Below are 72,089 nucleotides of genomic sequence, written 5' to 3' on the forward strand. Positions count from 1 at the left end.
TGTTTTTGACCATCATGATCCTCTTTCCTTCTTTCTTATCACTCATGTTTCCAAATGTGATGCTACAAATGTTCCTAAACAACAAGTCTTAGATAATAGTCACTCCAATCATAAAATGTCGCTATAGCCCAGCCATATTTTTTAAGAAACTTCTCTATACTCTGTACTGTTATACGTTATACTAGATGGTGATCCGATTCTAACGCATCGGATATTCTAGAATATGCATGTCCACGTAGTATATTGCCCAGCCACGTAGTATATTGCCCAGTCACGTAGTATATTGCCCAGCCACGTAGTATATTGCCCAGTCACGTAGTATATTGCCCAGCCACGTAGTATATTGCCCAGTCACGTAGTATATTGCCCAGCGACGTAGTATATTGCCCAGCGACGTAGTATATTGCCCAGTCACGTAGTATATTGCCCAGCCACGTAGTATATTGCCCAGTCACGTAGTATATTGCCCAGTCACGTAGTATATTGCCCAGCCATGTAGTATATTGCCCAGTCACGTAGTATATTGCCCAGTCACGTAGTATATTGCCCAGTCACGTAGTATATTGCCCAGTCACGTAGTATATTACCCAGTCACGTAGTATATTGCCCAGTCACGTAGTATATTGCCCAGCCACGTAGTATATTGCACAGCCACGTAGTATATTGCCCAGTCACGTAGTATATTGCCCAGCGACGTAGTATATTGCCCAGCGACGTAGTATATTGCCCAGTCACGTAGTATATTGCCCAGCCACGTAGTATATTGCCCAGTCACGTAGTATATTGCCCAGACACGTAGTATATTGCCCATTGATGTAGTATATTGCCCAGCCATGTAGTATATTGCCCAGTTACATAGTATATTGCCCATTTACGTAGTATATTGCCCAGCCACGTAGTATATTGCACAGCGACGTAGTATATTGGCCAGCCACGTAGTATACAGCACAGAGCCACGTAGTATATTGCACAGCCACGTAGTATATTGCCAGCCTCATAGTATACAGCACAGAGCCACGTAATATATTGCACAGCAATGTAGTCTATTGTCCAGCCACGTAGTATACAGCACAGAGCCACGTAGTATATTGCCCAGTGACGTAGTATATTACCGAGCCACGTATGTCACAGGTTAAAAAAATAAAAAATAAACATACTCACCTAACGATCCGAGGGCCCCTTGTCGTTGAACATACTCACCATTCTGGTTGCTGCTCCTCAGCATCCCGTCTCTCCGCCTCCTGGGATCCAATGGCGCTGTGCAGATGGGCGCGCGGCCGCCGCCATCTTGCGTTCCCAGGATGCTTTGCGAAATTACCCATATGACTTAGCAGTCTCGCGAGACCGCTAGGTCTTCTGGGTAATTTCGCAAAGCATCGCTGGGAAAGGAAGATGGCGGCAGGCGCGAGCGCCTCAGCGGACAACGGAGGGTGAGTATAGCACGTTTTTTGTTTTTTTACTATTTTTAACATTACTTTTTTTTTACTATTGATGCCGCATAGGCAACATCAATAGTAAAAGGTTGGGGACACACAGGGTTAATAGCGGCGGTAACAGAATGTGTTACCCGCGGCATAACGCGGTCCGTTACCGCCGGCATTAACCCTGTGTTAGCGGTGACCGGAGGGGAGTATGGAGCGGGCGCCGGGGACACTGACTGCGGGGAGTAAGCAGCAGAGCGCCGGGGAGACTGACTGCGGGGAGCGGAGCGCCGGGGACACTGACTGCGGGGAGTATGGAGCGGCCGCCGGCCACTCACTGCGGGGAGTATGGAGCGGCCATTTTCTTCCGGACTGTGCCCGTCGCTGATTGGTTGTGGCTGTTTTGCGCGACCAATCAGCGACTTGGATTTCCATGATAGACAGAGGCCGCGACCAATGAATATCCGTGACAGACACAGACAGAAGGACAGACGGAAGTACCCCTTAGACAATTATATAGTAGATACAGTGGGTACGGAAAGTATTCAGACCCCTCATTTTTTTCTCATTAATGTACACTCTGCACCCCATTTTGACTGAACAAAACAGAAATGTACAAATGTTTGCAAATATAATAAAAAAGAAAAACTGAAATATCACATGGTCATAAGTATTCCGAACCTTTGCTCAGACACAGTCCCATGCTGTCCATTTCCTTGTGATCCTCCTTGAGATGGTTCTATTCCTTCATTGGAGTCCATCTGTGTTTAATTAAACTGATAAGACCTCGCAGCTCACAGTGCATGTCAGACCAAATGAGAATCATGAGGTCAAAGGAACTGGCCAAGAAGCTCAGAGACAGAATTGTGGCAAGGCACAGATCTGGTCAAGGTTACAACAGAATTTCTGCAGTACTCAAGGTTCCTAAGAGCACAGTCGCCTCCATAATCCTTAAATGGAAGAAGTTTGGGACCACCAGAAGTCTTCCTAGACCTGGCCGTCCAGCCAAACTGAGCAATCATGGGAGAAGAGCCTTGGTGAGAGAGGTAAAGAAGAACCCCAAGAACACTGTGGCTGAGCTCCAGAGATGCAGTAGGGAGATGGGAGAAAGTTACACAAAGTCAACTATCACTGCAGCCCTCCACCAGTCGGGCCTTTATGGCAGAGTGGTCCGACGGAAGCCTCTCCTCAGTGCAAGACATATGAAAGCCGCATAGAGCTTGCTATAAAGCACATGAAGGACTCCCAGACTATGAGAAATAAGATTCTCTGGTCTGATGAGATGAAGATAGACCTTTTTGGTGATAATGCTAAGCGGTGTGTGTGGAGAAAACCAGGCACTGCTCATCACCAGCCAAATACAATCCCAACTGTGAAACATGGTGGTGGCAGCATCATGCTATGGGGGTGTTTTTCAGCTGCAGGGACAGTATGACTGTTTGCCATTTATGGAAACATGAATGCGGCCAAGTACAGAAATATCCTGGATGAAAACCTCTTCGAGTGCTCTGGACCTGAGACTTGGCCGAAGGTTCACCTTCCAACAAGACAATGACCCTAAGCACACAGCTAAAATAACAAAAGAGCAGCTTCAGAACAACTCTGTGACCATTCTTGACTGGCCCAGCCAGAGCCCTGACCTAAACCCAATGGAGCATCTCTGGAGAGACCTGAAAATGGCGTCCACCAACGTTCACCATCCAACCTGACGGAACTGGAGACGATCTGCAAGGAAGAATGGCCGAGGATCCCCAAATCCAGATGTGAAAAACTTGTTGCATCATTCCCAAGAAGACTCATGGTTGCACTAGCTCTGAAGGTGCTTCTACTCAATACTGAGCAAAGGGTCTGAATACTTATGACCATGGGATATTACAGGTTTTATTGTTTAATAAATTTGCAAAAATTTCTACATTTCTGGGGGGTTTTTTCAGTCAAGATGGGGTGCAGAGTGTACATTAATGAGAAAAAAATGAACTTTTTTTTTTTAATTTACCAAATGGCTGCAATGAAACAAAGAGTGAATACTTTCCATACCCACTGTAAGAAACCATAAACTTATTATAAGCGCCATACAATACAGTACCCATATAACAACTCCATATGTTGGTCAAGTAATGCAGCGCCCCAGGGTCCTGGTCGTTGCAGTAATATAATTCTCCTCTAGGGGGGAGTGATGTTACGTTTGGAGGCAATAAAGGAGATCTCTTTACCAGATAACACAAACATACAACACATTTCATACTCCAGTCCACCAGGGGGAGCTCTGCTCCTATTTATTAGGGCACTCTTCACACTGGTGGTAAAACTGGTGGCCTGGATAGGAAGTTAGGCAGTTGCTGGCTGAGCTTCGGCTCAGGTAGTTGGTCCCTGGCAGGGGTGGGATCCTGTCTGAGGCCTAGACAGAAGGTCACGGAGCTGTGCCTGCCCCATGTGCGGCAGCATCCTAAGAAAGGACACGAACAGAGAACTGTATTGTAGAGAGTGAGAAGAAGTCATAGCAAAAGGAGTGGAAACCAGAAGGAGTTGTGCCCTGCACAGGCTGCCTCCTTCTGAGGCGCAGGATCCGGTAGCCGGAACACCGAGGGAGCAACCGTCCTTTATGCCTTGCTCCAGAGACCGGCAGGACAGCTAATTGCAAGTTACTGATCTGCCCCATACCCAGGAGGCAAGGTGGCACCCACGAGAGGCCGGGGCATGATAGAGTCCCTGTAAAAAGCCTCAGGCCACCGGTCATACGGGTTTGTCCTATCCATCTGGGGGTCAGAGAGAGACATAACATCTAGAACATCTACAACAGTTGTGAGGACCTTATAAGAGGCTCAGCAATAATGTACTACAACAACCAGGCGCTAGAGGAAGACTACTGATTTCCACCTGGATAAGGAGACTCTGGATTTGCCTCCAAACCGGCCGGACTCTGCCTGCCCTGTGATCTGGTGCTCTGGACTGTGGACGCTGAAGCCTTCAGTAAAGGTAAAGAGACTGCACCCTTGTGTCCTCGTTCTTCACTGCGCCTCTCACCATCCACCATCTACACACCAGGAAGCCCTGGGGACATACTTCACCTGTGGGAAGGTACACCATCTAGCTGCCATCACATCACCCCAGCGGACCCCTTAAAGCAGCGTCAGTCACCCTGACCGAATACCACAGGTGGCGTCACGAACATTTCCCCTTTAAAGACCTTTCCCCCTTTTACAACGGACGTCCCTAGGGCCACGGACCGGGTCAGCCACCGTGACATCCCCCGTGAGAACCGAAGGACCCGGTACCGAGTACCCCTAGCCCTTGGGGGCGCTCCAGTAACACTTCTATACAGTTCCTAAAATAACAACGCCATACACTGCAAGAATAATATACCGTCTTTTACATTACCAAATACCACCATACTGTGCACAAATTATGCTACCATACAGTTACTACAAAACTATTCAGTACATAAAGTCATCTAATAACAACTGTACAGTGTATAAATACTACTGTCATATAGCTACCACATAACTATAATAACAGGGCTAAACACTGCAAAAATACTATCCCAAACATACATGTTAAACCCATGTCTAACACGCTGTGGGAACAGGTTTAAGACCCAACACTTTTTTGACAAACTTTGGGGTACTGTTATGGTTTTTGGGAAGAAGACTCAATGTTGTGATTATTAAGAAGAATCAAAATCTGGAAGTAACATGTTAGTCGGGGCTCCAACAGGTTAGTTGTATATTGAAGGGAATCTGTCACTAGGTTTTTGTTTCCTATCTGAGAGCAGTATGATGTAGAGGCCGAGACCCTGATTCCAGTGATCTAACACTTACTGGGCTGCTTGATGTAGTTTTGATAAAATCACTAGCAGTGCTCTGAATGCTGAGCTCTGAATAACCCCGCCCCCATGCCACTGATTGGCTGCTTTCTGTGTACAGGTAAAAAGCTGCCAACCCATAGTCCTCTTCAGATAATCTCCTTCCGGGAAAACTGTGCTTTTATCACAACTACAGCAAGCAGCCCAGTAAGTGACACATTGCTGGAATCAGAGTCTCTGTCTTTTCGTCATGCTGCTTTCAGATTAGATGGCAAAAACCTAGTGACAAATTCCCTTTAAACATTTCTTCCGTTAGATCTAAGTTGAGGAATGCTGTACGATTTCAGCTGTGAAGCTTGCAGAATTGTGAATACAGCTCTGAACTAATGTAATGTATTTGCAAAGTTTTTTTTTACCAAAGAATTCTTACAATAATATGCCAGAAAACAGGAAACTTCCTATCTTCACCTACAGTAAGGAACAATGGCAACTTCCCAACAGCCGGCAGACCACAGCGATTGGGGAAGAGCAGCTCCTAGCCTGTTATCACTACATACAGATGTTAATACGTCTTGTCCGTTACACCGGTGATGAATCATTGGGTGCGGTTCGGTGTTTTCTCTCGTACTTTTCTCATACGTGTTGTAGATGTTAATTTCTGTTTCATTAATGGATGTCAATGACACATAAAGGTCCCGCCGTTCTGGGGATGACAATGTTGGGGCTTTCCATTTTTGAAGGACACATCCTTGGCTTATGACAATGTGGTGTGAGTGTTTCGGGGAATCTCATTAGACCACCCTTTCTCTTGACCTGTTAACAGTGGACTTAGGTGTAAGGCCCCCAGAGTGAGGAATGGAGTATTACAAAATGCCGGTTCAAATGAATAAATGGCCATCAAATAGTCCTTGAGGACTTTTCACCCTAACATATGGGAACCAACAGATAATTCACCACTTGGACTATCGAAGGTGATTAATAAAGTGATTAATGATAATAACCCTGGTGGTCTAGAGTAGTGTAGATGTTATCCCTTGATTTCCAACCATCCAGGAATGGACATCTGGTACAAACATACACATATTCACGTATCCGTTCCATGGTGGGTCATGTAGAACGTGGAGAAGTTCCTCAATGGACACTAGTCCACTAGTCTGGCCATCAGTGGATGTTGAGGCACCATATAGTGTTTTGGGCTCATGTCTACTGAAAGGGAATCTGTCACCAGGTTTTCGCCACCTAATTAGAGAGCAGCATAATGTAGATACATAGACCCTTGTTCCAGTGATGTGTCTTACGTGGCTGCTTGCTGTAGGTTTAATAAAAGCACAGTTTTATCAGCAGGAGATTATCACTAGAGGACTAATAAGTCTGCTGTCATGTACAGGGGTTGGACCAAATAATGGAAACATCAACAAAAGTTAGTTTAATATGGTGTAGGTTCACCTTTTGCGGCGATTACAGCCTCAATTCTCCGAGGTATGGATTCATACAAGGTGTGAATTGTTTCCAAAGGGATTTTAGCCCGTTCTGCAGTTAAAACACCCTCCAGTTCTTTGAGCGACGATGGCGGCGGAAATCGACGTCTAACTTGAATCTCTACAATCGACCATAAATACTCAATAATGTTGAGGTCTGGGGATTGTGGGGGCCAGATGAGATGCTCAACTTCATTAGAATGTTCCTCGTGCCATGCTTTAACAATTCTAGCTGTATGAATTGGTGCATTTGGATCGCCCCGATGGGGCCGTGGGGTACTCGGTACCGGGTCCTTCGGTTCACGGGGGGATGTCACGGTGGCTGTGACCCGGTCTGTGTCCCTGGGACGTCCTTGTAAAAGGGAAAGGTCTTTAAAAAGGATAAAGTTTGTGTTCGTGACACCACCTGTGGTATTCAGTCAGGATGACCGACGCTGCTTTAAGGGGTCCGCTGGGGTGATGTTATGGCAGCTAGATGGCATACCTTCCCACAGGTGAAGTGTATCCCCAGGGCTTCCCAGTGTGTAGATGGTGGATGGTGAGAGGCGCAGAGAAGAACGAGGACACAAGGTTGCAGTCTCTTTATCTTTACTGAAGACTTCAGCATCCCCAAACCAGGGCACCAGATCACAGGGCAGGCAGAGTCCGGCCGGTTTGGAGGCAAGTCCAGAGTCCCCTTGTCCAGGTGGAAATCAGTAGCCTTCCCTTGCGCTGTGGTGGTGTAGTCCCTAACTGCCTATGGCTTCACATAAGCGTCTCAAAGATGTGGTGTTCCTCTCTCTCTGTCCCCCATATAGAATAGGACAAACCTGTATGACTGGTGGCTTGAGGCTGTTTATAGGGACTCTAGCACGCCCCGACCTCTGAGGGTTGCCACCGTGTCTCCTGGGTGAAGGCCGGCAGGTAACTTACAATTAGCTGTCTTGCCGGTCTCTGGAGCAAAGCATAAAGGTCCTTACTCCCTCGGTGTTCCGGCTACCGGGCTTCTGCGCCTCAGAAGGAGGCAGCCTGTGCAGGGCTGCTCCCCTTCTGGTATCCTCTCCTTTGCTATGACTTCCTTCACGCTCGCTGCAACACAGTTCTGCCTTTTGAATGTCTCTTTCTGGGAGCTGCAGCTCTGAGGGCATGCACAGCTCCTTTAACCTTCCATCCTCCTCAGACTCTGGTCTGGAACTTACTAACTTTCCCTACAGACTACCAGTTATATATATATATGGGGAGTGACCTAATAAATAGGAGAAGCTCCCCCTGGTGGTCTGGAGTGTGAAACGTGTTGCATGTTTGTGATACCTGGAAGCAGTTATTATCATTTTTTGCCTCTAAACGTAGCATCACTCTCCCCGAGAGGAAAGCAATACCACTGCGACGACCAGGACCCTGGGGCGCCGCACATTATCATCCTGAAAGATGGCGTTCCCCTCCGGGAACAGTGCTTGAACCATTGGATACACTTGGTCACCCAAAGTGCCTAAATAATCTCGGCTGTAAATTCTTCCATGAAGGGATATCATTGGCCGGGCAGATCTCCACGAAGTAGCACCCCAGATCATCACAGAACCTCTGCCATGTTTTACGGTTGGGAGAAGGCAGTCTGGATGGAACGCTTCTTTTGGCTCTCTCCAAACGTACACGAGGTCGGACTTTCACCATATATATCTCAAAATTATCATATAACAGATATTCTGCACAAAGGGAATCTAAATTTTTGGGCTGTACAGCATAAGACCAATCTTGTTGCTAACCATGTAGAGGAATGACATTCTTACACCATAGAGAGCCCCTTCAACCATCAGGATGTACATGTAAGGCTTCATTTGACCGAGTGAGGTTTGGAAACCCTGAAAACCAGTGACGCGTGATGTGGTGACTATTATGTATCCTACACTATCTGTACTGCTCCCGTGGAGGCCGGTGGCATGAGCTGGTGATGTGGTGACTATTACCTACCCTACACTAACTGTACTGCTCCCTTGGAGGCATGAGCTGGTGATGTGACTATTACCTACCCTACTCTATCTGTACTGCACCCGTGGAGGCCGGCCTCATGAGCCGGTGATGTAGTGACTATTATCTACCCTACACTATCTATACTGCTCCCTTGGAGACTAGTGGCATGAGCTGGTGATGTGGTGACTATTACCTACCCTACACTATCTGTACTGCTCCCTTGGAAGCCGGTGGCAGAAGCTTGTGATGTGGTGACTATTACCAACCCTACACTATCTGTACTGCTCCCTTGGAGGCCGGTGGCATGAGCTGGTGATGTGGTGACTATTATCTACTGTTAGGTCTCAAGTTCCCACTTCTGCACAGGGGGAATCTCGGGCCGTCTCCTCTGCGGTCTCCCATTCCTATCCAGCCGCAGTGGAGTCTGCTCAGCAGGGACGTCGGTCCCAGCGTCTTGCTCGGTTTCACTCTGTACAGAGAGTTACTGCTGCTTCTTCAGCTCCTGCCATTAAAGTCAGTGCTGGTCAGCGGCGAGCGGACTTCTCTGGGACTAAGTCCTTGTTTGCGCACACTGAGCATGCCCAGAGCAAGATCTCCCGTTGGAGATCGAGGGTCATGTGCTCAGGCTCTGCAGCGCATTCCATTGGTCCTTTTGGCAGGTCTTGGAAGGGCAAAGTTTCTGTGGCCACTTCCTGTCCTACAACTATATAAACTGCGCATGACCGCACGGCCATGCGCTAGTGTACAATTATTATGTGTGTGTGTAGATGGATGTATGTCGATGGATGAAAGCTCCTAAGTATCCCTCCCTAGAGTTGTTGACTGCTCGCGGATGATGGTAGCTCTCTAGCGCCCGACTATCCATCTGTATGTTACACACATCACAGCGTCCTGTAGCTGTGCCTGCCAGTACGGCGCCGTGCGCCTGCCTTGCGCTTTCCATACCCAAGTCTGGGTGGTTAGTGGCGTCCGTCAGTGCGGCATCGCACGCACTCTTGTGCTCATATATTTCTCATAAGGTTCACTACACACCCAGTTGCGGTGTTGTGCCAGCAAGGGTCTAATCGGGCTTCAATCCCTTTTGGGGTTAAGTTCGCTGACTACTTGCTCGCGCTCTAGTGCGGTACTGCGGTCCTGTGAATTAACAGGATCGCTTTCTTCACGCTGGGTGAGGTTTAACCCACGCGTGTTTACTTTTAAGTACCGCCATATAGTCTGTCATTTACTAGCAGCGGGTTTCGCCTGCACGGTGGACCCCGGACTGCGAACGCATCTATATCATCTTTCCTGGTGCGTTCCGCCAGTCCTAACAATCTACCGTACACTATCTGTACTGCTCCCTTGGATGCCGGTGGCATGAGCTGGTGATGTGACTATTACTTACCCTACACTATCTGTACTGCTCCCTTGGAGACCAGTGGCAGCAGCCTGTGATGTGGTGACTATTACCTAACCTACACTATCTATACTGCTCCCTTGTAGACCAGTGGCATGAGCTGGTGATGTGGTGACTATTACCTAACCTACACTATCTATACTGCTCCCTTGGAGACCAGTGGCATGAGCTGGTGATGTGGTGACTAATATCTACCCTACACTATCTGTACTGTTCTCTTGGATGCCGTGTGGCATGAGCTGGTGCTGTGACTATTACTTACCCTACACTATCTGTACTGCTCCCTTGGAGACCAGTGGCATGAGCTGGTGATGTAGTGACTATTATCTACCCTACACTATCTGTACTGCTCCCTTGGAGACCGATGGCAGCAGCCGGTGATGTGATGCGATGAAGGTGATGAACAAGGCAGGAGAGTCCATTTTAGTTAACAACAGAAAGTCTGTTAATGACAAAGGTAAACCTTGAAAGACATAAGAGAAAACCGGCATCAGACTCAAAGTATTTCACAGATTATATTGATAGTTTTCATATAGATGGTTATACATGGCAGTCATTTACATTTCTTCTTAATCATGATCTCACAATCATACATCTGCATATCACCGGTCCGGAATCCTTCTTTACTATTTCTAGAACACCAACTCCAACAGCTACCTTTCCAGATGCATCCATGATGTGAGACTGAATTCCTTCAGTAAAGCTTCTACACTAGGTTGGCTTCTTTCAATCCACCACTGTAACAAGGTGACCTTGTCCAGCCCACAGCAGTCTCAGTACTACCAATAGCTCTGCTTCAGTGTTGTTTCTTACTATGCCCACGTTTAGGCCTCTCCCAACTTCTCACTAAGTTGTACTAATGTTAGGCTCACTAGGTGAGGTGGATCCTCAAAGCTCAAGAGACCGGGTGGGTACATAGGCCACGGTCGTCGGTGTGGCAGGGAGCTGAGTCACGTGGGAAACATATAGTAACGATACGGGAGGCTGGTCAGTCCCGAAAAGACAGGTAGGGAAGGTACTGGAAGACTGCTGAAAAACGTGAGTCTAAACAGAGGTAGCAAAGATTGTGGAAGCTGCAAGTAGACAGGATAAGTCCTGAGACCTCAGACAGATAGCAGAGGTCTTGGAAGCTGTAGGTGGAAAGGAGACATCCTATAAGCCACAGGTGGACATGTATCAGGGGTCCTGGAAGACCGAAAACAGGTAGCAGAGATCATGGATACTGCAGGCAGACAGGAGACATCCTGGAAGCTGCAGGTGGACATGTGATCAGGTTTGGTTCTGGAAGACCTCAGACAGTATACTCTGAGGGGGGCTGCAGTATACTCTGAGGGGGGCTGCAGTATACTCTGAGGGGGGCTGCAGTATACTCCGAGAGAGGCTGCAGTATACTCTGAGGGGGGCTGCAGTATACTCTGAGGGGGGCTGCAGTATACTCTGAGAAAGGCTGCAGTATACTCTGAGGGGGGCTGCAGTATACTCAGTGCGAGGCTGCAGTATATGGAGCGCCCCCGTAGGGCCATGGGGTACTCGGAGCCGGGCCCTTCTGTTCTCAGTGGGATGTCACGGTGGCTGACCCGGTCCGTGGCCCTCGGGAGGTCCGTTCATGAAATGGGGGAAAGGTCTTTAAAGGGATAATGTTCGTGACGCCACCTGTGGTATTCGGTCAGGGTGACCGACGCTGCTTAGGGGTCCGCTGGGGTGATGTTATGGCAGCTAGATGGTATACCTTCCCACAGGTGAAGTATGTCCCCAGGGCTTCCCAGAGTATGGATAATGGATGGTGGATGATGTAAGGCGCAGTGAATAACGAGGACACAAGGTTGCAGTCTCTTTACCTTTACTGAAGGCTTCAGCATCCACAGTCCAAGGTAGGGACCACAGGGTAGGCAGAGTCCGGCCGGTCTGAAGGCAAATCCAGAGTCCCCTTAGCCAGGTGGAATGCAATAGCCTTCCTATGCGCACAGTAACACTGTAGGTCCTTACTTGCATAAGCTCCAATAAGATCCTCACTGTTGTTACTCCCCTCACTGTTCCCCGTAGTCGGATAGAACAAAACACATATGACCGGTGACTTGAGACTTTGGTTAGGGACTTTAGAGACACCCCGGCCTCTTTAAGATTGCCACCTTGCCTCCTGTGTATAAAGGGCGGACAGGAAACTTGGAATCATCTGCCCTGCCGGTCTCTGAAGCAAGGCATAGAGTACTTACTCCCTCGGTATTCCGGCTACCGGATTGCACACCAGAAGGATGCATCTTCTCTCGACCACTCTCCTCTCTGGTATCCACTTGTTGCTATGCCTTCGTTTCTCCCTCACTGCAATACACTTCTCTTCTATTCTATATCTCTTTCTTAGGATGCTGCCGCACGTGAGGCAGGCGCAGCTCCATGGACCCTCGTCCTCCTCAGACCGCAGTGTGGCTCTGACTGGAGATCACTCCAGCCAGCTCGACCTGGAGACCTTTCTGTGTCGGTCCCTAGCCAGGAACTCTCTAACTTTCCCTCCAACTACCAGTTTTACCTAACTGTGAGGAGTGGCCTAGTAAATAGACCCTTTGCTGGACTTGGCTGGAGTGTGAAGTCTGTTGTGTGGTTGTGATACCTGGACAGAAGATCTCCTTCATTGCCTTCAGACGTAACATCACTCCCCCTGGTGGAAGAATAACATTACTGCAACGAACCAGGACTCTGGGGCGCTGCATATACTCTGAGGGGGCTGCAGTATACTCTGAGGGAGGCTGCTGTATACTCTGAGGGGGCTGCAGTATACTCTAAGGGGGTCTGCAGTATACTCTGAGGGGGGCTGCATTATACTCTGAGGGAGGCTGCAGTATACTCTGAGGGAGGCTGCAGTATACTCTGTGGGAGGCTGCAGTATACTCTGAGGGGGGCTGCAGTATACTCTTAGGGGGCTGCAGTATACTCTGAGGGGGACTGCAGTATACTCTGAGGGGGGCTGCATTATACTCTGTGGGAGGCTGCAGTATACTCTTTGCAAGGCTGCAGTATACTCTTTGCAAGGCTGCAGTATACACTGAGGGGGGCTGCAGTATACTCTGAGGGGAGCTGCAGTATACCCTGAGGGAGGCTGCAGTATACCCTGAGGGGGGCTGCAGTATACTTTGAGGGGGGTTGCAGTATACTCTGAGGGGGGCTGCAGTATCCTCTGAGGGGGGCTGCAGTATACTCTGAAGGACGCTGCAGTATACTCTGAAGGACGCTGCAGTTTACTTTATCAAGGACCATGAGCAGATCATTATACTATATGTACTATATGGGACTGCATTATACTGTATCGAGGACTACCTGTCCCCATCATTCTTCCTCAGCTTTTGTAAAGAAACTTGGGAACAAGCTACGAATGACTTCAATATTGTCGATCACGCTCTTTTAGCCGCCTGAACTCAGCGCATGTTAATACAGCAGAAACATTTCTGTGTGATGGTGCAATATGTGAGCATTTGGGGCCCCACTTTAAACTTTTGCCCAGCGCCCCACTTTGTCTAAAACCGGCCCTGACTGTGACCATATAATAGCTCCGTACATAAAGTCATCTAATACCAGAGCTCTACCGTGTCTAAAGGTACCGTCACACTGAACGATATCGCAAGCGATCCGTGACGTTCCAGCGTCCTGGCTAGCGATATCGTTCAGTTTGACACGCAGCAGCGATTAGGATCCTGCTGTGACATCGTTGGTCGCTGTGTGTGACGCCGATCCAGAGATGTCTTCACTGGTAACCAGGGTAAACATCGGGTTACTAAGCGCAGGGCCGCGCTTAGTAACCTGATGTTTACCCTGGTTACCAGCGTAAATGTTAAAAAAACAAACACTACATACTTACCTTCAGCTGTCTGTCCCCGGCGCTGTGCTTCTCTGCACTCCTCCTGCATCCTGTGTCAGCGCCGGCCAGCCGGAAAGCACAGCGGTGACGTCACCGCTCTGCTTTCCGGCTGACCGGCGCTGACGGTGCAGAGGAAAGCAGAACGCCGGGGGACAGACAGCTGAAGGTAAGTATGTAGTGTTTGTTTTTTTTACGGGGACCTCGGGATCGTTGGTCGCTGGAGAGCTCTCTGTGTGACAGCTCTCCAGCGACCAAACAGCGACGCTGCAGCGATCGACATCGTTGTCGGTATCGCTGCAGCGTCGCTTAGTGTGACGGTACCTTTAGCGGTAAAGAGGAACTTGGCTGATGAATTACTGTGAAAACCCTTATCAGTGATGGGGGAGGACAATGTTTAGATGTTATCGATTTTATGGTTGGTAATTTAATGTGAGAAGTTTAGAAAATGAATGCGTCAAGATCGGTTATATCCGCCCTTCCTCTAACAAAGCTCTGATGGAAAGAACTTTTTTTTTTACCATAAAGTCAGATCATGAGACTGCAATGGGGGCAACTAGAGAGAGGACGCTATTTAATGGCTAGTAAGAACCTGCAGAGGGATGTGCCCAAGTCATATATTTATGTTACTCGCTTCAATAGCACCAACATATTCTGCAGCGCTTTACAGCCGTCATCATCATCACTGTCCCCGATGGGGCTCATAATCTAGATTCCCTATCAGTATGTCTTTGGAATGTGGGAGGAAACCGGAGAACCTGGAGGAAACCCATGCAAACACGGGGAGAACATACAAACTCCTTACAATGGTGGGATTTGCATGCAGGACCCAGCACTGCAAAGTAATAGTGCTAACCACTATGAATATAGGGGCTAGAACAAGGGCACCTCATACACGTTAGCTAGCTGTTGCTAAAATTTTGTCCAACAACTATCTCCCCCGACTCCCTATTCTCAGAAAGGCTCAACCGAGGGCTTCTTCATTCTCTACTAGAGCCACGGCCAGAATCATCCATCCTCCTCTGAGATTCCAATGGCCGATCCTTCTCTTACGAGGCCCCCATCATTGTAAAACTCAGCTGATCCCTCTGATATCGGCAGGTCCAGATGACTTTAGTCTAATGTGTATGGGAGACTTAAGACCTCATGACTAGGAAAGTTCTGGTGTCAAGCAGTTCTCGAAAGAGACCCTCTCCATTGTCTATGCCCACCACTGACTGATGAGTAACATCTGGTGGAATTACTCTTTGCCTTTGATTTAGGCAGGAAGGTGACCTGTGTGGCATCTTCTTCTTGTCTCCCCATATTGAGTAGGTCATTGTCACTTTCTGCACTTCAAGGGGTCGTCCACTATTTTTTTTTTTGCATTTTAAAAATGGTTGACAAAAAAAAAGGAAGTATATTCACTTACGTGACTCCCGCTATTTGTGTGCGGCTTGTCAGTGCCCCTTACAGGTCTCTTCACTTTCTTTTCAAGTGAGGGTCATCCTGTGACTGCTGCAGCCAATCATTTAATACTGATTGGCTGCAGTAGACATGTGATGTCCACTTCTGAGAATGAATAATAATAACGAGGAGTGGTTTAGGTCCAGTTTGGGGGGGGGGGGGGTATATACTTTTTTTGTCATTTTCAGGGACCCATGGTAGGTTTTAAAATAAAAAAGTAGTGGACAATTCCTTTAATTATTGTCATACACTATAATGGCCTAATATCAGTGCCACCCTCCACTCAAGAAATAATATACTGTAGAGAACCTATGCAGTAGTGCCACACAATGTCAAACCGCCATACTGTGCTCAGTGACCAAATAACAGCTCAAAACATTAATATCACGGCTATATAACCAATGGGAAAATTTATAGCCTTGGGTGAAAGCCACTGATGGCACATAAGTCTTCCCCTCATAAGGCCAGTCCTGTATCTAATCATTGGTTAGTCCCCACTGAAGGTTGTGGGTCCCAATGAAAAATCTGTATCAGGGCCCCAACTGTCAGAGTAGTAGTAATGGAACCTTTTGGACCCCCCTAAGCGCCAGTAACCAGGTGCAACTGTAACCCTCGCCCCTACTATAGCCATGGCCTTGGTTCGTCCTTCCTTTCCTAAACATATGGGTATACGGCAACCAATCTGTTGTATACATCCCATCAAGGGCACCCAATGATTGGATGAGTATGTAATATACCAAGTATACTAAAAAGACAAACCTTACATCAGTTCTAGCTACTTGGAATTTTTGTACATAAAAACAAACAAAAAAAATACCAACAAAGTGCTAAGTCATAAAACACAACAACGTAGTATAGTAAAAGATGAACTGGCAACTCGATATACAATATGTTATTTATCCGGTGTAACCATAGAGGAAGCAAATAAATCAATAGAAACTATTCTACTTGTGACAATGGTGTTTTGTTGGATTGGTGGGAGTCCAGATCCCGAGTCCCCCACCGATTGCTCATAGTCTAAGGATCTCCATACCGATAAACTCACGCTGGAGCTGAGCTCCTCTGCCTGCTGAGCTCTGCTGTTCTGCACAGTCTTTTGAGAGAGCTGTCGTTATCTCGCCAAGATATGATATTGATAAGAACAAACCTTTTGAAATTTTAATTTTCCCTGAAAAGACCCGTATGACACTACTATCTTTTCTTCAAACGCTAATCTTCTTCATTCCTGTGTTCTCACACACAATCTGTACAGTTTCTTCAGTATTTTATGACTTTCTCTCCCTATCTCTGTGTCAAAACTGTGATGTTCTGTCACTATCCAGATTCATCATAAGATGGCTGCTGCATTTCTGGCCTCGGCTTTTATACAGGCTTTGATAGTCTCTCTGCATTTGGAGCTCTGTATTAGGCAACATTGGACCTATTCAACATTAAAATACAATTATAAAGTTATAAGTCAACTTTCTTTCCCGAGACTACCACCAACATTTTCACCAAAATAATAATAAAATTATATCACATTAAGTGTTAAACAATAACCCTCCAACTCCCCCAGACCTCCAGAGATATTGAATACTAACCCATAACAATCCTAGATTACCATGGATGGTGCATATTCATATTAACTCCTTTATCTTAAGAAACTTTACGCCTTAGGCTCCAGCCCTGGTTTGGATTTTATTTTAAGTCATGTGACAAGGCTCGATGAAGGGTCGATATTGGCTGCTTCCAATAGGTGACGCTAGAGCTCAAGCCCTCTTCCTCTCTGATGATGCAATTTACCCCAATAACGGTTAAGAGGATTAGTTTGAAGCTTGATGCCAAAGTTATGCAAACTGGATTTTGACCTGTAAACAAAGAACTGAGAGCGATTTATCTTCTAATCCACTTGTCACATTTTGATTGATCACTTTCACTGACAGAGAACACGGAGAGACGACCATTTATAATCAGTGGTAAGAAAAGAATGACTAGAATATAAATCATGACCCTCCCCCGCTATATACACGCCACAGCCCAAGTGTCAGTGTCATTATCCTGTACCCCGAGTGTCATTATCCTGTACCCCCAGTGTCAGTGTCATTATCCTGTACCCCAAGTGTCAGTGTCATTATCCTGTACCCCCAGTGTCAGTGTCATTATCCTGTACCCCGAGTGTCAGTGTCATTATCCTGTACCCCGAGTGTCATTATCCTGTACCCCCAGTGTCATTATCCTGTACCCCCAGTGTCAGTGTCATTATCCTGTACCCCCAGTGTCAGTGTCATTATCCTGTACCCCCAGTGTCAGTGTCATTATCCTGTACCCCCAGTGTCAGTGTCATTATCCTGTACCCCCAGTGTCAGTGTCATTATCCTGTACCCCGAGTGTCAGTGTCATTATCCTGTACCCCCAGTGTCAGTGTCATTATCCTGTACCCCCAGTGTCAGTGTCATTATCCTGTACCCCCAGTGTCAGTGTCATTATCCTGTACCCCCAGTGTCAGTGTCATTATCCTGTACCCCCAGTGTCAGTGTCATTATCCTGTACCCCCAGTGTCAGTGTCATTATCCTGTACCCCCAGTGTCAGTGTCATTATCCTGTACCCCCAGTGTCAGTGTCATTATCCTGTACCCCCAGTGTCAGTGTCATTATCCTGTACCCCAAGTGTCAGTGTCATTATCCTGTACCCCCAGTGTCAGTGTCATTATCCTGTACCCCAAGTGTCACTGTCATTATCCTGTACCCCGAGTGTCAGTGTCATTATCCTGTACCCCCAGTGTCAGTGTCATTATCCTGTACCCCGAGTGTCAGTGTCATTATCCTGTACCCCCAGTGTCAGTGTCATTATCCTGTACCCCCAGTGTCAGTGTCATTATCCTGTACCCCGAGTGTCAGTGTCATTATCCTGTACCCCGAGTGTCAGTGTCATTATCCTGTACCCCCAGTGTCAGTGTCATTATCCTGTACCCCGAGTGTCAGTGTCATTATCCTGTACCCCCAGTGTCAGTGTCATTATCCTGTACCCCGAGTGTCAGTGTCATTATCCTGTACCCCGAGTGTCAGTGTCATTATCCTGTACCCCCAGTGTCAGTGTCATTATCCTTTACCCCCAGTGTCAGTGTCATTATCCTGTACCCCGAGTGTCAGTGTCATTATCCTGTACCCCCAGTGTCAGTGTCATTATCCTGTACCCCGAGTGTCAGTGTCATTATCCTGTACCCCCAGTGTCAGTGTCATTATCCTGTACCCCGAGTGTCAGTGTCATTATCCTGTACCCCCAGTGTCAGTGTCATTATCCTGTACCCCGAGTGTCAGTATCATTATCCTGTACCCCCAGTGTCAGTGTCATTATCCTGTACCCCCAGTGTCAGTGTCATTATCCTGTACCCCGAGTGTCAGTGTCATTATCCTGTACCCCCAGTGTCATTATCCTGTACCCCCAGTGTCAGTGTCATTATCCTGTACCCCCAGTGTCAGTGTCATTATCCTGTACCCCCAGTGTCAGTGTCATTATCCTGTACCCCGAGTGTCAGTGTCATTATCCTGTACCCCCAGTGTCAGTGTCATTATCCTGAACCCCCAGTGTCAGTGTCATTATCCTGTACCCCCAGTGTCAGTGTCATTATCCTGTACCCCGAGTGTCAGTATCATTATCCTGTACCCCCAGTGTCAGTGTCATTATCCTGTACCCCGAGTGTCAGTGTCATTATCCTGTACCCCCAGTGTCAGTGTCATTATCCTGTACCCCCAGTGTCAGTGTCATTATCCTGTACCCCCAGTGTCAGTGTCATTATCCTGTACCCCGAGTGTCACTGTCATTATCCTGTACCCCGAGTGTCAGTGTCATTATCCTGTACCCCCAGTGTCAGTGTCATTATCCTGTACCCCCAGTGTCAGTGTCATTATCCTGTACCCCCAGTGTCAGTGTCATTATCCTGTACCCCCAGTGTCAGTGTCATTATCCTGTACCCCCAGTGTCAGTGTCATTATCCTGTACCCCAAGTGTCAGCGTCATTATCCTGTACCCCGAGTGTCAGTGTCATCATCCTGTACCCCCAGTGTCAGTGTCATTATCCTGTACCCCGAGTGTCAGTGTCATTATCCTGTACCCCAGTGTCAGTGTCATTATCCTGTACCCCGAGAGTCAGTGTCATTATCCTGTACCCCCAGTGTCAGTGTCATTATCCTGTACCCCCAGTGTCAGTGTCATTATCCTGTACCCCGAGTGTCAGTGTCATTATCCTGTACCCCGAGTGTCAGTGTCATTATCCTGTACCCCCAGTGTCAGTGTCATTATCCTGTACCCCCAGTGTCATCATCCTGTACCCCGATTGTCAGTGTCATTATCCTGTACCCCCAGTGTCAGTGTCATTATCCTGTACCCCCATTGTCAGTGTCATTATCCTGTACCCCCAGTGTCAGTGTCATTATCCTGTACCCCCATTGTTAGTGTCATTATCCTGTACCCCCAGTGTCAGTGTCATTATCCTGTACCCCGAGTGTCAGCATCATTATCCTGTACCCCCAGTGTCAGCGTCATTATCCTGTACCCCCTGTGTCAGTGTCATTATCCTGTACCCCGAGTGTCAGTGTCATTATCCTGCACCCCGAGTGTCAGTGTCATTATCCTGTACCCCCTGTGTCAGTGTCATTATCCTGTACCCCGAGTGTCAGTGTCATTATCCTGCACCCCCAGTGTCAGTGTCATTATCCTGTACCCCGAGTGTCAGTGTCATTATCCTGTACCCCGAGTATCAGCGTCATTATCCTGTACCCCGAGTGTCAGCGTCATTATCCTGTACCCCGAGTGTCAGCGTCATTATCCTGTACCCCGAGTGTCAGCGTCATTATCCTGTACCCCGAGTGTCAGCGTCATTATCCTGTACCCCGAGTGTCAGCGTCATTATCCTGTACCCCGAGTGTCAGTGTCATTATCCTGTACCCCCAGTGTCAGTGTCATTATCCTGTACCCCGAGTGTCAGTGTCATTATCCTGTACCCCGAGTGTCAGTGTCATTATCCTGTACCCCCAGTGTCAGTGTCATTATCCTGTACCCCGAGTGTCAGTGTCATCTTCCTGTACCCCAGTGTCAGTGTCATTATCCTGTACACCCAGTGTCAGTGTCATCATCCTGTACCCCCCAGTGTCAGTGTAATTATCCTGTACCCCCAGTGTCAGTGTCATTATCCTGTACCCCCAGTGTCAGTGTCATTATCCTGTACCCCCAGTGTCAGTGTCATTATCCTGTACCCCCAGTGTCAGTGTCATTATCCTGTACCCCCAGTGTCAGTGTCATCATCCTGTACCCCCAGTGTCAGTGTCATTATCCTGTACCCCCACTGTCAGTGTCATCATCCTGTACCCCCACTGTCAGTGTCATTATCCTGTACCCCGAGTGTCAGTGTCATTATCCTGTACCCCGAGTGTCAGTGTCATTATCCTGTACCCCCAGTGTCAGTGTCATTATCCTGTACCCCGAGTGTCAGTGTCATTATCCTGTACCCCAGTGTCAGTGTCATTATCCTGTACCCCGAGTGTCAGTGTCATTATCCTGTACCCCCAGTGTCAGTGTCATTATCCTGTACCCCCAGTGTCAGTGTCATTATCCTGTACCCCAGTGTCAGTGTCATTATCCTGTACCCCGAGTGTCAGTGTCATTATCCTGTACCCCGAGTGTCAGTGTCATCATCCTGTACCCCGAGTGTCAGTGTCATTATCCTGTACCCCCAGTGTCAGTGTCATTATCCTGTACCCCAGTGTCAGCGTCATTATCCTGTACCCCAGTGTCAGCGTCATTATCCTGTACCCCGAGTGTCAGTGTCATTATCCTGTACCCCCAGTGTCAGTGTCATTATCCTGTACCCCAGTGTCAGTGTCATTATCCTGTACCCCCAGTGTCAGTGTCATTATCCTGTACCCCGAGTGTCAGTGTCATTATCCTGTACCCCCAGTGTCAGTGTCATTATCCTGTACCCCCACTGTCAGTGTCATTATCCTGTACCCCCAGTGTCAGTGTCATTATCCTGCACCCCCAGTGTCAGTGTCATTATCCTGTACCCCGAGTGTCAGTGTCATTATCCTGTACCCCCAGTGTCAGTGTCATTATCCTGTACCCCGAGTGTCAGTGTCATTATCCTGTACCCCCAGTGTCAGTGTCATTATCCTGTACCCCCACTGTCAGTGTCATTATCCTGTACCCCCAGTGTCAGTGTCATTATCCTGCACCCCCAGTGTCAGTGTCATTATCCTGTACCCCGAGTGTCAGTGTCATTATCCTGTACCCCCAGTGTCAGTGTCATTATCCTGTACCCCCACTGTCAGTGTCATTATCCTGTACCCCCAGTGTCAGTGTCATTATCCTGCACCCCCAGTGTCAGTGTCATTATCCTGTACCCCCAGTGTCAGTGTCATTATCCTGTACCCCGAGTGTCAGTGTCATTATCCTGTACCCCCAGTGTCAGTGTCATTATCCTGTACCCCCACTGTCAGTGTCATTATCCTGTACCCCCAGTGTCAGTGTCATTATCCTGCACCCCCAGTGTCAGTGTCATTATCCTGTACCCCCAGTGTCAGTGTCATTATCCTGTACCCCGAGTGTCAGTGTCATTATCCTGTACCCCAGTGTCAGTGTCATTATCCTGTACCCCCAGTGTCAGTGTCATTATCCTGTACCCCGAGTGTCAGTGTCATTATCCTGTACCCCCAGTGTCAGTGTCATTATCCTGTACCCCCACTGTCAGTGTCATTATCCTGTACCCCCAGTGTCAGTGTCATTATCCTGCACCCCCAGTGTCAGTGTCATTATCCTGTACCCCGAGTGTCAGTGTCATTATCCTGTACCCCCAGTGTCCGTGTCATTATCCTGTACCCCGAGTGTCAGTGTCATTATCCTGTACCCCCAGTGTCAGTGTCATTATCCTGTACCCCAGTGTCAGTGTCATTATCCTGTACCCCCAGTGTCATTATCCTGTACCCCGAGTGTCAGTGTCATTATCCTGTACCCCCAGTGTCAGTGTCATTATCCTGTACCCCCAGTGTCAGTGTCATTATCCTGTACCCCGAGTGTCAGTGTCATTATCCTTTACCCCCAGTGTCAGTGTCATTATCCTGTACCCCAGTGTCAGTGTCATTATCCTGTACCCCCAGTGTCAGTGTCATTATCCTGTACCCCCAGTGTCAGTGTCATTATCCTGTACCCCGAGTGTCAGTGTCATTATCCTGTACCCCCAGTGTCAGTGTCATTATCCTGCACCCCCAGTGTCAGTGTCATTATCCTGTACCCCGAGTGTCAGTGTCATTATCCTGTACCCCAGTGTCAGTGTCATTATCCTGTACCCCAGTGTCAGTGTCATTATCCTGTACCCTGAGTGTCAGTGTCATTATCCTGTACCCCCAGTGTCAGTGTCATTATCCTGCACCCCCAGTGTCAGTGTCATTATCCTGTACCCCAGTGTCAGTGTCATTATCCTGTACCCTGAGTGTCAGTGTCATTATCCTGCACCCCCAGTGTCAGTGTCATTATCCTGTACCCCCAGTGTCAGTGTCATTATCCTGTACCCCCAGTGTCAGTGTCATTATCCTGTACCCCCAGTGTCAGCGTCATTATCCTGTACCCCCAGTGTCAGTGTCATTATCCTGTACCCCCAGTGTCAGTGTCATTATCCTGTACCCCCAGTGTCAGTGTCATTATCCTGTACCCCCAGTGTCAGTGTCATTATCCTGTACCCTGAGTGTCAGTGTCATTATCCTGCACCCCCAGTGTCAGTGTCATTATCCTGTACCCCCAGTGTCAGTGTCATTATCCTGTACCCCCAGTGTCAGCGTCATTATCCTGTACCCCGAGTGTCAGTGTCATTATCCTGCACCCCCAGTGTCAGTGTCATTATCCTGTACCCCCAGTGTCAGTGTCATTATCCTGTACCCCCAGTGTCAGTGTCATTATCCTGTACCCCGAGTGTCAGTGTCATTATCCTGTACCCCCAGTGTCAGTGACATTATCCTGTACCCCCAGTGTCAGTGTCATTATCCTGTACCCCAGTGTCAGTGTCATTATCCTGTACCCCCAGTGTCAGTGTCATTATCCTGTACCCTGAGTGTCAGTGTCATTATCCTGCACCCCCAGTGTCAGTGTCATTATCCTGCACCCCCAGTGTCAGTGTCATTATCCTGTACCCCCAGTGTCAGCGTCATTATCCTGTACCCCGAGTGTCAGTGTCATTATCCTGCACCCCCAGTGTCAGTGTCATTATCCTGTACCCCCAGTGTCAGTGTCATTATCCTGTACCCCCAGTGTCAGTGTCATTATCCTGTACCCCGAGTGTCAGTGTCATTATCCTGTACCCCCAGTGTCAGTGACATTATCCTGTACCCCCAGTGTCAGTGTCATTATCCTGCACCCCCAGTGTCAGTGTCATTATCCTGTACCCCCAGTGTCAGTGTCATTATCCTGTACCCCCAGTGTCAGTGTCATTATCCTGTACCCCCAGTGTCAGTGTCATTATCCTGTACCCCCAGTGTCAGTGTCATTATCCTGTACCCCCAGTGTCAGTGTCATTATCCTGTACCCCAGTGTCAGTGTCATTATCCTGTACCCTGAGTGTCAGTGTCATTATCCTGTACCCCCAGTGTCAGTGTCATTATCCTGCACCCCCAGTGTCAGTGTCATTATCCTGTACCCCCAGTGTCAGTGTCATTATCCTGTACCCCCAGTGTCAGTGTCATTATCCTGTACCCCCAGTGTCAGTGTCATTATCCTGTACCCCCAGTGTCAGTGTCATTATCCTGTACCCCGAGTGTCAGTGTCATTATCCTGCACCCCCAGTGTCAGTGACATTATCCTGTACCCCCAGTGTCAGTGTCATTATCCTGTACCCCCAGTGTCAGTGTCATTATCCTGTACCCCCAGTGTCAGTGTCATTATCCTGTACCCCGAGTGTCAGTGTCATTATCCTGCACCCCCAGTGTCAGTGTCATTATCCTGTACCCCCAGTGTCAGTGACATTATCCTGTACCCCCAGTGTCAGTGTCATTATCCTGCACCCCCAGTGTCAGTGTCATTATCCTGTACCCCCAGTGTCAGTGTCATTATCCTGTACCCCCAGTGTCAGTGACATTATCCTGTACCCCCAGTGTCAGTGTCATTATCCTGTACCCCAGTGTCAGTGTCATTATCCTGTACCCTGAGTGTCAGTGTCATTATCCTGTACCCCCAGTGTCAGTGTCATTATCCTGCACCCCCAGTGTCAGTGTCATTATCCTGTACCCCGAGTGTCAGTGTCATTATCCTGTACCCCAGTGTCAGTGTCATTATCCTGTACCCCAGTGTCAGTGTCATTATCCTGTACCCCCAGTGTCAGTGTCATTATCCTGCACCCCCAGTGTCAGTGTCATTATCCTGTACCCCCAGTGTCAGTGTCATTATCCTGTACCCCAGTGTCAGTGTCATTATCCTGTACCCTGAGTGTCAGTGTCATTATCCTGTACCCCCAGTGTCAGTGTCATTATCCTGTACCCCCAGTGTCATTATCCTGTACCCCCAGTGTCAGTGTCATTATCCTGTACCCCCAGTGTCAGTGTCATTATCCTGCACCCCCAGTGTCAGTGTCATTATCCTGTACCCCCAGTGTCAGTGTCATTATCCTGTACCCCAGTGTCAGTGTCATTATCCTGTACCCTGAGTGTCAGTGTCATTATCCTGTACCCCAGTGTCAGTGTCATTATCCTGTACCCCCAGTGTCAGTGTCATTATCCTGTACCCCAAGTGTCAGTGTCATTATCCTGTACCCTGAGTGTCAGTGTCATTATCCTGCACCCCCAGTGTCAGTGTCATTATCCTGTACCCCCAGTGTCAGTGTCATTATCCTGTACCCCAGTGTCAGTGTCATTATCCTGTACCCTGAGTGTCAGTGTCATTATCCTGTACCCCCAGTGTCAGTGTCATTATCCTGCACCCCCAGTGTCAGTGTCATTATCCTGTACCCCCAGTGTCAGTGTCATTATCCTGTACCCCCAGTGTCAGTGTCATTATCCTGCACCCCCAGTGTCAGTGTCATTATCCTGTACCCCCAGTGTCAGTGTCATTATCCTGTACCCCCAGTGTCAGTGTCATTATCCTGTACCCCGAGTGTCAGTGTCATTATCCTGCACCCCCAGTGTCAGTGTCATTATCCTGTACCCCCAGTGTCAGTGTCATTATCCTGTACCCCAGTGTCAGTGTCATTATCCTGTACCCTGAGTGTCAGTGTCATTATCCTGTACCCCCAGTGTCAGTGTCATTATCCTGCACCCCCAGTGTCAGTGTCATTATCCTGCACCCCCAGTGTCAGTGTCATTATCCTGTACCCCCAGTGTCAGTGTCATTATCCTGTACCCCGAGTGTCAGTGTCATTATCCTGTACCCCGAGTGTCAGTGTCATTATCCTGTACCCCCAGTGTCAGTGTCATTATCCTGTACCCCCAGTGTCAGTGTCATTATCCTGTACCCCGAGTGTCAGTGTCATTATCCTGTACCCCAGTGTCAGTGTCATTATCCTGTACCCCCAGTGTCATTATCCTGTACCCCCAGTGTCATTATCCTGTACCCCCAGTGTCAGTGTCATTATCCTGTACCCCGAGTGTCAGCATCATTATCCTGTACCCCCAGTGTCAGCGTCATTATCCTGTACCCCCTGTGTCAGTGTCATTATCCTGTACCCCGAGTGTCAGTGTCATTATCCTGCACCCCCAGTGTCAGTGTCATTATCCTGTACCCCGAGTGTCAGTGTCATTATCCTGTACCCCGAGTATCAGCGTCATTATCCTGTACCCCGAGTATCAGCGTCATTATCCTGTACCCCGAGTGTCAGTGTCATTATCCTGCACCCCCAGTGTCAGTGTCATTATCCTGTACCCCGAGTGTCAGTGTCATTATCCTGTACCCCGAGTATCAGTGTCATTATCCTGTACCCCGAGTGTCAGCGTCATTATCCTGTACCCCGAGTGTCAGCGTCATTATCCTGTACCCCGAGTGTCAGCGTCATTATCCTGTACCCCGAGTGTCAGCGTCATTATCCTGTACCCCGAGTGTCAGCGTCATTATCCTGTACCCCGAGTGTCAGCGTCATTATCCTGTACCCCGAGTGTCAGCGTTATTATCCTGTACCCCGAGTGTCAGTGTCATTATCCTGTACCCCCAGTGTCAGTGTCATTATCCTGTACCCCGAGTGTCAGTGTCATCTTCCTGTACCCCAGTGTCAGTGTCATTATCCTGTACACCCAGTGTCAGTGTCATTATCCTGTACCCCCAGTGTCAGTGTCATCATCCTGTACCCCCCAGTGTCAGTGTCATTATCCTGTACCCCCAGTGTCAGTGTAATTATCCTGTACCCCCAGTGTCAGTGTCATTATCCTGTACCCCCACTGTCAGTGTCATCATCCTGTACCCCCAGTGTCAGTGTCATTATCCTGTACCCCCACTGTCAGTGTCATCATCCTGTACCCCCACTGTCAGTGTCATTATCCTGTACCCCGAGTGTCAGTGTCATTATCCTGTACCCCGAGTGTCAGTGTCATTATCCTGTACCCCAGTGTCAGTGTCATTATCCTGTACCCCGAGTGTCAGTGTCATTATCCTGTACCCCAGTGTCAGTGTCATTATCCTGTACCCCGAGTGTCAGTGTCATTATCCTGTACCCCCAGTGTCAGTGTCATTATCCTGTACCCCCAGTGTCAGTGTCATTATCCTGTACCCCAGTGTCAGTGTCATTATCCTGTACCCCGAGTGTCAGTGTCATTATCCTGTACCCCCAGTGTCAGTGTCATCATCCTGTACCCCGAGTGTCAGTGTCATTATCCTGTACCCCCAGTGTCAGTGTCATTATCCTGTACCCCAGTGTCAGCGTCATTATCCTGTACCCCGAGTGTCAGTGTCATTATCCTGTACCCCCAGTGTCAGTGTCATTATCCTGTACCCCAGTGTCAGTGTCATTATCCTGTACCCCAGTGTCAGTGTCATTATCCTGTACCCCAGTGTCAGTGTCATTATCCTGTACCCCCAGTGTCAGTGTCATTATCCTGTACCCCAGTGTCAGTGTCATTATCCTGTACCCCCAGTGTCAGTGTCATTATCCTGTACCCCCAGTGTCAGTGTCATTATCCTGTACCCCCAGTGTCAGTGTCATTATCCTGTACCCCCAGTGTCAGTGTCATTATCCTGTACCCCAGTGTCAGTGTCATTATCCTGTACCCCCAGTGTCAGTGTCATTATCCTGTACCCCGAGTGTCAGTGTCATTATCCTGTACCCCCAGTGTCAGTGTCATTATCCTGTACCCCCCAGTGTCAGTGTCATCATCCTGTACCCCCAGTGTCAGTGTCATTATCCTGCACCCCCAGTGTCAGTGTCATTATCCTGTACCCCCAGTGTCAGTGTCATTATCCTGTACCCCCAGTGTCAGTGTCATTATCCTGTACCCCAGTGTCAGTGTCATTATCCTGTACCCTGAGTGTCAGTGTCATTATCCTGTACCCCAGTGTCAGTGTCATTATCCTGTACCCCCAGTGTCAGTGTTATTATCCTGTACCCCCAGTGTCAGTGTCATTATCCTGTACCCCAGTGTCAGTGTCATTATCCTGTACCCCAGTGTCAGTGTCATTATCCTGTACCCTGAGTGTCAGTGTCATTATCCTGTACCCCCAGTGTCAGTGTCATTATCCTGCACCCCCAGTGTCAGTGTCATTATCCTGTACCCCCAGTGTCAGTGTCATTATCCTGTACCCCAGTGTCAGTGTCATTATCCTGTACCCTGAGTGTCAGTGTCATTATCCTGTACCCCCAGTGTCAGTGTCATTATCCTGCACCCCCAGTGTCAGTGTCATTATCCTGTACCCCAGTGTCAGTGTCATTATCCTGTACCCTGAGTGTCAGTGTCATTATCCTGTACCCCCAGTGTCAGTGTCATTATCCTGCACCCCCAGTGTCAGTGTCATTATCCTGTACCCCCAGTGTCAGTGTCATTATCCTGTACCCCCAGTGTCAGTGTCATTATCCTGTACCCCCAGTGTCAGTGTCATTATCCTGCACCCCCAGTGTCAGTGTCATTATCCTGTACCCCCAGTGTCAGTGTCATTATCCTGTACCCCCAGTGTCAGTGTCATTATCCTGTACCCCGAGTGTCAGTGTCATTATCCTGCACCCCCAGTGTCAGTGTCATTATCCTGTACCCCCAGTGTCAGTGTCATTATCCTGTACCCCAGTGTCAGTGTCATTATCCTGTACCCTGAGTGTCAGTGTAATTATCCTGTACCCCCAGTGTCAGTGTCATTATCCTGCACCCCCAGTGTCAGTGTCATTATCCTGTACCCCCAGTGTCAGTGTCATTATCCTGCACCCCCAGTGTCAGTGTCATTATCCTGTACCCCCAGTGTCAGTGTCATTATCCTGTACCCCGAGTGTCAGTGTCATTATCCTGTACCCCGAGTGTCAGTGTCATTATCCTGTACCCCCAGTGTCAGTGTCATTATCCTGTACCCCCAGTGTCAGTGTCATTATCCTGTACCCCCAGTGTCAGTGTCATTATCCTGTACCCCCAGTGTCAGTGTCATTATCCTGTACCCCCAGTGTCAGTGTCATTATCCTGTACCCCCAGTGTCAGTGTCATTATCCTGTACCCCGAGTGTCAGTGTCATTATCCTGTACCCCGAGTGTCAGTGTCATTATCCTGTACCCCCAGTGTCAGTGTCATTATCCTGTACCCCCAGTGTCAGTGTCATTATCCTGTACCCCGAGTGTCAGTGTCATTATCCTGTACCCCCAGTGTCAGTGTCATTATCCTGTACCCCCAGTGTCAGTGTCATTATCCTGTACCCCCAGTGTCAGTGTCATTATCCTGTACCCCGAGTGTCAGTGTCATTATCCTGTACCCCCAGTGTCAGTGTCATTATCCTGTACCCCCAGTGTCAGTGTCATTATCCTGTACCCCCAGTGTCAGTGTCATTATCCTGTACCCCCAGTGTCAGTGTCATTATCCTGTACCCCCAGTGTCAGTGTCATTATCCTGTACCCCCAGTGTCAGTATCATTATCCTGTACCCCGAGTGTCAGTGTCATTATCCTGTACCCCCAGTGTCATTATCCTGTACCCCCAGTGTCAGTGTCATTATCCTGTACCCCCAGTGTCAGTGTCATTATCCTGTACCCCGAGTGTCAGTGTCATTATCCTGTACCCCAGTGTCAGTGTCATTATCCTGTACCCCCAGTGTCAGTGTCATTATCCTGTACCCCCAGTGTCAGTGTCATTATCCTGTACCCCCAGTGTCAGTGTCATTATCCTGTACCCCCAGTGTCGGTGTCATTATCCTGCTCCCCAGGTATCAGTGCCATTATCCTGTACCCCGAGTGTCAGTGTCATTATCCTGTACCCCCAGTGTCAGTGTCATTATCCTGTACCCCAGTGTCAGTGTCATTATCCTGTACCCCCAGTGTCAGTGCCATTATCCTGTACCCCCAGTGTCAGTGTCATTATCCTGTACCCCCAGTGTCAGTGTCATTATCCTGTACCCCAGTGTCAGTGTCATTATCCTGTACCCCGAGTGTCAGTGTCATTATCCTGCACCCCCAGTGTCAGTGTCATTATCCTGTACCCCAGTGTCAGTGTCATTATCCTGTACCCCCAGTGTCAGTGTCATTATCCTGTACCCCCAGTGTCAGTGTCATTATCCTGTACCCCCAGTGTCAGTGTCATTATCCTGTACCCCAGTGTCAGTGTCATTATCCTGTACCCCGAGTGTCAGTGTCATTATCCTGTACCCCCAGTGTCAGTGTCATTATCCTGCTTCCCAGGTATCAGTATATCAAGTCCATTTTACTATTTTGTGTTCATGTTTTGAGGTAAATTTTGCAGTCAAGAGAAATGTGATTTTGGGTCTTTAGTTTTCTCGTCTCCCACCGTTGATTTCATGACCTCAATGGTTCGTGTTCTTACAGCATCAGCCTCAGATCTACATATAACGGTTTATCTGTTGGGATCCTGTCATGCGTCTGCCGGTTATCGCAGCCATCTGTTTCCTGCTCCTTCTGTCCGCTGGTAGGTGAATATTCTTGCCAAACTCCACCCAACAAGACGATAACAAACCATTTACTTTTTTTATGCTTTTACTGGAACCCATAATAGAAGTTGAAGGAAAAGCCGTTTCCAAGAGACATGTGCGTCGGGACTGGTTGATCATTCCGGACACTGTGGCCTTCTATGTCTATGAGGCTGTGAATAAGGTGTCTCCAGAAGCCGGGAAGAGCCTTATGGATTTGTTCGAAAAACCCCTTGTCCAAGACGTACGGTAAAAAATATACGTAGGATTTTTCTCCATAAACATGTTTTATATGTTGAGTCTACTCCTTATCTCGAAGGATGCCCATCATGGGCGGACGCCCGAATCCAGGTGACCGTTTTTTTTTAAAAAAAAGATGAAAGTTACAAAAAGAAGAAATGGTAAAAAAATAATAAAAACCTAGTATATTCATATTAAATAATTGTCTTTCACAGGTGCTACTTAATAAAAAAGACATCTGAGTTCACCGTGAAAGCAGAGGACCTTTATCAGAACATATCAGATTTCCTGAACAAGAAAAGTAAAGAGTGAAGTTGTCCAAATCCTCCCTGAACTCGTGGCCCACCGACAGGCTGTGTAAATGTTCTCTTTGACTATATCTGGTTAATTATTAAATTATTTGTCCCCTAAGGAGAGATGGAAAATGTATGATCACTTGTTTACACCACCGATCCCAAGAACCGAGGATCCCAAGTTCCCTGTGTGAATTGAGCTGTAGTGAGCATGTGCGACCACCACTCCTCTAGGCAGTGAATATAGCAGTGGTCGCACATGCTCACATCGAAAAATGGAAGACTGTGAATTTATTTTTAGATGGAGCCGGTAGATCTACACAGAATTCATATATACTGCACAGATATAAGTGCAGTGTGCTGCCCTGTGGTGTCCCTGTATGGCACCGCCATGGAGGTATTCTCCCACAGAAGTAATACATCTACACAGATAACAGCTATGATGCAGTGCTGGATGGAAAACTCCACATTTTTTGTCAGATTCTGCATGGAATAAAAGGCGCAAAGCTTGAAGTGTGTGTATTGTGTATATATTGATGTACAGTGTAGGTCATCTGCATTCCGGGGTTTCCCTGGGCAATCCAAGTCTGTACCGGCCTTGGGAGGGAGTGAATAAACCTGTCTATGACCACCCGCTCGACCATCTGGGCTGCAACCACTTTTGTACCAGATGCGGTAGGTCAAACATCTGAGAGCGAGGGAGTTTGTCACCACAAGATGCCCAGTTATGAACCCTATGGGCTCATACAGACATAGTGACCCTGAAGCATGCCAACATGTCAGTTTTTAAATTGTCATATTCCCGGGCATCTTGTAAGGCCAAGTCATAATAAACCTTCTGGGCTTCACCAGTCAAATAGGGGGCCATCACCTCCACCCACTGCTCTGGTGGCAGTTTCTCCCGCTCTGCAACCCACTCCAACACAGAAAACGCCTCTACGTTATCACCCGATGTCATTTTTTGCATCGCTAGGCTTACCACCTTACGGATGTCAGTGTCGTCACCTGGACTTGTCGAATGGGCTTCAGGTCTCCCATGAGCTGCCTCTGCAAGCAACTCAATCTGCTGCTGCTGTTGTTATCTGAACTGGTCCTGTTGGTATTGCTGCTGCTGTTGGAGCTGCTGCTGCATCTGCTGGATAAGCAACTTACTCATCTCCTGATGTGCCAGCTGTTGCTGCTGCTGTGCATTCACCAGATGCTTGAACAAGTCCTCCATTTTGCCTGACGTTGTTCGCTGGCTTGTGCAATGACAGTGAAGTAGATGTGCTGGATCATCCCCACAGTCGTCAGATTTCAATGCAATCGAACACTCGTGTGGAGAAGTGAAGAAACAGCTGTATACAGACCCAAGTCAGGCGACCAGTATGCACCAACTTTGGGAGAAGAGAGCTGCGATCAGATTTTGGTTGAGACATGCTTGAATCTGATCGAGAGCAGTCCAGAGGGAAGTGAGGCAGTGTTGAAAGCCAAAGGCGGGTTTACAAAATGCTGACAACATAATAAAAAACTAAATTAAATTTTTAGGACCAAAACAGTAACAATGCAGCGATATGATGAGAATCTGCATAACTAGTCAGATGCTAAATAGTTACAAGTCAAATTTATGATGATTGTCTATAAAATGATGATAGTCTCACGTTAAAAGCAGTAGTGGATGGTGAGATATGGAGCCTGAAAGCCAAAAGTTCAAAACATTGATACCATTTTGCTCATCAGTATACTCTGTAGTGTATGTGTACAGTGTAAGTCTATAGTGTGCTTATACAGTGTATGTCTGTAGTGTGTGTACAGCGTATGTCTGTAGTGTGTGTATACAGTGTAAGTCTGTAGTGTGTGTATAGAGTGTATGTAGTGTGTGTGTACAGTGTAAGTCTGTAGTGTGTGTATAGAGTGTCTGTAGTGTGTGTATACAGTGTAAGTCTGTAGTGTGTGTATAGAGTGTATGTAGTGTGTGTGTACAGTGTATGTCTGTAGTGTGTGTACAGCGTATGTCTGTAGTGTGTGTACAGCGTATGTCTGTAGTGTGTGTATACAGTGTAAGTCTGTAGTGTGTGTATAGAGTGTATGTAGTGTGTGTGTACAGTGTAAGTCTGTAGTGTGTGTATAGAGTGTATGTAGTGTGTGTGTACAGTGTATGTCTGTAGTGTGTGTACAGCGTATGTCTGTAGTGTGTGTGTACAGTGTATGTCTGTAGTGTGTGTACAGCGTATGTCTGTAGTGTGTGTATACAGTGTAAGTCTGTAGTGTGTGTATATAGTGTAAGTCTGTAGTGTGTGTATAGAGTGTATGTAGTGTGTGTGTACAGTGTAAGTCTGTAGTGTGTGTACAGTGTAAGTCTGTAGTGTGTGTATACAGTGTAAGTCTGTAGTGTGTGTATAGAGTGTATGTAGTGTGTGTATAGAGTGTATGTAGTGTGTATAGAGTGTATGTAGTGTGTGTACGGTGTATGTCTGTAGTGTGTGTACAGCGTATGTCTGTAGTGTGTGTATACAGTGTAAGTCTGTAGTGTGTGTATAGAGTGTATGTAGTGTGTGTGTACAGTGTAAGTCTGTAGTGTGTGTATAGTGTATGTAGTGTGTGTGTACAGTGTATGTCTTGAGTGTGTGTACAGTGTATGTTTTGTGTGTAGTGTATGTCTGTAGTGTGTGTACAGTGTATGTCTTGAGTGTGTGTACAGTGTATGTTTTGTGTGTGTAGTGTATGTCTGTAGTGTGTGCACATTGTATGTCTTTAGTGTGTGTAGTGTATTCTGTAGTGTATGTGTACAGTGTATGTCTGTAGTGTGTGTATACAATGTATGTCTGTAGTGTGTGTACAGTGTATGTCTGTAGTGTGTACAGTGTATGTCTGTAGTATATTCTGTAGTATCTACAGTGTATATCTGTAGTGTGTGTAGTGTATTCTATAGTGTGTACAATATATGTCTGTAGTGTGTACAGTGTATGTCTGTAGTGTGTGTACAGTATGTCTGTAATGTGTTCTGTAGTATCTGTACAGTATATGTCTGTAGTGTATTCTGTAGTGTGTGTACAGTGTATGTCTGTAGTGTGTGTACAGTATATCTGTAGTGTGTGTACAGTGTATGTCTGTAGTGTGTGTACAGTATATCTGTAGTGTGTGTACAGTATATCTGTAGTGTGTGTACAGTGTATGTCTGTAGTGTGTGTACAGTATATCTGTAGTGTGTGTACAGTGTGTCTGTAGTGTGTGTACAGTATATCTGTAGTGTGTGTACAGTGTATGTCTGTAGTGTGTGTACAGTACATCTGTAGTGTGTGTACAGTATATCTGTAGTGTGTGTACAGTGTATGTCTGTAGTGTGTGTACAGTATATCTGTAGTGTGTGTACAGTATATCTGTAGTGTGTGTACAGTATATCTGTAGTGTGTGTACAGTATATCTGTAGTGTGTGTACAGTGTATGTCTGTAGTGTGTGTACAGTATATCTGTAGTGTGTGTACAGTGTGTCTGTAGTGTGTGTACAGTATATCTGTAGTGTGTGCAGTGTATGTCTGTAGCGTGTGTGTACAGTGTGTCTGTAGTGTGTGTACAGTATATCTGTAGTGTGTGTACAGTGTATGTCTGTAGTGTGTGTACAGTATCTGTAGTGTGTGTACAGTGTATATCTGTAGTGTGTGTACAGTATATCTGTAGTGTGTGTACAGTGTATGTCTGTAGTGTGTGTACAGTATATCTGTAGTGTGTGTACAGTGCATGTCTGTAGTGTTTGTACAGTATATCTGTAGTGTGTGTACAGTATATCTGTAGTGTGTGTACAGTGTATGTCTGTAGTGTGTGTACAGTATATCTGTAGTGTGTGTACAGTATATCTGTAGTGTGTGTACATTGTATGTCTGTAGTGTGTGTACAGTATATCTGTAGTGTGTGTACAGTATATCTGTAGTGTGTGTACAGTGTATGTCTGTAGTGTGTGTACAGTATATCTGTAGTGTGTGTACAGTATATCTGTAGTGTGTGTACATTGTATGTCTGTAGTGTGTGTACAGTATATCTGTAGTGTGTGTACAGTGTATGTCTGTAGTGTGTGTACAGTGTATGTCTGTAGTGTGTGTACAGTATATCTGTAGTGTGTGTACAGTGTATGTCTGTAGTGTGTGTACAGTGTATGTCTGTAGTGTGTGTACAGTATATCTGTAGTGTGTGTACAGTGTATGTCTGTAGTGTGTGTACAGTATATCTGCAGTGTGTGTACAGTGTATGTCTGTAGTGTGTGTACAGTATATATGTAGTGTGTGTACAGTGTATGTCTGTAGTGTGTGTACAGTATATCTGTAGTGTGTGTACAGTATATCTGTAGTGTGTGTACATTGTATGTCTGTAGTGTGTGTACAGTATATCTGTAGTGTGTGTACAGTATATCTGTAGTGTGTGTACATTGTATGTCTGTAGTGTGTGTACAGTGTGTCTGTAGTGTGTGTACAGTGTGTCTGTAGTGTGTGTACAGTATATCTGTAGTGTGTGTACAGTGTATGTCTGTAGTGTGTGTACAGTATATCTGCAGTGTGTGTACAGTGTATGTCTGTAGTGTGTGTACAGTATATCTGTAGTGTGTGTACAGTGTATGTCTGTAGTGTGTGTACAGTATATATGTAGTGTGTGTACAGTGTATGTCTGTAGTGTGTGTACAGTATATCTGTAGTGTGTGTACAGTATATCTGTAGTGTGTGTACAGTATATCTGTAGTGTGTGTACAGTATATATGTAGTGTGTGTACAGTGTATGTCTGTAGTGTGTGTACAGTATATCTGTAGTGTGTGTACATTGTATGTCTGTAGTGTGTGTACAGTGTGTCTGTAGTGTGTGTACAGTATATCTGTAGTGTGTGTACAGTGTGTCTGTAGTGTGTGTACAGTATATCTGTAGTGTGTGTACAGTATATCTGTAGTGTGTGTACAGTGTATGTCTGTAGTGTGTGTACAGTATATCTGTAGTGTGTGTACATTGTATGTCTAGTGTGTGTACAGTATATCTGTAGTGTATGTACAGTGTCTTTAGTATATCTGTAGTGTGTGTACAGTGTATGACTGTAGTGTATGTACAGTATATGTATGTAGAGTGTGTACAGTTTGTCTGTAGTGTGTGTGTACAGTATATCTGTAGTGTGTGTGTACAGTGTATATCTATAGTGTCTGTACAGTGTATGTCTGTAGTGTGTGTACAGTGTATGTCTGTAGTGTGTGTACAGTATATGTCTGTAGTGTGTGTACAGTATATGTCTGTAGTGTGTGTGTGTACAGTATACTGTATGTTTGTAGCATGTGTACAGTGTATGTCTGTAGTGTGTTTGTACAGTGGTGTGAGCAACTAGCAACTGTTTTCATGTCTGCCTTATAGTTACACTATAATCAGCCGGCATGTCGGCGTATGCGGTGTGCACCCCCATCGGATGTGGCCATCACATGACCGGCATCTCTGGGAGAGCGCACATCAGGGAAAAACTTTTGATTACGTCACGAACGTGAACACTTGCAAGTGGGAGGCCTGATGGGATGAAACAGTGTGAGAGGTTACACGGCACATGCGTGAGCCGGCCACCATTTTTACATGCTGGCTGATTATAGTGCTTACAGTTTCTTACGCCCCTGTTGAGAAAGTCAATGCGAAACGCGCGCCCAGGCCGGCTCCTGGGAACTTGTGGTTTCTGCAAGTGCACCACACTAATGGATGTTCTTCTATGAGATACAGCCATGCAAATGCATGTTAATTGCTATTTCTATTCAGACTCTGATAACCCATGCTTAGCATTCAGAGTAATGATGATTTACTCCAGCCCAGGCGCTTTACTATGGTGCGGCGTTGTTCCGTTCTTCAGCTCTCCTATGCATACATTTGTATCCTACAACTCTTGACATCAGATACTTCTGCTGATTCATCCCATATCCAGATTTACATGCCTAGGGTGTCGAGATTCCTTCTTGTGTCTACCACTTTTTAATGTTTTTTTGTGCTGATCATGGAACGTATTACCAATAAAATCGTGTTCATTTCTTTACATTGATGAAGATTGCACAATGTGATGCAAGTTCACGTGAGCCGCCCTGTCCATGCTGTCACATTGCAACTTATATTAGAAGTTTGCAAAAAGGGGTTTTAACAATACAGACTTGTATGACACTTCTGTGCCACATTGAGAAGTGACTAATTATATCCCGTCACCCGCCCCAGGGAAACGAGTAGAGCGAAGCCCCATTTACCCAACATCGGGAACCATTCTTATTATGATGTTTCAATTTCTCACCATCGCCTGCTGTAGTAAAACCCCTTCACCATTATTCATTCTCGGGATATCTGTAACTTATTTGTTCTGTGTCTTGATCTTAATAAGAGGGTATAGGTTTGCTAAAAATGATACTACATTACCTTCCACTTCCTGGGTATTACAAGTCCTGAATATAAATGTAACATACCAAGCCTGATACATAAAGAAAACTCTTGAACACTAAACTTTCGGTTTAAAAAATGCCATTAAAGAGATAATTACTTACACAGTAATGAATATACAAAGAACTAGACAGTACATATCGGCAATTCAGGATGGAGACAATTTTTGTTTTTCGCATTTTCATTTCTGCCTCCTCTTCTTTCAAGGACCATAACATTTTTTTATTCTTCCATTGACGAGTTCGCACCGGTATTCACTGATTTTTGATCTGTGAGACATTAATATAAATGTCATTAATATTAGATGAGTCCAGCTGATAAAAAAAGCTTGTCCAAATTCGTCTAAAATTTTGACATGGCACCCATATGTTCAGCTACGCGTTTCGAACATGAGCTGTGTTCTTTGTCAAATGGCCGTCCACCAACGTTCACCATCCAACCTGACGGAACTGGAGAGGATCTGCAAGGAAGAATGGCCGAGGATCCCCAAATCCAGGGGTGAAAAACTTGTGGCATCATTCCCAAGAAGACTCATGGCTGTACTAGCTCAAAAGGTGCTTCTACTCAATACTGAGCAAAGGGGCTGAAGACTTATGGCCATGGGATATTTCAGTTTTTATTTTTTAATAAATTTGCAATTTACTACATTTCTGTGTTTTAAGTCTAGATGGGGTGCAGAGTGCACATTAATGGGAAAAAAATGAACTTTTTTGAATTTTCCAAATGACTGCAATGAAACAAAGAGTGAAAAATTTAAAGGGGTCTGAATACTTTCCGTACCCACTGTATATTGGAAAATTGTATCAGGATAGTGTCAAGACAAGCACCTACCCTTGGTAATTTTTTGACCCTCTGTTTTTAAAATTACAACAAAAATTCAAAACCAGTTCACTGGTTATCTACCATAGGGTATCACGTTCACATTCACACAAAACGCTTACTTTTTCTTGTTCTAATAGCACTAAAAATTTTCAAGATCAAAGAATTTCTCAATTCCAATTCTAATTATGTAGTTTACGTGATAGAATGTCAGGCATGTAATCTCAAATATATACGGTAACGGTAGGTTCTACTACCGGAAAATGAATGAATAGATTGCGTGAACATCTCTACGATATTGTACAATCCACTACCCAAAACATATCAAACGTGTCATATTATTTCATCACGGTTTATAATAGACAAATTAATCATTGTAATGTTTTTGCAACTAAACTGGTGAAAAAAAACACTTACGGGGTGGAGATAACTTTTCTCTATTATGTGATAGAGAAGCCTTCTGGATCTACCTGCTGAACACACGTGTTCCAGCGGAGTTAAATCTCAAAAGAGAAATAATCTATTCTTGCATTATTAAAGAATTCTTCTAGTTTTCTCGTCTTGACACCATTGACATTATTGTCATTTAATCTACTTTTCCTTTTGTATTTTGTTGTTTTTAGATTTTCCTAACACGTTTTCTCAATCACTTTGACAAATTAATTTCACCTATCTGTCAGATTAAAATCTCTGCTTGCCGCATCTGTGTGTCAAACTGAGTCTAAGAACACATAGCGTGTTCGAAACACGTTGAGTCTCTCTTGCGGCAACCCTCCTCCGGCATTCCCGGCAGATCTCTTGATCTCTTCACTTGAAGCTGTCCTTTCCGGCGTCTGGCAGAGACCCGATCTTGTGCTTCATCTTCCGAGTTCCATGGAACCAACTAGGCGAGGACCTGAATGAACTCTAATCTTTTCTAAACGTCTCCTGATACCTGTTGGCTTCAGATGAGGGGAGAAGCAACAACCCCTTAAAGAAGCAAACTGGGCAAACTGTAGCTCGTGGGCCACATCCGGCCCTGTAGTTGTTCTAATCCGGCCCGCGGACCGAGACCACCAAACAGCTTAAACAGTGGGTCAGGGGTTTCACTATGTCCTCACCTGCCGCCGCTTGCTGCCACTGCTATCCGCATCCTCAGGATACAGTCAGCAGTCAATATATTCATGGAGGACGACACTGCCGACTCCATCTTCCACCAATCAATGTCTCAGGCAGCTGATGGAAACATGTCATTTCATTGTGTCAGCTGTGCACTGCGGAGAGTCAGTGCATCGGAGAGAGCAAAGACGGAGTACCGGTTGAACGGGAGCGAGGTGTGTATGTTTTTTTTTATGTATATGGGAGGCTTACATGTACAGTTGTGTAAAAACTGTTTGCCCCTTCCCGATTTCCTATTCTATTGCATGTTTCTCACACTTAAATGTTTCAGGTGAGCAATCAAATGTAAATATTAGACACAGATAACACAAGTAATCACAAAATGCAGTTTATAAATTAAACTCTACTGTATGTTATTAAGGGAAAAATAAATCCAAACCTACAGGGCCCTGTGTGAAAAAAGTGATTGCTCTCTAGACCTGGTTGGGACACCCTTAGCAGCAACAACTGTAATCAAACGTTTGCGATAACTGGCAATGAGTTTTTTAGAATTGTTGTAATTCAGCCACATTGGTGGTTTCTGAGCATGAACCGCCTTTTTAAGGTCATGCCACAGGATCTCAATCAGATTGACTAGGCCACTCCAAACTTTGAATTTTGTTTTTCTTAAGCCATTCAGAGTTGGACTTGCTGGTGTGTTTTGGATCATTGTCCTGATGCATAAGCCAAGTGCCCTTCTGCTTTAGGTCATGAACAGATGGCCGGACATTCTCCTTCAGGATTTTTTGGTAGAGAGTTCATGGTTACATTTACCACAGCAAGTCTTCCAGGTCCTGAAGCAGCAAAACAGCCTAAGACATCACACTACCACCACCATATTTTACTTTTGGTATGATGTTTCTCTTCTGAAATGTTACGCCAGGTGTAATGGGACATACGCCTTCCAAAAAGTTCAACATTTGTCTCATTAGTCCACAGAATATTCTCCTAAAAGTCTTTGGATTCTTCAAGGCGTTTTCTGGCAAAACTGAGAAGAGCCTTTATGTTCTTACTGACCAGCAGTGGTTGTCATCCTGGAACTCTTCCAGACAGGCCTTTTCTGCGCAGTCTTTTTCTTCTGTGTAGTCATGAATACAGACCTTAACTGAGGCAAGTGATGCCTGCAGTTCTTTGGATGTTGTTGTGGGGTATTTTCTGACCTCTTGGATGAGTTGTCGCTGCGCTCATGGGGTAATTTTGGTCAGTCAGCCACTCCTGGGAAGGTTCACTGCTGTTGCATATTTTCGCCATTTGTGGATAATGGCTCTTATTGTGGTTTGCTGGAGTCCCAAAGCTTTAAAAAGGACTTTATAACCTCTTCTAGACTGATAGATCTCAATTACTTTGTTTCTTATTTGTTCCAGAATTTCTTTGGATCGCAGAATTATGTATAGCTTTTGAGTATCTTTTGGTCTACTTGACTTTGTCGTCAGGCAGGTCCTATTTAAGTGATTTTTGATTGAGAACTAGTGTGGCAGTAATCAGGAATGGGTGTAGCTAGGGAATTTGAACTCAGCTTCCCAAAGATGTGATAAACCACTGCTAATTTATGTTTTAAGTAGGAATGGGGGCAGGGGCAATCACTTTTTCACACAGAGCCCTGTAGGTTTGGATTTCTTTTTCGATTAATAATAATGACCTTCATTTAAAAACTGCATTTTATGTTTACTTGTGTTATCTTTGACTAATATTTAAATTTGTTTGGTGATCTGAAAAATTTAAGTGTGAAAAACTTGCAAAAGAACAGGAAGTCAGGAAGGGGGCAAACACTTTTCACACAACTAATAATAATAATAATCTTTATTTATATAGCGCCAACATATTCCGCAGCGCTTTACAGTTTAACAGTTTCAAACACAAAAGTCATAAGTAACAACGTTAACAATACAATAATTAAAGCAAAATAAGACGACCCTGCTCGTGAGAGCTTACAATCTACAATGAGGTGGGGGAGATGCAAAGTACAGGTGTGTATTTACAACTGTATATAGGAGGCTATGTGGGGGCTAATATTGTATATAGGAAGCTACATGGGACTCATTTTGTATATAAGAAGCTATGTGGGGCTCATATTGTATATAGGAAGATATGAGTGGCTCATGCTGTATATAGGTGGTTATGTAGGTCTCGTGCTGTATATGGGATGCTGTGGGGGCCACATGCTGTATATAGGAGGCTATAATAGGGCTCATACTGTATATGGGAGGCTATGTGTGGCTCATATTGTATATAGGAGGCTATGAGGGGTTCATGTTGTATATAAGGGGCTATGTGGGTCTCGTGCTGTATATAGGAGGCTATGCAGGGAACATGCTGTATATAGGAAACTAAGAGGTCTCATATCATATATAGGAGGCTATGTGGGGCTTATTTTGTGTATAAATGGCTATGTGGGGCTCAAATTGTATATAAGACACTATGTGGGACTAATGCTGTATATAAGAGGCTGTGTGGGGCTCATGTTGAAAATGTGAAGCTGTGTGTGGGATCATGCTGTATATAAGAGGCTAAATGGGGCTCATGCTGTATATAGGAGGCTATGTGGGTCTCATGCTGTACATAAGTGGCTAAGTGGGGCTTATATATAGGAGGCTGCGTGGGGATCATACTGTGAATAGGAGACTATGGGGTTCATGTTGTATAAACCATGCTATGTGTAGTATCAAACTGCATATAGGAGCTATGTGGGGGTCATATTGTATATCATGGGCTATGTGGGGCTCTTGATGTACAGGAGGCTATATGGGCCACATACTGTGTATAGGAGGCTATGTGGGGCTTCATGCTGTGCATAACAGGCTATGTGGGGCTCATGCTGTATATGAGAGGCTATGTGATGGCTGATGCTATATAGAAGAGGCTGTGTGGGGCTCATGCTGTATATAGGAGACTATATAGGGCTTATAGTGTATATAGGAGGCTGCGTGGGGCTCATGCTGTATATAGGAGACTATATAGGGCTTATACTGTATATAGGAGGCTGCGTGGGGCTCATACTGTGAATGGTAGACTATATGGGGCACATACTGTATATACCATACTATGTGTAATATCAAACTGTATATAGGAACTATGTGGGGGTCATATTGTATATCAGAGGCTATGTGGGGCTCTTGATGTACAGGAGGCTATATGGGCCACATACTGTGTATAGGAGGCTATGTGGGGCTTCATGCTGTGCATAACAGGCTATGTGGGGCTCATGCTGTATATGAGAGGCTATGTGGTGGCTCATGCTGTATATAAGAGGCTGTGTGGGGCTCATGCTGAAACTTTGAGGCTGTGTAGGGGATCATGCTGTATATAGGAGACTATGTATGGCTCATACTGTATATAGGAGGCTGTGTGGAGCTCATAATGAATTTAGGAGAGTATGTGTAGGTTCATACTGTATATAGGAAGCTATGTGGGGCTCTTGCTGAATATAGGAGGCTATTTGGGAAACATTCTGTATATAGGAGTCTGAAAATGTGAGGCTGTGTAGTGGATCATGATGTACATAAGAGGCTTTGTCGGCCTCATGCTGTACATACCGTAAGAGGCTATGTGGATGTATACTGTATATAGGAGGCTGTGTGGGTGTATACTGTATATAGGGGCTCATACTGTATTTACGAGACTATGTGAGGCACATGTTGTATATTTGAGGCTGTTTGGGGTTAATGCTGTATATGGGTGGTGTGAAGACACAGCATTTCTTCTTAATTACGCCAGACATAAATTCAATTGACACTAGAGACCAGTGAATCTTTGGATATCCACTTTACTTTACTGACGTTTTGGTAAATTGTGACTGCGATCTCGACGGCCATTTTCCTGAAGCCGAGTTCGCATCTCGGCTGCAGGAAAGAGGCCGCCGCGATCTCCATGTGCGCACGCGCGGCATCCCGCGGCCATTTTCCTGAAGCCCCGGGAAGCCGAGAAGAACCATCTGCGCACGCGCGGCCTCACAAAGATGGTCGCGCCCACCGATAAACGGCTGAATAGCGCAGATCGCGCTATTTTCCTTGAAGCTGCGCAGTGGATTCGCCACTTGGACATGCGCACACCACTACGCCACCAACGGAGACCTGGGGGAGAAACAGCGCTGTCACCACGCCCATATGACCTGACCAGCGTGAGTGACAGCCCAAAACGGCGACTTTACAAAGGTATTTCGGCAGCATAGGTGGGGAATAAAGGCTCCAAAATACACTAATGTAAAGCCCAGCTCTGCCCCTATTTAACGCTATTTTTAGCTCTTCTTGAAAAAACGGGGTTACAGGTTCCCTTTAAATAATATTGAAGCCTAGTTTAATCCCCAACAAGTCCAGCACTTTCTGGTATCATCAAAAGGAAATGGTTGGAAATATCACTAGTAGCTGATACTGGTCAGTGGTCACCAATGCAGCCAGTAGAAACCAGTGGAGACCGACCATGGATGTGCCCACAATATCTTTGCAATAGAATCCACAGCAAAATCCACATGATTTGGTTCTGATTTTGCCTCTGTGGATTTTACCGGTGATTTCCTCCTACCGATAATCCAAAGCGATTCAGTTCCGTGTCGATAAATTCTAAGCCTTGGTGAAGGCTCTGTGAGGCAGTCTGTAGGTAAGGGGAACTATTTTGTTCTATTTTTTTTTTAAACCAGTCAAATTTTGAAAAATAATTTTTATCAACTGGACAACCCCTATAAGTCTATAAAACTGTGATTGCCACCTCCACCTGTGCTATATTGTATAGGGTTCTGCAGGACAAGAGTTTGGAAAATTACATTCTTGGCCCTGGCAACCCAGAAATGGGAAATACTTTTTTTTTTATATCTTGCTAAAATAAGTCACAAATGACAAATCTCGTGCATATATTTTTGCCTGTGACTCAGACTTTTCACCCATTTATCTTTAACCTAAGTTCCTTTTTTAGTTAAACATTAGCTAATAGTCAACTTTTAGGGCGAATTTTGTTTTTGTTTCTTTCCATTTGGTCAGCAATATTTATTTTAGCTTTACCTTTAGTTAGTGTTTGAGGATATTTTTCAGATGTGTAGATGTCCGGGTGAGAGGTGATTAGCCCATGGTAGGATTGACCATTGCTCTGAGCGTAGTGGTTCGTGCCAGATGTGTTACTGCCTGCTCAGCTTGTTTCCATCATGGTCAATAATTCATGATTGGCTACTGGTGGTGCTGGTGCTTTTGCTATAAAGGCCGGAGTCACACATGCGAGAAACACGTCCGTGTCTCGCATGTGAAATCCAAGCTCTGGCGCCGGCACTTCGGAGCGGAGCGTGCAGCTCCATGTGTTCCTATGCGGCCGCACGTTCCGCTCCGAAGTGCCGGCCCCAGAGCTTGCTGTTCACATGCGAGACACGGACGTGTTTCTCACATGTGTGACTCCGGCCTAAGTCTCATTTACATGTTCATGAAACACAGTTTGCGTACTTACCATGATACATGAAGTGGACACTGGTCTTCTGACCCTAACTTAACAGCCTCCTATACGCCTACGAGACTGTCAAGTTCGGGTCAAGAGACTGGTGGTCACTTAGTGTATCATGGTCCATATACAGATGTATGAAAAAGCCTTGTCCTGGTGCTGGTCCTGTTATTATTATTATTATTTAATGGCCTTCAGGTCAGTTTCGAGCCATGGCAACTTGATGGATGAACACTCTGTAGGAAGATAGATCTTGTGTAAGCCTAGATAGGTCCACCAGGGCCTTCTCCGCTGTTATATTAATAGCACCAGTAGCGTAGCTACCGGGGGGGGGGGGGGGGGGGGCGGCAGAGGGGGCCATCGCCCCGGGCCCCGCGCTCTGAGGGGGCCGCCCGGAGCTACGCTACTGTAACTGCATCGGCTGCGCGCGCCGATGCAGCTACATTCTGCGACAGGGCAGGGAGAATCAATCTCCCTGCTCTGTCGCTATAGGGCCCCTGAGCAGGCGGGGGGCCCAGTGCCAGCAGTGGGCCCCCCGCCCGTCATCGCAATGTGAGCTGTATCGGCATCTAGCCAATACAGCTCACCGCATTGATGAGGGGAGGAGTGCTGCGCTCCTTCTCCCATCATCCCCCACACTGACAGCGGGCGCGATGACGTCACCGCCCTGCGCCCGCTGTCAGTGGATGAGCGGGAGCAGGGAGCGCCGCTGGAACAAGGAGGAAGGGAGGTGAGTATTTGTTTATTTACAGGATCTGCCTATGGGGGGGGGGGGCGCTGCCTTATATAAAGGATCTGCCTATTTGTGGGGGGAGTGCTGCCTTATTTATAGGATCTGCCTATTGGGGGGGGGCGCTGCCTTATATAAATGATCTGCCTATTTGGGGGGGGTGCTGCCTTATTTATAGGATCTGCCTATTGGGGGGGGGGCGCTGCCTTATATAAATGATCTGCCTATTTGGGGGGGGGGAGTGCTGCCTTATTTATAGGATCTGCCTATTTGGGGGGGAGTGCTGCCTTATTTATAGGATCTGCCTATTGGGGGGGGCGCTGCCTTATATAAATGATCTGCCTATTTGGGGGGGGAGTGCTGCCTTATTTATAGGATCTGCCTATTTGGGGGGGGGGAGTGCTGCCTTATTTATAGGATCTGCCTATGGGGGGGCACTGCCTTATTTATAGGATCTGCCTATTGGGGGGGGCGCTGCCTTATTTATAGGATCTGCCTATTGGGGGGGGCACTGCCTTATATAAATGATCTGCCTATTTGGGGGGGGAGTGCTGCCTTATTTATAGGATCTGCCTATTGGGGGGGGGGCGCTGCCTTATATAAATGATCTGCCTATTTGGGGGGGAGTGCTGCCTTATTTATAGGATCTGCCTATTGGGGGGCACTGCCTTATTTATAGGATCTGCCTATTGGGGGGGGGGCGCTGCCTTATTTATAGGATCTGCCTATTGGGGGGGGCGCTGCCTTATATAAATGATCTGCCTATTTGGGGGGGGGAGTGCTGCCTTATTTATAGGATCTGCCTATTTGGGGGGGGGAGTGCTGCCTTATTTATAGGATCTGCCTATTGGGGGGGGCGCTGCCTTATATAAATGATCTGCCTATTTGGGGGGGAGTGCTGCCTTATTTATAGGATCTGCCTATTGGGAGGGGGGGGGGGCGCTGCCTTATATAAATGATCTGCCTATTTGGGAGGGGAGTGCTGCCTTATTTATAGGATCTGCCTATTGGGGGGGTGTGCTGCCTTATTTATAGGATCTGCCTATTGGGGGGGGCGCTGCCTTATATACATGATCTGCCTATTGGGGGGGGCGCTGCCTTATTTACAGGATCTGCCTATTGGGGGGGCGCTGCCTTATATACATGATCTGCCTATTTGGGGGGGTAGTGCTGCCTTATTTACAGGATCTGCCTATTGAGGGGCGCTGCCTTATATACATGATCTGCCTATTGGGGGGGTGCTGCCTTATATACAGGATCTGCCTATGGGGGGGGGTGCTGCCTTATATACAGGATCTGCCTATTGGGGGGGTGCTGCCTTATATACGTGATCTGCCTATTGGGGGGGGGGTGCTGCCTTATATACAGGATCTGCCTATTGGGGGGGTGCAGCCTTACATACAGGATCTGCCTATTGGGGGGGTGCAGCCTTACATACAGGATCTGCCTATTGGGGAGGGTGCTGCCTTATATACAGTATCTGCATCTGGGGGATGCTGCCTTATATACAGGATCTGCCTATGGGGGTGCTGCTTAATACTACAGGGTCTGCCTATGGGGGTACTGTCTTATACTACAGGGTCTGCCTATGGGGGTACTGTCTTATACTACAGGGTCTGCCTATGGGGGTACTGTCTTATACTACAGGGTCTGCCTATGGGGGTACTGTCTTATACTACAGGGTCTGCCTATGGGGGTACTGTCTTATACTACAGGGTCTGCCTATGGGGGTACTGTCTTATACTACAGGGTCTGCCTATGGGGGTTACTGTCTTATACTACAGGGTCTGCCTATGGGGGTACTATCTTATACTACAGGGTCTGCCTATGGGGGTACTGTCTTATACTACAAGGGCTGCCTATGGGGTGCTGCCTTATACTACAGGGTCTGCCTATGGGGGTACTGTCTTATACTACAAGGGCTGCCTATGGGGTGCTGCCTTATACTACAGGGTCTGCCTATGGGGTACTGTCTTATACTACAGGGTCTGCCGATAGGGGTGCTATCTTATACTGCAGGGTCTGCCTATGGGGTGCTGCCTTGTACTATATTGAGGACTATCTGGCACATTATACTATATGGAGGGTATCTATGGGGCCATCACACAGTGAAGGGGCATCATACAGTGTGGGGATTACAGTGAGTGGGCCATCATATAGTGTTGGAGCCATCAAACAGTTTGGAGGCTAATAAGGGGTCAGTATACTGTGTGGGTGGTACTATACAGTTAGGGGGCATTATACTTTGTATAGGGGAGCTATACAGGGGGGAGACTGAGGACATTATTATTAAATGTAAAGTGGGCACTTATTGTTATAGGGGAACTCAGGTTACTGTGACTATCAAAGGGGCACACAGGGCAATATTACTTTCTAGAGGGCAAAATGTGGGCACTAATTTCTAGGGCACTTGCACCCGGCATTACTTTAGAGGGTACAGAGAACCACACAGCAGGTGCAGTAATAGGGACACATACGGCAGCAGCGGCTCAGTATTGGGGTATCAGGTGCAGTAATAGGGACACATATGGCAGCAGCGGCTCAGTATTGGGGTATCAGGGGCAGTAATAGGGACACATACGGCAGCAGTGGCTCAGTATTGGGGTATCAGGTGCAGTAATAGGGACACATACGGCAGCAGCGGCTCAGTATTGGGGTATCAGGTGCAGTAATAGGGACACATACGGCAGCAGAGGCTCAGTATTGGGGTATCAGGGGCAGTAATAGGGACACATACGGCAGCAGTGGCTCAGTATTGGGGTATCAGGTGCAGTAATAGGGACACATACAGCAGCAGCGGCTCAGTATTGGGGTATCAGGTGTAATAATAGGGACACATACGGCAGCAGCGGCTCAGTATTGGGGCATCAGGTGTAATAATAGGGACACATACAGCAGCAGCGGCTCAGTATTGGGGTATCAGGTGCAGTAATAGGGACACATACGGCAGCAGAGGCTCAGTATTGGGGCATCAGGTGTAATAATAGGGACACATACAGTAGCAGCGGCTCAGTATTGGGGTATCAGGTGCAGTAATAGGGACACATACGGCAGCAGCGGCTCAGTATTGGGGTATCAGGGGCCGTAATAGGGACACATACAGCAGCCGGGGCTCAGTATTGGGGTACCAGGTGCAGTAATAGGGACACATACGGCAGCAGCTCAGTATTGGGGTATCAGGTGCAGTAATAGGGACACATACGGCAGCAGCGGCTCAGTATTGGGGTATCAGGTGCACTAATAGGGACACATACGGCAGCAGCTCAGTATTGGGGTATCAGGTGCAGTAATAGGGACACATACGGCAGCAGCGGCTCAGTATTGGAGTACCAGGTGCAGTAATAGGGACACATACGGCAGCAGCTCAGTATTGGGGTATCAGGTGCAGTAATAGGGACACATACGGCAGCAGCGGCTCAGTATTGGGGTACCAGATGCAGTAATAGGGACACATACGGCAGCAGCTCAGTATTGGGGTATCAGGTGCAGTAATAGGGACACATACGGCAGCAGCGGCTCAGTATTGGGGTATCAGGTGCACTAATAGGGACACATACGGCAGCAGCTCAGTATTGGGGTATCAGGTGCAGTAATAGGGACACATACGGCAGCAGCTCAGTATTGGGGTATCAGGTGCAGTAATATGGACACATACGGCAGCAGCGGCTCAGTATTGGGGTATCAGGTGCAGTAATAGGGACACATACGGCAGCAGCGGCTCAGTATTGGGGTATCAGGTGTAGTAATAGGGACACATACGGCAGCAGCGGCTCAGTATTGGGGTATCAGGTGTAGTAATAGGGACACATACGGCAGCAGTGGCTCAGTATTGGGGTATCAGGTGCAGTAATAGGGACACATACGGCAGCAGCGGCTCAGTATTGGGGTATCAGGTGTAGTAATAGGGACACATACAGCAGCGGCGGCTCAGTATTGGGGTATCAGGTGTAGTAATAGGGACACATACGGCAGCAGTGGCTCAGTATTGGGGTATCAGGTGTAGTAATAGGGACACATACGGCAGCAGTGGCTCAGTATTGGGGTATCAGGTGCAGTAATAGGGACACATACGGCAGCAGCGGCTCAGTATTGGGGTATCGGGTGCAGTAATAGGGACACATACGGCAGCAGCGGCTCAGTATTGGGGTATCAGGTGCAGTAATAGGGACACATACGGCAGCAGCGGCTCAGTATTGGGGTATCAGGTGTAGTAATAGGGACACATACGGCAGCAGCGGCTCAGTATTGGGGTATCAGCAGGATGAGGAGTTTGTGCAGGTTGGGAATAGATGGTGATGGGACTGGAATATTAGAAGTGAAATGTGTCTTTGTTGTATTCTCTGCAGATGAGTCCTGGCTGGAAGAAGTTGTCATGTCAGTCTGGGCCAGATGGAAAAGACATGAAAAGTGAACGATTCCATCATAAAGGACATCAGCGGTAAGACATTATCTGTAACTGTGCTGTGATCTCTTACATGTTCTGTAGGACTGGTATCTACTGCTGACCATATGGCGGTAATATCCATGTTGGTCTTTATATAGAGATCATCTTCAATAATAGCACATCTGCTGAAGTTCTCCTCCACTATTAGGGCGCGTCACCCAGTTATAATCAAAGTTACCTGTTTAGGGGCCCACTCAGAAGCTTCGCCCCCCCATAACCAAAACCCTAGCTACGCCTCTGAATAGCACCAAGCCATCAAGTTGCTGCTCTCCCTCTTCGTTTTGTTCCTTCTATTCTTCTGACCATGATGTCCTTCTCCAGTGATCGCGCTCTTCGTATGATGTGTCCATAGTAGGCTACTCATAGCTTGGTGATCTTTGCTTCAAAACTCCCTTGACTTGGTCTTCTCCCGGCTTTGCTCAGTGGATGATTTCACAAACTCCCCTCTCCCACTCTCTGACCACCACCTTCTTTCATTCTCTATCAAGAACTGCCATCCCGCTCAGGTCACCCCCATTTTCCACACTTATAGAAACATACAGGCCATTAACACCCAGGAACTTATGAAGAACTTGCAGTCCTTATTGGCCCCAATCTCCTCCATCTCATGTCCTGATTCTGCTCTGAAGCATTACAATGAAACCCTGCAAAGTGCCCTGGATGAAGCTGCTCCTCCTATACATAAAACAACTCGGCACAGACGGCAACAACCGTGGCACACGCTGCAAACACGTTTCATGCAGCGGTGCTCCAGGTGCGCAGAACGTCTGTGGAAAAAATCTAATCTACCCGAAGATTTCATCCATTATAAGTTCATGCTAAAGACATACAATTCTGCCCTTCACCTCTCCAAACAAACCTACTTCAACACCCTCATCACCTCCCTGTCCAATAACCCTAAACGTCTCTTTGACACGTTCCAGTCCCTACTCAACCCAAGAGCGCAGGCCCCAACCACGGATCTCCGTGCTGACGATCTGGCCAATTACTTCAAAGAAAAAATTGACCATATTCGACAGGAAATCATCTCCCAATCTCTTCATACCATGCACTGTCCTCCCTCCCCCAGTGCATCTAGTTCACTCTCTGACTTTGAACCAGTTACAGAAGAAGAAGTAAGCAGGCTCCTTGCATCTTCTCGCCCGACCACTTGCACCAGTGACCCCATTCCGTCACATCTCCTCCAGTCCCTTTCCCCGGCTGTCACCTCTCACCTAACAAAAATATTCAACCTTTCCCTCACTTCCGGTATTTTTCCCTCCTCATTTAAGCATGCCATCATACATCCATTACTTAAAAAACCATCCCTCGACCAAAACTGTGCCGCTAATTATAGACCTGTCTCTAATCTTCCCTTCATCTCTAAACTCCTCGAACGCCTGGTCCACTCCCGTCTTACCCACTATCTCTCAGATAACTCTCTTCTCGACCCTCTTCAATCTGGCTTCCGCTCTTTACACTCTACTGAAATTGCCCTCACTAAAGTCTCTAATGACCTACTAACAGCTAAATCTAATGGTCACTACTCCATGCTAATTCTCTTGGATCTCTCTGCAGCATTTGATACTGTGGATCATCAGCTCCTCCTCACTATGCTCCGCTCCATCGGCCTCAAGGACACCGTTCTCTCCTGGTTCTCCTCCTATCTCTCTGACCGATCCTTCACTGTATGTTTTGCTGGTTCCTCCTCCTCTCACCTTCCCCTTACTGTTGGGGTTCCTCAAGGATCAGTCCTAGGCCCCCTCCTCTTCTCTTTGTATACTGCCCATATTGGACAAACAATCAGTAGATTTGGTTTCCAGTACCATCTCTATGCTGACGACACCCAATTATACACTTCTTCTCCTGATCTCACGCCTGCCTTATTAGAAAACACCAGTGATTGTCTTACCGCTGTCTCTAGCATCATGTCCTCCCTCTATCTGAAACTAAACCTGTCAAAAACTGAACTCCTCGTGTTTTCTCCCTCTACTAACCTACCTTTGCCTGACATTGCCATCTCCGTGTGCGGTTCCACCATTACTCCAAAGCAACATGCCCGCTGCCTTGGGGTCATCCTTGATTCTGACCTTTCATTCACCCCCCACATCCGATCACTGGCTCGCTCTTCTTACCTGCATCTCAAAAACATTTCTAGAATTCGCCCTTTTCTTACTTTCGACTCTGCAAAAACTCTTACTGTTTCACTTATTCATTCTCGTCTGGACTATTGTAACTCTCTACTAATCGGCCTCCCTCTTACCAAACTCTCCCCGCTCCAATCTGTCCTGAATGCTGCTGCCAGGATCATATTCCTCACCAACCGTTACACCAATGCCTCTACCTTGTGCCAGTCATTACACTGGTTACCCATCCACTCCAGAATCCAGTACAAAACTACTACCCTCATCCACAAAGCGCTCCATGGCTCCGCACCACCCTACATCTCCTCTCTGGTCTCAGTCCACCACCCTACCCGTGCCCTCCGCTCCGCTGATGACCTCAGGTTAGCATCCTCAATAATCAGAACCTCCCACTCCCGTCTCCAAGACTTTACACGTGCTGCGCCGATTCTTTGGAATGCACTACCTAGGATAATACGATTAATCCCCAATCCCCACAGTTTTAAGCGTGCCCTAAAAACTCATTTGTTCAGACTGGCCTACCGCCTCAATGCATTAACCTAACGATCCCTGTGTGGCCTATAAAAAAAAAAAAAAACTTAACTGGTTCATGCAGCTTTACATGAACACCCAAGCCTTACACTATGGCTGGTCCGAATAACTATAGCAATTGTTACCATCCACCTTTCGTGTCTCCCCTTTTCCTCATAGTTTGTAAGCTTACGAGCAGGGCCCTCATTCCTCTTGGTATCTGTTTTGAACTGTATTTCTGTTATGCTGTAATGTCTATTGTATGTACAAGTCCCCTCTATAATTTGTAAAGCGCTGCGGAATATGTTGGCGCTATATAAATAAAAATTATTATTATTATTATTATATAAGTGACATGTCTGGCTTGACTTGTTCCAAAATTGATTTCTTTGTTCTTCTTGCCATCCATGGTATTGATAGCATACTTCTCCAGCACCACATATCGAAGGTGTCAATTCTTCTTCTGTATTGTTTCTTTATCGCCCAGGTTTCGCATCCATATGTTACCACAGAAAAGACCAAACTATGTATGAGTTGTGTCTTCGTCACCTGCTAAATGTTCCTGATGGTTCTTCATGGTTCTACAAATGACCTAAGACTAACATCCCCCGTAATCCGAACCTCGCACCTCCGTCTCCAAGACTTCTCTCGTGCTGCGCCAGCTCTCTGGAATGCACTTCCTCAGACGATCAGACTGATACCTAGCCCCGACCTATTCAAGCACGCTTTAAAAACCCATCTCTTCAAACAAGCCTACCACATCAACTACTCAGTAAACTAACTTTGTCCTGTTCCCTCCTTCCAAATATTATCTGCATGTGAATCTGCACCCTACTATTCATCTGTCTCCACACCCTCCATGCACATGATAACTGCACTTGATACTTGACTATTGCACTTAAACACACGGGCTGATGACCGGATCATGCAGCTTTATATGAAAATCCCTATTTATTATAATTGCCAGACCTGAAATAACGAGCACTTTTCACCTATTGTGTCCCCCCATTTCCTTGTAGATTGTAAGCTTGCGAGCAGGGACCTCACCCCTAATGTCACTGTTTAAATTTTTTGTCCTAATTTTTACTGAATTTGTTGTCTGTACATGTCCCTGCTTAATTGTAAAGTGCTGCGGAATATGTTGGCGCTATTAAATAAAATTTATTATTATTATTATGGTTCTCTGATGTTCACAGGAGCTTGGAGCTGTTACCTCTTGCACTACTTGTACAGACTGGAGAAATGAGCCACTTTCTTCTTCAGTAGAGGGAGAAAATAAAGCCTCAATTGGCTTTTATAGCAGAGGGTAAAAAAAAAATCTAAAAGTCTTCTGTATCTTTGTTTTCTTGGGTGCTTTGTAGCAAATGATCATGGACAACAATAGACAACTGGTACAGTGAGAATCCATTGTTCCGTGTATCAGGGTGTTCGCACGTGGGATAGCAAGAGAACATGCCATAAATATCCTATAAATGCAGGAATAAAGAGGTGGCTCCATATGTGCCGCTCTGTACGTTCATTTTTATGGGAACCTGGAGTGTGCTTGGGACATGCAATTATTAAACATTGATGGCCTGTTGATGCCATAAATGTCTGAAGGGATAACCATTTTATTCTTTCCCAACCAGAATGTTTGTAAGAAATGCCAGAGAACGAGTCGTCGTCTGTTTCTTTTTCTTATTATTTCTGTCTTTCCAACTTAAGGTACCGTCATATTAAGCTACGCTGCAGCGATATAGACAACGAGCCGATCGCTGCAGCGTCGCTGTTTAGGTCGCTAGGAGACGTCAAACACCGGCAACAGTAGAACGATGCAGGAGCGATCCAGTGACGTACTTACTGTTCTCGCTGGTTGTTGCTCCATGAAAAACCATTGCTGGCATCGTTGCTTTTGCTGTCAAACATGACGAATCACGCCGACCTGACAACCAAATAAAGTTCCGGAATTCTAGCTCCGACCAGCGATGTCACAGCCGGATCCTGATCGCTGCTGCGTGTCAAACACAACGAGATCGCTATCCAGGACGCTGCAACGTCACGGATCGTTGTAGTTCTCGTTGGAAAGTTGCTCAGTGTGAAGGTACCTTTAGTCCTTCAAGAGCAAGGTGGTAAGAGATGTTGCTTAAGGTACCGTTACACTAAACGACTTACCAACGATCACGACCAGCGATACGACCTGGCCGTGATTGTTGGTAAGTCGTTGTGTGGTCGCTGGGGGCTGTCACACAGACCGCTCTCTCCAGCGACCAACGATCCGGGGAACGACTTCGGCATCGTTGAAACTGTCTTCAACGACGCCGAAGTCCCCCTGCAGCACCCGGGTAACCAGGGTAAACATCGGGTTACTAAGTGCAGGGCCACGCTTTGTAACCTGATATTTACCCTGGTTACCATTGTAAAAGTAAAAAAAAAAAACAGTACATACTCACATTCCGATGTCTGTCACGTCCCCCGGCGTCAGCTTCCCGCACTGACTGTGTCAGCGCCGTCCGTAAAGCAGAGCACAGCGGTGATGTCACCGCTGTGCTCTGCTTTACAGAGTCAAAGTAATCACTGCACTCGTATAGTTTCAAGTTGCATATATCAAAAGTTTATTTGGTTTGGGTCAGTAGATAAATGCTTGGCGAATTTAACGTTTCGGCCAGCCCGTGGCCTTGCTCACAAAATCGCTGTAACAAGCAAAAAAGACAAACAAAATATCACAAACAAATAAGTACACATATACATATTTACATATTTACATGAATGAATACATGTCAAAGACACTGGCAGCCAATGGTAGGACAAATATATCCAAATAAAGAGCACAAACTGCATCCGGTAAGTGAAGTCCAAAAGGATAAGAAGTCACAGAGATCAATGAGACTGGTTTGAAAGAAATGTATATATGTGATATGGAGCCAAACAAGGCAAGAGAACATACCCTAATGGAAATCTGTTGTTTAAAGTAAGGATACCGTATGGCTGATGAGTCAGATAGGAGGACCCAAATGTGTAACCTGGAAGGAACAATGTACCATAAGGTTGCAATAAAAACAGTATATATATACAAATATACACCTGGAGTGTGCAAAAGTGGGATATTATCCGTCGATCTCAAAAGAGAGGTGTTATATGGGAATGCTGTAGTCTGGCTAGATCCAGAGAGAAGACCCCATTGATTGTCACCTTAATTATCAGGGAGGGAGGGGGGATGGTGCCCCAGGTCAATATGTACTTAGTTATATGGGACATAAGGGTGGACTATGTGCCAAAGACATACTGCAATCATACTAACCAAACTGATGTGGTATAAACGCTTGCCCGTGCACTACAGCTGTAATTCCAGCCGGAGGGTAAACAATTGCTGAAATAGAGGTTAGATATATATGAGAGTAAGAGGGGGGGGGAAATTCATGGGTTTCCAGTTTGTGGTCACATAAAGAAGGCTTATAGGGTACCTGTCGTATATATACACTCAGGAGTACAGATCAGGCTGTGTACAGTCATGGCCAGAAGTTTTGAGAATGACAGCAAAATTATATTTTCACATGATCTGCTGCCCTCTGGTTTTTATTAGTGTTTGTCTGATGTTTATATCACATACAGAAATATAATTGCAATCATATTATGAGTACCAATAGGTTATATTGACAGTTAGAATGAGTTAATGCAGCAAGTCAATATTTGCAGTGTTGACCCTTCTTCTTCAAGACCTCTGCAATTCTCCCTGGCATGCTCTCAATCAACTTCTGGACCAAATCCAGAATGATAGCAGTCCATTATTGCATAATCAATGCTTGCATTTTGCCAGAATTTGTTGGTTTTTGTTTGTCCACCCGTCTCTTGATGATTGACCACAAGTTCTCAATGGGATTTAGATCTGGGGAGTTTCCAGGCCATGGACCCAAAATCTCTATGTTTTGTTCCATGAGCCATTTAGTTAGCACCTTTGCTTTATGGCAAGGTGCTCCATCATGCTGGAAAAGGCATTGTTGGGCGCCAAACTGCTCTTGGACGGTTGGGAGAAGTTGCTCTTGGAGGACATTCTGGTACCATTCTTTATTCATGGCTGTGTTTTTAGGCAAGACTGTAAGTGAGCCGATTCCCTTGGCTGAGAAGCAACCCCACACATGAATAGTTTCAGGATGCTTTACAGTTGGCATGAGACAAGACTGGTGGGAGCGCTCACCTCTTCGTCTCCGAATAAGCTGTTTTCCAGATGTCCCAAACTATCGAAAAGGGGATTCATCAGAGAAAATGACTTTGCCCCAGTCCTCAGCAGTCCACTCCCTGTACCTTTTGCAGAATATCAGTCGGTCCCTGATGTTTTTTCTGGAGAGAAGTGGCTTCTTTGCTGCCCTCCTTGAAACCAGGCCTTGCTCAAAGAGTCTCCACCTCACAGTGCGTGCAGAAGCACTCACACCAGCCTGCTGCCATTCCTGAGCAAGCTCGGCACTGCTGGTAGTCCGATCCCACAGCTGAAACAGTTTGAAGATACGGTCCTGGCGCTTGCTGGTCTTTCTTGGGCGCCCTGGAGCCTTTTTGACAACAATGGAAGCTCTCTCCTTGAAGTTCTTGATGATGCGATAGATTGTTGACTGAGGTGCAATCTTTATAGCTGCGATACTCTTCCCTGTTAGGCCATTTTTGTGCAGTGCAATGATGGCTGCACGTGTTTCTTTAGAGATAACCATGGTTAACTGAAGAAAAACAATGATACCAAGCACCAGCCTCCTTTTAAAGTGTCCAGTGATGTCAGTCTTACTTAATCATGACTGATTGATCGCCAGCCCTGTCCTCATCAACACCCACATCTGTGTTAATGGATCAATCACTAAAACGATGTTAGCTGCTCCTTTTAAGGCAGGACTGCAATGATGTTGAAATGTGTTTTGGGGGTTAAAGTTCATTTTCTGGGCAAATATTGACTTTGCAAGTACAGTAATTGCTGTTAAGCTGATCACTCTGACATTCAGGAGTATATGCAAATTGCCATTAGAAAAAATGAAGCAGTAGACTTTGGAAAAATTAATATTTGTCTCATTCTCAAAACTTTTGGCCATGACTGTAGATCATGTGCCTTCTGGACTATCCCAGGAAAAGCCGGGGAATATAGTGCTGTGGGCAAGAGGATAATAGATGGCTGAGACCCAGGGCAAGGAGTTAGTTAATAGATACAAGCTTGCTGTCCCATGAGGCCCCTTGAAATACCTGTCTCACATATGGAATCAGGGGCACAGATCAGGTGGTATAATCCCTGTATGGTTTGGTATGTCCCAGATGAAGTCAATGGTAATATCACTGTGGGCAAGAGGATAACAGTGCTAAAAAGTCCCAAGTGAGGTACTGGTTCACTTATCTGTAGGTAGTGCTGGGGTCTCACATCTGTTCTCCTCGTTCCTGTGTGCAGAGCAAGCGTTGGTGGCCAGGTGGAGGGTGCCGACACAGACCTGTGTCAAGGCAGTGGGTAGGCTGATCCTGGTGCTGTGTGCAGGGCTTATGTGGCTCTCTGGCCGGTCATGTGACCGGATATGCAGGGGGAAGCTGGCACCTGCGCAGAAGCTACTAGGCCAGTGCTACTGTGATGTGTGTGAGTCACAGTGCTACCATGCTGTGTGGCCCTGATGTGTTAATGTGGGGGAGGAGCCCAACTGTCCCTGGCCATTGTGTACAACTAAAAGGTTCAGGACAGAGCCTATGTGTTATAAGACGTTATCATATACATTCATTAGGGACAGGCAGATATAATGTACCACTGGGAGGATGGAAAGCAACTACCAATACACAGATGATATATACAGTCATGTTAAGTTACACAAATATACTGTTGGTAGGAGTCCAAACTAATAAACAAAAGAAATGAAATAATGGAAAAAAGGAAATAAATGAAAATAAAGTATAAGGAAGAATACAGTAAATGAATGAAAACAAAGTTTGGGAAAATGATAAAAATAAAAAATGAAATTTGAAAAAAAACTAATAGATCTAAAAACGGGGGACATAAAACTGATACCATATTTTTGGGAAAAAAAAAAAAAAAAAAAAAAAAAGGGACACTATAGAAAATGCTATAGAACCTGAAAAAATGAAACTTATGTAGGAACTAATGGGGTATGCATCTTACCGGCTTGGAGGAACCTGTTGCAGATGTTGTTTGTGCAAGAGGACATTAGGTCTATATGGGAGATAAAATGACATTAGCCTGAGAGGACATAAAGTCTACATGGGAGATAAAATTAGGTTAGCCAGTCTATCTCACGGTTCAGGCCACGCGGATGTAAGGTATCGAGAGTGTATATCCAGAACGTCTCACGTTGTTTTAATAGTTTCACATGGTTACCTCCTCGCCTCGGACGTGGGACTTTTTCTATGACCTGAAACCTTAGTTGTGCTACATTGTGGTTGGCTTCTTTGAAGTGAAGGGGGAGGGGGAGCCATAGTTTGCCACACCGAATTGTGGACTTAGGCTAGATATGCGATCCCTTATTGCCTGAGTGGTCTCCCCTACATATAATAGCCCACAGGGGCATTTTATAATGTAGACTACAAATTTGGTTTCGCAGGTATAGTGATCTTTTATTTTGTATGACTTACCAGTCCGTGGGTGCACCACTTCACTGCCCTTGATCACGTTAGAGCAACTCATGCAGCCCAAGCATGGAAAGGTCCCAGTGCGTTTATGTCCCGAGAGTGTTCTATCCATAAGTGTTTTTTGTGTGCCTAGGTCAGCTCGAACGACCCTGTCGCGTATATTCCTGGGCCTCCTGGTACACATCAATGGGGGTTCCTTGAATACGGGAATGGTTGGATAGGCTCTATTCAAGAGTGGCCAATGTGCCCGGATTAAATTGTGTATTTTACGCATTGTAGGGTGGTGTCCATGTACAAATGGAAGTCTCGGGTTTTTTTGAGAGTCTAATGCCTTATTTTCTATTTCCTCCAGAGCTCTAGTGGACTCCGTGTTGAGGAGGTCAACGGGATAGTTACGGGCCTTGAACTTATCTGACATCTCTTGTAACCTAGTTACTTTTACTTCGGGGTTTGAGACAATTCTGGATACTCTCTTAAATTGAGACCTTGGAAGGCTGTCCTTAGTGGATTTAGGATGGCAGCTGTTATAGAGTAGAAGGCTATTGCAGTCAGTCGGTTTTGAATAGATATCTGTGCTCAAATTACCCAAAGAGTCTTTGAGGACTTTAGTGTCCAAGAAGGTGACTACACTGTCGTGGTATGAGAGTGTGAAAGTGAGTTCTGGTCTGGTGGTATTGATATGATTGTGGAACTCTTGAAGGCTGGTATAGTCACCTCGCCAGATACAGAATATATCATCGATATATCTGTACCAGGTCAGTGCGTGCTGCTGAAAAATGGGGTTTGAATATACGTGCTCCCTCTCGAATCTGTCCATATACAGATTTGCATACGCCGGGGCCACATTCGACCCCATGGCGGTACCACAGGTCTGTACAAAGAAGTCATCCTCAAATAGGAAAAAGTTCTCCCTAAGTACCAAATTCAAGAGGTCTATGCAAAGATCATGGGTATTGATATCAATTTCTGCTTCCTGTAAGGTAAGTGAGACAGCTGCGATACCCCTATCATGTACGATAGAGGTATAGAGACTATTTACATCCAATGTGCACAAAAGACTGTCAGGTGGGATATTGGAGATGTTGCGAATTTTGGACAGAAAATCACTGGTGTCCAACACAAATGATTTTGTCAACCGGGTGTAAGGTGTAAGTAATTTCTCTAGAAATTTGGAAAGAGGGTTGAGGACTGAGTCAGTTGATGCTACAATGGGACGGCCGGGAGGATTCTGGAGGTTTTTGTGGATTTTCGGGAGGATGTATAATACTGGAGTTACTGGGTGCTGGTTAATGAGGAAAGTCTTTGTTTTGGTGTCAATGGTTCCTAGACCCATGTGTTTGTCAATCACAGTATTAATTTTCCGTTGTATGGAATATGTGGGATCCCCCGGCAGCTTTTTGTAGGTGTCTTGGTCTGATAACTGTCTCCTAACCTCAGTGACATAGTGATGTCTGTTCATAACAACAATGGCTCCCCCTTTGTCCGCCGGTTTAATCACGATGTTCCTGTTCTCACTCAATGAATCAAGTGCTTGTTTTTCTAAGGGATTGAGATTATGGCGGACGGGGAGGAGACCAAGACGTTGTTCATGTATGGTCCCCTTGATATCCCTATCTAGGAGATCAATGAATGTTTCCACCGCATGGTTAGACTTGGGTGGGACAAAAGTACTAGGATTTCTTAAGCCTAATGATCCTATAGTGATTTTGGCATCCTCTCTCTGACTAGATGAAGTGCCTAGTCTATTGACTACTGGATTGGAGGTCTCCTCAAAGTGTACCTTGAGTCTTATGTTTCTATAGAAACGTTGAAGGTCCCTCTCTAGTTGGAATGAGTCCCATTTGGGAGTTGGACAAAAAGATAGACCCATGTTCAAGACCTTGAGTTCTAGAGGAGAAAGGGTGTAGTCAGAGATATTTACTACAGAGTTTGGACTCCTACCTGTGATCTCAACGTCATGTGGCGATCCCCGTTTCTTCTTCCTTCCCCTCCTTGTGGGCGCGCGGCTTGTCCTAAAAAACGCGGTCCTGCTGTTTGAGCCCCACCAGTCTCGCTGCCGGATCCTGCAGAGGAGCCTCCGGCTGGCGAGGAGCCCCCTGAGGGGTAATTCCCTCCTGGTGTGCGTCGAAACCTTGATCTTGTTCGTCGGGGAACTGTATCCTCCCATCGATACACTTTATTAGATAGGTAGTCCTCGGTGTCCCTTTGGAATTTTGTGCGTTTCCTCTCCTCTAGGGTTCGTTGGTAGGTGGCGAGGCTGGAGTCTATTTTGTTTTTAAGTGTAGAAAGTTCTGTGGTGCTCAAGGTAGATGTTAGTTGAGTTTCTATGCTCTCTATTTTCTCTTCGGTGCTTTTTATGGCCTCTTGTAGGTATTCAATAGTCAGTAGTATTATGTCAAAGGAGCACTTATTTAAAATTTTTTGGAATGTAGCACAATATTTTTCATTGTCCGAAAATAATGTTGGACGTAGATTGCAGCGTAAACCCCGAGGTATTCTGGCTTGTCGATGGTATTCTCCCAATGTTGCACAATGTAGGTCGTAGCCAATGAGTTTCTTCCTCTCTCTCTCCCAATCTCTCGACTTCACGTCCTTGCTTGGTAGATGGAGAAAATCAGTTTTTGTCTTTATCTTGGATAGAATAGTAGAACCTGTAGATTCATCATATACGTATGTCTCGGCTGACATGGATTCGATTGGTGCTTATAACTAAAAAAGTAATAACTTGTAGAGAATCTGGAAAGCTAGCACTCAATCTATATAGTTCACGGTGCCAGTGAACGGGACACTAAATCCCACAAGTCATAGAGTCAAAGTAATCACTGCACTCGTATAGTTTCAAGTTGCATATATCAAAAGTTTATTTGGTTTGGGTCAGTAGATAAATGCTTGGCGAATTTAACGTTTCGGCCAGCCCGTGGCCTTGCTCACAAAATCGCTGTAACAAGCAAAAAAGACAAACAAAATATCACAAACAAATAAGTACACATATACATATTTACATATTTACATGAATGAATACATGTCAAAGACACTGGCAGCCAATGGTAGGACAAATATATCCAAATAAAGAGCACAAACTGCATCCGGTAAGTGAAGTCCAAAAGGATAAGAAGTCACAGAGATCAATGAGACTGGTTTGAAAGAAATGTATATATGTGATATGGAGCCAAACAAGGCAAGAGAACATACCCTAATGGAAATCTGTTGTTTAAAGTAAGGATACCGTATGGCTGATGAGTCAGATAGGAGGACCCAAATGTGTAACCTGGAAGGAACAATGTACCATAAGGTTGCAATAAAAACAGTATATATATACAAATATACACCTGGAGTGTGCAAAAGTGGGATATTATCCGTCGATCTCAAAAGAGAGGTGTTATATGGGAATGCTGTAGTCTGGCTAGATCCAGAGAGAAGACCCCATTGATTGTCACCTTAATTATCAGGGAGGGAGGGGGGATGGTGCCCCAGGTCAATATGTACTTAGTTATATGGGACATAAGGGTGGACTATGTGCCAAAGACATACTGCAATCATACTAACCAAACTGATGTGGTATAAACGCTTGCCCGTGCACTACAGCTGTAATTCCAGCCGGAGGGTAAACAATTGCTGAAATAGAGGTTAGATATATATGAGAGTAAGAGGGGGGGGGAAATTCATGGGTTTCCAGTTTGTGGTCACATAAAGAAGGCTTATAGGGTACCTGTCGTATATATACACTCAGGAGTACAGATCAGGCTGTGTACAGTCATGGCCAGAAGTTTTGAGAATGACAGCAAAATTATATTTTCACATGATCTGCTGCCCTCTGGTTTTTATTAGTGTTTGTCTGATGTTTATATCACATACAGAAATATAATTGCAATCATATTATGAGTACCAATAGGTTATATTGACAGTTAGAATGAGTTAATGCAGCAAGTCAAAATTTGCAGTGTTGACCCTTCTTCTTCAAGACCTCTGCAATTCTCCCTGGCATGCTCTCAATCAACTTCTGGACCAAATCCTGAATGATAGCAGTCCATTATTGCATAATCAATGCTTGCATTTTGCCAGAATTTGTTGGTTTTTGTTTGTCCACCCGTCTCTTGATGATTGACCACAAGTTCTCAATGGGATTTAGATCTGGGGAGTTTCCAGGCCATGGACCCAAAATCTCTATGTTTTGTTCCATGAGCCATTTAGTTAGCACCTTTGCTTTATGGCAAGGTGCTCTATCATGCTGGAAAAGGCATTGTTGGGCGCCAAACTGCTCTTGGACGGTTGGGAGAAGTTGCTCTTGGAGGACATTCTGGTACCATTCTTTATTCATGGCTGTGTTTTTAGGCAAGACTGTAAGTGAGCCGATTCCCTTGGCTGAGAAGCAACCCCACACATGAATAGTTTCAGGATGCTTTACAGTTGGCATGAGACAAGACTGGTGGGAGCGCTCACCTCTTCGTCTCCGAATAAGCTGTTTTCCAGATGTCCCAAACTATCGAAAAGGGGATTCATCAGAGAAAATGACTTTGCCCCAGTCCTCAGCAGTCCACTCCCTGTACCTTTTGCAGAATATCAGTCGGTCCCTGATGTTTTTTCTGGAGAGAAGTGGCTTCTTTGCTGCCCTCCTTGAAACCAGGCCTTGCTCAAAGAGTCTCCACCTCACAGTGCGTGCAGAAGCACTCACACCAGCCTGCTGCCATTCCTGAGCAAGCTCGGCAACGGCTGGTAGTCCGATCCCACAGCTGAAACAGTTTGAAGATACGGTCCTGGCGCTTGCTGGTCTTTCTTGGGTGCCCTGGAGCCTTTTTGACAACAATGGAAGCTCTCTCCTTGAAGTTCTTGATGATGCGATAGATTGTTGACTGAGGTGCAATCTTTATAGCTGCGATACTCTTCCCTGTTAGGCCATTTTTGTGCAGTGCAATGATGGCTGCACGTGTTTCTTTAGAGATAACCATGGTTAACTGAAGAAAAACAATGATACCAAGCACCAGCCTCCTTTTAAAGTGTCCAGTGATGTCAGTCTTACTTAATCATGACTGATTGATCGCCAGCCCTGTCCTCATCAACACCCACATCTGTGTTAATGGATCAATCACTAAAACGATGTTAGCTGCTCCTTTTAAGGCAGGACTGCAATGATGTTGAAATGTGTTTTGGGGGTTAAAGTTCATTTTCTGGGCAAATATTGACTTTGCAAGTACAGTAATTGCTGTTAAGCTGATCACTCTGACATTCAGGAGTATATGCAAATTGCCATTAGAAAAAATGAAGCAGTAGACTTTGGAAAAATTAATATTTGTCTCATTCTCAAAACTTTTGGCCATGACTGTAGATCATGTGCCTTCTGGACTATCCCAGGAAAAGCCGGGGAATATAGTGCTGTGGGCAAGAGGATAATAGATGGCTGAGACCCAGGGCAAGGAGTTAGTTAATAGATACAAGCTTGCTGTCCCATGAGGCCCCTTGAAATACCTGTCTCACATATGGAATCAGGGGCACAGATCAGGTGGTATAATCCCTGTATGGTTTGGTATGTCCCAGATGAAGTCAATGGTAATATCACTGTGGGCAAGAGGATAACAGTGCTAAAAAGTCCCAAGTGAGGTACTGGTTCACTTATCTGTAGGTAGTGCTGGGGTCTCACATCTGTTCTCCTCGTTCCTGTGTGCAGAGCAAGCGTTGGTGGCCAGGTGGAGGGTGCCGACACAGACCTGTGTCAAGGCAGTGGGTAGGCTGATCCTGGTGCTGTGTGCAGGGCTTATGTGGCTCTCTGGCCGGTCATGTGACCGGATATGCAGGGGGAAGCTGGCACCTGCGCAGAAGCTACTAGGCCAGTGCTACTGTGATGTGTGTGAGTCACAGTGCTACCATGCTGTGTGGCCCTGATGTGTTAATGTGGGGGAGGAGCCCAACTGTCCCTGGCCATTGTGTACAACTAAAAGGTTCAGGACAGAGCCTATGTGTTATAAGACGTTATCATATACATTCATTAGGGACAGGCAGATATAATGTACCACTGGGAGGATGGAAAGCAACTACCAATACACAGATGATATATACAGTCATGTTAAGTTACACAAATATACTGTTGGTAGGAGTCCAAACTAATAAACAAAAGAAATGAAATAATGGAAAAAAGGAAATAAATGAAAATAAAGTATAAGGAAGAATACAGTAAATGAATGAAAACAAAGTTTGGGAAAATGATAAAAATAAAAAATGAAATTTGAAAAAAAACTAATAGATCTAAAAACGGGGGACATAAAACTGATACCATATTTTTGGGAAAAAAAAAAAAAAAAAAAAAAAAAGGGACACTATAGAAAATGCTATAGAACCTGAAAAAATGAAACTTATGTAGGAACTAATGGGGTATGCATCTTACCGGCTTGGAGGAACCTGTTGCAGATGTTGTTTGTGCAAGAGGACATTAGGTCTATATGGGAGATAAAATGACATTAGCCTGAGAGGACATAAAGTCTACATGGGAGATAAAATTAGGTTAGCCAGTCTATCTCACGGTTCAGGCCACGCGGATGTAAGGTATCGAGAGTGTATATCCAGAACGTCTCACGTTGTTTTAATAGTTTCACATGGTTACCTCCTCGCCTCGGACGTGGGACTTTTTCTATGACCTGAAACCTTAGTTGTGCTACATTGTGGTTGGCTTCTTTGAAGTGAAGGGGGAGGGGGAGCCATAGTTTGCCACACCGAATTGTGGACTTAGGCTAGATATGCGATCCCTTATTGCCTGAGTGGTCTCCCCTACATATAATAGCCCACAGGGGCATTTTATAATGTAGACTACAAATTTGGTTTCGCAGGTATAGTGATCTTTTATTTTGTATGACTTACCAGTCCGTGGGTGCACCACTTCACTGCCCTTGATCACGTTAGAGCAACTCATGCAGCCCAAGCATGGAAAGGTCCCAGTGCGTTTATGTCCCGAGAGTGTTCTATCCATAAGTGTTTTTTGTGTGCCTAGGTCAGCTCGAACGACCCTGTCGCGTATATTCCTGGGCCTCCTGGTACACATCAATGGGGGTTCCTTGAATACGGGAATGGTTGGATAGGCTCTATTCAAGAGTGGCCAATGTGCCCGGATTAAATTGTGTATTTTACGCATTGTAGGGTGGTGTCCATGTACAAATGGAAGTCTCGGGTTTTTTTGAGAGTCTAATGCCTTATTTTCTATTTCCTCCAGAGCTCTAGTGGACTCCGTGTTGAGGAGGTCAACGGGATAGTTACGGGCCTTGAACTTATCTGACATCTCTTGTAACCTAGTTACTTTTACTTCGGGGTTTGAGACAATTCTGGATACTCTCTTAAATTGAGACCTTGGAAGGCTGTCCTTAGTGGATTTAGGATGGCAGCTGTTATAGAGTAGAAGGCTATTGCAGTCAGTCGGTTTTGAATAGATATCTGTGCTCAAATTACCCAAAGAGTCTTTGAGGACTTTAGTGTCCAAGAAGGTGACTACACTGTCGTGGTATGAGAGTGTGAAAGTGAGTTCTGGTCTGGTGGTATTGATATGATTGTGGAACTCTTGAAGGCTGGTATAGTCACCTCGCCAGATACAGAATATATCATCGATATATCTGTACCAGGTCAGTGCGTGCTGCTGAAAAATGGGGTTTGAATATACGTGCTCCCTCTCGAATCTGTCCATATACAGATTTGCATACGCCGGGGCCACATTCGACCCCATGGCGGTACCACAGGTCTGTACAAAGAAGTCATCCTCAAATAGGAAAAAGTTCTCCCTAAGTACCAAATTCAAGAGGTCTATGCAAAGATCATGGGTATTGATATCAATTTCTGCTTCCTGTAAGGTAAGTGAGACAGCTGCGATACCCCTATCATGTACGATAGAGGTATAGAGACTATTTACATCCAATGTGCACAAAAGACTGTCAGGTGGGATATTGGAGATGTTGCGAATTTTGGACAGAAAATCACTGGTGTCCAACACAAATGATTTTGTCAACCGGGTGTAAGGTGTAAGTAATTTCTCTAGAAATTTGGAAAGAGGGTTGAGGACTGAGTCAGTTGATGCTACAATGGGACGGCCGGGAGGATTCTGGAGGTTTTTGTGGATTTTCGGGAGGATGTATAATACTGGAGTTACTGGGTGCTGGTTAATGAGGAAAGTCTTTGTTTTGGTGTCAATGGTTCCTAGACCCATGTGTTTGTCAATCACAGTATTAATTTTCCGTTGTATGGAATATGTGGGATCCCCCGGCAGCTTTTTGTAGGTGTCTTGGTCTGATAACTGTCTCCTAACCTCAGTGACATAGTGATGTCTGTTCATAACAACAATGGCTCCCCCTTTGTCCGCCGGTTTAATCACGATGTTCCTGTTCTCACTCAATGAATCAAGTGCTTGTTTTTCTAAGGGATTGAGATTATGGCGGACGGGGAGGAGACCAAGACGTTGTTCATGTATGGTCCCCTTGATATCCCTATCTAGGAGATCAATGAATGTTTCCACCGCATGGTTAGACTTGGGTGGGACAAAAGTACTAGGATTTCTTAAGCCTAATGATCCTATAGTGATTTTGGCATCCTCTCTCTGACTAGATGAAGTGCCTAGTCTATTGACTACTGGATTGGAGGTCTCCTCAAAGTGTACCTTGAGTCTTATGTTTCTATAGAAACGTTGAAGGTCCCTCTCTAGTTGGAATGAGTCCCATTTGGGAGTTGGACAAAAAGATAGACCCATGTTCAAGACCTTGAGTTCTAGAGGAGAAAGGGTGTAGTCAGAGATATTTACTACAGAGTTTGGACTCCTACCTGTGATCTCAACGTCATGTGGCGATCCCCGTTTCTTCTTCCTTCCCCTCCTTGTGGGCGCGCGGCTTGTCCTAAAAAACGCGGTCCTGCTGTTTGAGCCCCACCAGTCTCGCTGCCGGATCCTGCAGAGGAGCCTCCGGCTGGCGAGGAGCCCCCTGAGGGGTAATTCCCTCCTGGTGTGCGTCGAAACCTTGATCTTGTTCGTCGGGGAACTGTATCCTCCCATCGATACACTTTATTAGATAGGTAGTCCTCGGTGTCCCTTTGGAATTTTGTGCGTTTCCTCTCCTCTAGGGTTCGTTGGTAGGTGGCGAGGCTGGAGTCTATTTTGTTTTTAAGTGTAGAAAGTTCTGTGGTGCTCAAGGTAGATGTTAGTTGAGTTTCTATGCTCTCTATTTTCTCTTCGGTGCTTTTTATGGCCTCTTGTAGGTATTCAATAGTCAGTAGTATTATGTCAAAGGAGCACTTATTTAAAATTTTTTGGAATGTAGCACAATATTTTTCATTGTCCGAAAATAATGTTGGACGTAGATTGCAGCGTAAACCCCGAGGTATTCTGGCTTGTCGATGGTATTCTCCCAATGTTGCACAATGTAGGTCGTAGCCAATGAGTTTCTTCCTCTCTCTCTCCCAATCTCTCGACTTCACGTCCTTGCTTGGTAGATGGAGAAAATCAGTTTTTGTCTTTATCTTGGATAGAATAGTAGAACCTGTAGATTCATCATATACGTATGTCTCGACTGACATGGATTCGATTGGTGCTTATAACTAAAAAAGTAATAACTTGTAGAGAATCTGGAAAGCTAGCACTCAATCTATATAGTTCACGGTGCCAGTGAACGGGACACTAAATCCCACAAGTCATAGAGTCAAAGTAATCACTGCACTCGTATAGTTTCAAGTTGCATATATCAAAAGTTTATTTGGTTTGGGTCAGTAGATAAATGCTTGGCGAATTTAACGTTTCGGCCAGCCCGTGGCCTTGCTCACAAAATCGCTGTAACAAGCAAAAAAGACAAACAAAATATCACAAACAAATAAGTACACATATACATATTTACATATTTACATGAATGAATACATGTCAAAGACACTGGCAGCCAATGGTAGGACAAATATATCCAAATAAAGAGCACAAACTGCATCCGGTAAGTGAAGTCCAAAAGGATAAGAAGTCACAGAGATCAATGAGACTGGTTTGAAAGAAATGTATATATGTGATATGGAGCCAAACAAGGCAAGAGAACATACCCTAATGGAAATCTGTTGTTTAAAGTAAGGATACCGTATGGCTGATGAGTCAGATAGGAGGACCCAAATGTGTAACCTGGAAGGAACAATGTACCATAAGGTTGCAATAAAAACAGTATATATATACAAATATACACCTGGAGTGTGCAAAAGTGGGATATTATCCGTCGATCTCAAAAGAGAGGTGTTATATGGGAATGCTGTAGTCTGGCTAGATCCAGAGAGAAGACCCCATTGATTGTCACCTTAATTATCAGGGAGGGAGGGGGGATGGTGCCCCAGGTCAATATGTACTTAGTTATATGGGACATAAGGGTGGACTATGTGCCAAAGACATACTGCAATCATACTAACCAAACTGATGTGGTATAAACGCTTGCCCGTGCACTACAGCTGTAATTCCAGCCGGAGGGTAAACAATTGCTGAAATAGAGGTTAGATATATATGAGTGTAAGAGGGGGGGGAAATTCATGGGTTTCCAGTTTGTGGTCACATAAAGAAGGCTTATAGGGTACCTGTCGTATATATACACTCAGGAGTACAGATCAGGCTGTGTACAGTCATGGCCAGAAGTTTTGAGAATGACAGCAAAATTATATTTTCACATGATCTGCTGCCCTCTGGTTTTTATTAGTGTTTGTCTGATGTTTATATCACATACAGAAATATAATTGCAATCATATTATGAGTACCAATAGGTTATATTGACAGTTAGAATGAGTTAATGCAGCAAGTCAATATTTGCAGTGTTGACCCTTCTTCTTCAAGACCTCTGCAATTCTCCCTGGCATGCTCTCAATCAACTTCTGGACCAAATCCTGAATGATAGCAGTCCATTATTGCATAATCAATGCTTGCATTTTGCCAGAATTTGTTGGTTTTTGTTTGTCCACCCGTCTCTTGATGATTGACCACAAGTTCTCAATGGGATTTAGATCTGGGGAGTTTCCAGGCCATGGACCCAAAATCTCTATGTTTTGTTCCATGAGCCATTTAGTTAGCACCTTTGCTTTATGGCAAGGTGCTCTATCATGCTGGAAAAGGCATTGTTGGGCGCCAAACTGCTCTTGGACGGTTGGGAGAAGTTGCTCTTGGAGGACATTCTGGTACCATTCTTTATTCATGGCTGTGTTTTTAGGCAAGACTGTAAGTGAGCCGATTCCCTTGGCTGAGAAGCAACCCCACACATGAATAGTTTCAGGATGCTTTACAGTTGGCATGAGACAAGACTGGTGGGAGCGCTCACCTCTTCGTCTCCGAATAAGCTGTTTTCCAGATGTCCCAAACTATCGAAAAGGGGATTCATCAGAGAAAATGACTTTGCCCCAGTCCTCAGCAGTCCACTCCCTGTACCTTTTGCAGAATATCAGTCGGTCCCTGATGTTTTTTCTGGAGAGAAGTGGCTTCTTTGCTGCCCTCCTTGAAACCAGGCCTTGCTCAAAGAGTCTCCACCTCACAGTGCGTGCAGAAGCACTCACACCATCCTGCTGCCATTCCTGAGCAAGCTCGGCACTGCTGGTAGTCCGATCCCACAGCTGAAACAGTTTGAAGATACGGTCCTGGCGCTTGCTGGTCTTTCTTGGGTGCCCTGGAGCCTTTTTGACAACAATGGAAGCTCTCTCCTTGAAGTTCTTGATGATGCGATAGATTGTTGACTGAGGTGCAATCTTTATAGCTGCGATACTCTTCCCTGTTAGGCCATTTTTGTGCAGTGCAATGATGGCTGCACGTGTTTCTTTAGAGATAACCATGGTTAACTGAAGAAAAACAATGATACCAAGCACCAGCCTCCTTTTAAAGTGTCCAGTGATGTCAGTCTTACTTAATCATGACTGATTGATCGCCAGCCCTGTCCTCATCAACACCCACATCTGTGTTAATGGATCAATCACTAAAACGATGTTAGCTGCTCCTTTTAAGGCAGGACTGCAATGATGTTGAAATGTGTTTTGGGGGTTAAAGTTCATTTTCTGGGCAAATATTGACTTTGCAAGTACAGTAATTGCTGTTAAGCTGATCACTCTGACATTCAGGAGTATATGCAAATTGCCATTAGAAAAAATGAAGCAGTAGACTTTGGAAAAATTAATATTTGTCTCATTCTCAAAACTTTTGGCCATGACTGTAGATCATGTGCCTTCTGGACTATCCCAGGAAAAGCCGGGGAATATAGTGCTGTGGGCAAGAGGATAATAGATGGCTGAGACCCAGGGCAAGGAGTTAGTTAATAGATACAAGCTTGCTGTCCCATGAGGCCCCTTGAAATACCTGTCTCACATATGGAATCAGGGGCACAGATCAGGTGGTATAATCCCTGTATGGTTTGGTATGTCCCAGATGAAGTCAATGGTAATATCACTGTGGGCAAGAGGATAACAGTGCTAAAAAGTCCCAAGTGAGGTACTGGTTCACTTATCTGTAGGTAGTGCTGGGGTCTCACATCTGTTCTCCTCGTTCCTGTGTGCAGAGCAAGCGTTGGTGGCCAGGTGGAGGGTGCCGACACAGACCTGTGTCAAGGCAGTGGGTAGGCTGATCCTGGTGCTGTGTGCAGGGCTTATGTGGCTCTCTGGCCGGTCATGTGACCGGATATGCAGGGGGAAGCTGGCACCTGCGCAGAAGCTACTAGGCCAGTGCTACTGTGATGTGTGTGAGTCACAGTGCTACCATGCTGTGTGGCCCTGATGTGTTAATGTGGGGGAGGAGCCCAACTGTCCCTGGCCATTGTGTACAACTAAAAGGTTCAGGACAGAGCCTATGTGTTATAAGACGTTATCATATACATTCATTAGGGACAGGCAGATATAATGTACCACTGGGAGGATGGAAAGCAACTACCAATACACAGATGATATATACAGTCATGTTAAGTTACACAAATATACTGTTGGTAGGAGTCCAAACTAATAAACAAAAGAAATGAAATAATGGAAAAAAGGAAATAAATGAAAATAAAGTATAAGGAAGAATACAGTAAATGAATGAAAACAA

At 45.9% G+C, this 72,089-nt stretch overlaps 1 protein-coding gene across 1 annotated transcript; it reads left to right on the forward strand.

Annotated features, from left to right (window-relative positions):
• The first annotated feature begins 17,242 nt into the window (after positions 1-17,242).
• On the forward strand, positions 17,243-31,417 carry LOC138671894 (apovitellenin-1-like). The gene is made up of 4 exons (XM_069760023.1): positions 17,243-17,289; positions 30,276-30,375; positions 30,463-30,625; positions 30,832-31,417. Exons 2-4 carry the CDS (start codon positions 30,324-30,326, stop codon positions 30,926-30,928), a joined length of 312 nt encoding a protein of 103 aa, XP_069616124.1. The 5' UTR covers positions 17,243-17,289; positions 30,276-30,323; the 3' UTR covers positions 30,929-31,417.
• Positions 31,418-72,089: the final 40,672 nt, after the last annotated feature.

The sequence above is a fragment of the Ranitomeya imitator genome, chromosome 3, assembly GCF_032444005.1.
Source record: "Ranitomeya imitator isolate aRanImi1 chromosome 3, aRanImi1.pri, whole genome shotgun sequence".
In the NCBI taxonomy this organism is placed as follows: Eukaryota; Metazoa; Chordata; class Amphibia; order Anura; family Dendrobatidae; genus Ranitomeya; species Ranitomeya imitator.

What these genes read in the sequence shown, in the direction of transcription:
- LOC138671894 (XM_069760023.1), top strand. Translation starts at nt 30,324, where the DNA reads ATGCGTCTGCCGGTTATCGCAGCCATCTGTTTCCTGCTCCTTCTGTCC. An exon ending in CCTGCTCCTTCTGTCCGCTG is followed by an intron (nt 30,376 to 30,462) that starts GTAGGTGAATAT and finishes AACCCATAATAG; the next exon opens with AAGTTGAAGGAAAAGCCGTT. An exon ending in CCCCTTGTCCAAGACGTACG is followed by an intron (nt 30,626 to 30,831) that starts GTAAAAAATATA and finishes TGTCTTTCACAG; the next exon opens with GTGCTACTTAATAAAAAAGA.